Below are 65965 nucleotides of genomic sequence, written 5' to 3'. Positions count from 1 at the left end.
TTCTGTGCAGGGCTTATAATACTACTACACAAGTATTTGCTTTCCAATATATGCATTGGGTCCTTGTATGGCTCGCTTCCTACAGTGTAACCTTCGTAGTGCACCCACCATGGCTGCCTCATCTGGTGCACTTGTGGATGGGATGAAAAATACATGGACCTGGGTATACATTGAAATCACCCATTTTGGGTAATTTCTTTTAGGGGTAATCTATTCCACCCAGGGTAATCCTACGCAGAGCGCCTAAAAGGGCTGCCGCACCTGGTACCTTGTCAACGTGGAGTACACAACCCATAAAAGTTATTATCCAAAATGGTGCACCAACCCTGCATTATGCTTACTGTGTGCTCACGGGTATTTTATGTCTGTGACTTGTCTGTTACTGTACCACCAACATCCTCGGTATTGTGTGCATTGTTTTTTAATGTCTGTAAAGTGCCTTGAGTCCTGTTGGAGAAAGTGCGCTATATAAATTAAACGTACTCACTTACTAAACATGCTATCGGAGGACAGGCCCTTGACGGAATTTATAATTCATATGTATGAGTGACTAAATGTAGTATGAATTAAAGTTATACTGGACTGGTATGTCTGCCTTTTCTTTAACTATTTGTCATGTTGTGCAACGACAAGTACCAGTGTTCACTTTAGTGCACTGCATGCTGGGACTTGTGGTTCTCCAATTACCTGCAAGCGGTGCAGGCTTAGCTAAAAAGTGTAATTTCACAACATTACACAGTAGTTTTATGCTTTTATAAACCAATTCACCATCAGAATGATTGGAAAAGTCGGATGAGAAGACACAAGCGCACTAGCTGCCCAATGGGACCACCTTAAGTGATGTGTATCACCAAAACACACAAATGAATACTATACTGCACATGAGAACACCAATGCGGTCCCCGGCACTGATACTATTCCTTTTCTCTTAGAGATGTTATACCCAAAACAGAAGAGAATAAAATACAATAGGGCAAGGGTTCCCAAACTTTTTTGAATCACGTTGCCCTAGAGCATCAAAATATTTTCAAGGCACCCCTGGGCCAAATGCTTCTTATCGAGAAATTCAGAAAAAAATATTAAATGAAGTGCATTGTGTTTATATGTCACAGTTATCTGGTGAGGGACAGGATTTGCTTCTGTTTGTCCACATATATTATGATTGGCAGATACAAGCACTGGTTTTGCCTGTTACATTGACCATAAATAATATGAATTGATCCTGGTCAATCAACCCAAGGCAAGTGTCCTGAGGCACCCCAGGGTGCCTAGGCACACAGTTTGGGAACCACTGCAATAGGGTAATATTGTTTTAAAAACAATTCAGTTAAATGCTTTTGAGAGGTTCTGTTGGTCCCGTACCGTAAGATTATGTCTACTGTATGGGTGTAAGATGGAGCGGTTACGTCACCATTTAGACTTCAAAAGCATTCTTTCTGATTGAAGATGACTCAAACCAAAAAAACAAAAAAATTCCACCCTGGTGCAATACTGTTAAGTCTTTTAACACAAAGAAATGTATTGTAATATTTGGTAATCACAAGATCTGTACCGTTCAATTTTGTCTCCCATGCAGGTACACTAATAAGCACGAGTCAGGATGATTACGTCACCATATACAGTACTTTCAACTATCCTCAATTCCAAGACATGCAGAGTTCATGAAAGTAGCTAAATCAGAATATGGTGCAATATAATAATAAACACAATAAGAACAATAAAAACAATGTAGCCAAAGCTGACTCTCACCCTTTGTTTTTGGTCCACAAAAATTTGCAGACTAAACAAGCATGATGTAAATAAAAGTCCTCAGGCGCCTCCGGAAACTTTGCCTGGTGAAAGGGCAGCTTGGCGGGACTCTTCTCTCCATTTCACCATCAGCGATGAGATCCCTGGACTTCAGCCCAGGAAGGGTTAACTATGGAGGGAGGACCCCTTTATTGGGGGGTCCCCATTTCCCCAGGGTCCCTGCCCGGCCTGACCTGCCAAAAGGATTAATGCTTTGGCAGGCGGAACATGCATAAGAAGTTTCCGCCGCAGAATTTCCAGGCTGACTGGTTGGGCTCAATGCTGGTTGCCAAAATACGGGGGACCCCTACTCATTGTGTCCCCCATAAAAAATTGCATTCTATTACATTTGAGACTTTTAAACATGTGATTTCGGAACCTTACTAAAAATCTCATCCTGTTACATATCGCCCTATGGATCTGAAAAATATAGGTAATCATATGTTCTGCTGGATGTGTCTCTAAATAAGAGGCTGCAAAGAGATATACATTTCCCTCAGCCAGTTATGGTACTAATTGTGGTTGTGCTGACCCTGACCGACTCTTGGCTTGAGTAGTCATGGGAAGCACATTCATGCATTTTCCCTTCCTAATATGCACTTTTATACCACTTTTACACCAGAATGTCGGGTAGGACCCGGGAAATTGAACACAGGAAATTGGCAGGGCATCTACCAGGTGACACAGGCCTTTGTGGATACCCTGTACCAGCGGTTCATCTGTTTGCCGGAAGGACAGCGCCTTGATGACACCATCCAAGGCTTCCTGAGGCATGGTTTCCCACAGTATGCTGGTGCTATGGGACCCATATTCCCCATCATTGTTCCCCGTGATAACCTAGCATACTATTATAACAGGAAGAGGTGGCATTCTATTATACTTCAGGCTGTTGTGGACCACCAATACTGGTAAGTACATATTTACTGTTTTCTTATTATGAACCTTTGTAAATGTATTTTTTTAGATATAACAATTAAAAAAAAGTCCCTGATGTCTACATACTTTGTACTGTTCTGTATACCCTGTACTGTTCTAATGTCTATATGTACGGCACTGCGTACCACTTGTGGCACCTTATAAATAAAAATATATGGTACTTGTTTCGTTTCACGGCGGCAGCGCGTGCCACTCTGTGTTTGAATCTTGGCAGCATGCCAAACTGCCTTACTTCTCTAAGCTACGTTATCAGCGTAGCGCCTGTTTGAATCCTGGCAGCTTGTCAGCTGCCTTACTTCTGTAATCTACGTTATCAGTGTTCTACGCTGACTCCGCAGCAGCCCAGCACTGAAAGGTCATTGTGGCACTTGTAGTTCCACAGAGAAATAGACAGCCCAGCACACCGCTAACAAAGGGGGCGTCTAAAGTAGACACCCTGGCACACCGGGCTGCCTTTTAGCATAGCACCGACAGCAGCGCTACGCTGACTCCGTGGTAGCCCATTGCTGACAGATCATTGTGGCACTTGTAGTTCCACAGAGAAATAGACAGCCTTGCACACCGCTAACAAAGGGGGCGTCTAAAGTAGACACCCCTGCAAACCGCGCTAACAAAGGGGTCTTTAAAATTTAGACGCTAAATTAGATGTTGCAGCATCTAAATTTAGTTGGGTATAGGGGTACATTGGGGTGCAGTGTGCAAAACACTATCAAACCTGTTAACAATGACACTTGTCGACGTAACAGCTGTCGACATTGTTTATTCCACTATCCACACCAGCCCGAAGTGTGGCGAGCGCAGCGAGCCCCAAGAGGGGACACAGTAGGCGTCCTACCGACCTTTTCATACCCCCCACTTTCCACGTCGGCATGGAGTTGATCTTATATAGTGTGGTGAGTGCAGCGAGCCACCGAGCCCAGAGCGTAGCGAGCGCAGTGAGCCCCGCAAGGGTACGCGGAATACATGTGAAGTTATCCGCATCCCCTCATGGGGCTCGCTATGCTCGTCATGCTTCAGACTCGGTGGCTCGCTGCGCTTGCCACACTGTATAAAAAAAACTCCACGTGGATAGTGGGGGTATGAAAAGATCGGTAGGAAGCATACCGCGTCTTCTCGCGGGGCTCGCTGCGCTCGCAACGCTTCGAGTCTGGCGTGGATAGTGGGGTTGTTTCAGAAACACATTCATACCTGCCATATCATACACCTGAGACAGTAATGACACCATGTGTTAACCGGTAACTGGTTTCTGACAGGGACGCTAATGCCCCTTTCAGACCGCACTTTAAAAACGGTATATTGCCGTTTTTTTACCGTTTTAAAACGGTAATGTGTGCGGTCTGAAAGGTGCAGGACCTCTTAACCGGTTAGAAAAAAACGTTTTTTCTAACCGGTTAAAATGCAGGGTCCTACCCGTTTCAGAACCGGTATTTTAGGCTCAAAATTGGTTCTGAAACGGTATTTAGGACCCAGCCAATGAGCTGGGTCCTAAATTCAGCACAGTGAATACTTAATGAGCGCTCATTAAGTATTCACAGCACTGGAGCCCCCCCCCCGCCCGTGTCGACACCCCCCGCTCGTGTCGACGCCCCCCGCGCGTGTCGACGCCCCCCCGCGTGTCGGCGCCCCCCGTGTCGACTTACCCCGTGCCGGTATCTCCGTTGTGGTTCCCGGCACTGCAGCTCAGTATGCTCGGAAAGCACTTATGAAAAAAGTGTCTTTCAGAAAATGGCTGCCCCCATACGAAAGACAGTTTTTTTAAACTGGGTTTCCTATGGGGCAGCCATTTTCTGGAAGACACTTTTTTCATAAGTGCTTTCCGAGCATACTGAGCTGCAGTGCACAACGGAGGTACCGGCACGGGGTAAGTCGACACGGGGGGGGGGGGCGCCGACACGCGGGGGGGTGGGGTTGGGGCGTCGACACGCGCGGGGGGCGTCGACATGCGCGGGGGGCGTCGACATGCTCTCGGTCGACACGCGCGAGGGGGGGGGGGAGCTGCACGGAGGGGAGGGCTGAAGGCTGCACTGGCTTTGACCCTGTATTTGGAAAGTTTCCAAAAACGGGTCTGCCAGTGTCAAAAAATCAGCACTTAAACGGTAATATACCGTTTAAGTGCTGCGGTGTGAAAGGGGTTTTATCTGGCAGACCCGTTTTTGGAAACGTTTCCAAATACAGGGTCAAAGCCAGTTATGCGGTCTGAAAGCAGCATAATTCTGACTACGATGACTACGCTAGAACTAGACGCTAGACGCTTTTAGAACTAGACGCTAGATGCTTTTCAGTAAATATGATGACTACGCTAGTCGCGAGAACAGTACTGCCTACGCTGACTACACTACGCTACTTATGAATGACTACGCTGTATTTGTTTATGGACACTGAAAACGTAGATTACAGAAGTTAGGCAACTGGCGAGATGCAAGGATTCAAACAGGTGCTATGCTGATAACGTAGCTTAGAGAAGTAAGTCAGTTTGGCAAGCTGCAAAGATTCAAACACAGAGTGGCGCACGCTGCGCCGTGAAACTAAACAAGTACCAAATATAATAATAATAATAATAATAATAATAATAATAATTGGTTGGCCTGGGCGTGCACATGATGCTAGAGTGTTTGCTAACTTTCAGATTGCTGAGGACAAACATGCGGGATGGCTGTTCCCTCGACGGGTAAAAAATATATTGTAAACATTAATTTCCTCTGATGGACCATACTTGCCTACCTGACCATCTCCATGTATGATTGCCATCACCTGTGGTAAAACACCTTTTTTATCATTTAACTAGCTCACGGTGGTGGCAATCATACATGGAGAGGGTCAGGTAGGCTGATGGACCCATGTATTTTTGGCTAACACAAATATTCTGCTGTACTTTTGACGTAAAATATTGCTTATTCTATAACTATACAGGGGTGGGGTCCTGGGGTGCACACCAATTGAGAGGTGCGACCATGCGGAGACCTTTCAGTAGAACTGCATACAAAGTCAAAGTTGCCGGTGCACAAATCAAATTTAATTTAATGAATATTGCAATAAAATTTAGCATTTTTAGCGAGGTTCTTTGCTTATTTATGGCCATAAGTAATGGCTTGCCCACCGCGTCCAGGTGACCTCATTAGTCGGGCAAGTCCCTAACATTTTGGGGGATACAAATCTAGGGCACAGGGCACCCCAAAACGATGCAACCGAGTGACCCCAGGGCAACACAAGACTGAAAGAAATATATAGTGAAACAAAGTGAGGATAGGTTAGTGAGAGGCTGCTAAAAATAGCAGGGGTAAGTAAGTGAGAGGTAACAAAAGGAGAGATAAAGTAGTGAGAGGTGAAGTAGTGAGGTAAAGGTGAGAAATGAATTACATTGAAATAAAACACACAATAGGGATGAAAGTGAATATGGAAATAAGAGTTAATTTGCTAAATTTTATTGCAATATTTATTAAATTGGGAGTTTGATTTGTGCACCGGCAACTTTGACATTGTATGCAGTTCTACTGAAAGGTCTCCGCATGGTCTCACCTCTCAATTGGTGTGCACCCCAGGACCCCACCCCTGTATATTTAATGCCGTGTATTTAGAGACCCCTTCTGCGCCTGGTGGTAGCACCCACGCCCACCTTTCCTATATATTGGTTTTAATTAGGTTCCTGACATTTCTTAGACTGCATGCAGAGCAAGGTGAGACCTGCACAAATGTATAAATGGATTATCAGATGGGGGTGCATTTCTGGGTTGTGGGCCCCCCTGGACTGATGTGGCTGTTTGGCCTCAGGAGCAACACAAATTAACACTTTTTTTCATATTCACTTTCATCCCTATTGTGCGTTTTATTTCAATGTCATTCATTTCTCACCTTTACCTCACTACTTCACCTCTCACTATTTTATCTCTCATTTGTTACCTCTCACTTACTTACCCCTGCTATTTTTAGCAGCCTCTCACTAACCTATCCTCACTTTGGGCCTTATTCTGGTTGATGCGTACATTTCCGAATACTTTCGGATGGCGTTTTTTAGCCATCTGTGCATGCGTGGGGAACGCTATGCGCATGTGCCCTGCATGGTCTCCGTACTTGTTCTCAATAATCCCGTACAGAAATGTGCACCGCAATCACTCAGGAAATATGGGCGTATTATGGGCGTCATTCGGAATGACACAGGGGCGTACTTTCAAAGTGGGCTACACTGGGCGGAAACATGGGCGGACACGGGGGAGTGCACTTATTTTGGTGGGCGTGCATTCGGACAGCACACCGAATGCACGCGAACAAAAAGGGAAGAAATATGCGGTGTCCATAAGCAAGTATTGCTTTGCGGACACCACTCGGTCATGCGCTAGGCAATCGGAACGCCTAATCAGGACGGCCGCACCTCAACCAATGTCAGCTGAACACAATACAATCACCTCCTTTACTCATTACTTGTTAATTACACGCTTGTCACTGCTTCAATTGGAACCATTGCAGCTTAAATGGAACATTACTAAACACACACACATATATGCTGCACTTTTCACACACTTTTACACTGCAAATAATGAACACAACTTCATATTAATAATACAAATACACATGTCACTTCTACATGTATCAATTAAACCACACATTTGGGGGAAACAAAAAAACATTTATTAAAGGAACTTATAAAATACATTAGAAATCGCAACAAAATAAAAGGTAGCATAGCAGGAAGACAATTAAATAATATATCATAAATCCATGTCTTCTAGACATACATAGCCACAGCAGAATCATTAGGAACACATCAGGTGGCTTCACACCAAAAGTATAGCACCAACACTTCAAGTACAGCACACAGTAATGCTAGCCGCAACAGGGGAACCAAACATGACATTCGAAGCAAGGGCAAATGTGGGTACCCTCGGCACAGAATTGGACACAGGAAGCTGACACACACAGCTCACTGAAAGATTTGGGAAGACATAACGGTGGAGATTAATGCGGACACAAGTTCATTTGCGGGCACGTTTGCCCCTGGCAGGCTCCTTGCCACGTGCAGCAGCTCTCCGGCCACGGCCACGGTCAGATGGTGGGCCAGGTGGAGCAGATGCTGGGGAGGGGGTGGCTCGTCTTCCCCCTCTGGCAGCAGGGAGTGCTGATGGTGGTAATGCACCAGAAACGGATGACATTAGGACCCTATTGCTGGCAACTAGCTCCACCATAAGATCATTATGGCGGAGGAGGAGGTCATTTTGCCGCAGGGCTTGATCAGCTAGCACCTGCAGGCTAGCAGCAATTGATTGCTGGGTGGCAGTCATAGCCTGCAGGCTCTCAGCGATAGTCTGCTGGCTGCTGATCAAACCCTGCAACACCTCCTCGGTCCTACGCACCCACTCTGATGCCGACTCTCCCTGCTGCTGAATATTGCCAAGCACATGCCCCCACGTGGCCAATTCAGCCGCGGTCAGTGGCTGCTGCTGCTGCACGGGCCTGCTACTGGTGCCAGGTGGCACAGACTCCTCAACCTCCTCAAGAGATTTTTGACCAAGCGGTGGGGATGCTGGTGAAAGAGAACATTACAATTACAACACATTCCATGCAAAATTAGAACCAGCTACTTATGCCATGGCAAATAATTACCTTCAAGCAAAGAAGCCATGACTTCCGCTGGGGACTCGCTGTCCATGGTGCTCACCCCCCGGACCTCCTCGACTGCAATGCAGCACTCGGCCATCTCTTCCAGGGGGGTGAGCTTCAGCTTTCCAGGCATGGGGCCAGCCCCAGAGGTGTGGCTGTGTTCCCACCGCTGGGTCAATTTCTTCTTGAGGTTCGTTTTGAAGTCGTGCCACCTGCAATCAAAGTGTACATATTAATACATGTCACTCCTCATGTTTGCTGTAGCACCCATTGCAATCTGCAACATAATACAACATGTGCCTCATGACACCAAACTTAGAATATATAAAATTTGAAAACCAAGCCTTAGAAGATAAACTCACCCTACAATAACTATCAATTAAATGACATGGCAAAACATGTCTGTGCCTCCAAGCAACGTGACCGCCCATTGACCAACTCCATCTAATATCTAATGTAAACATTACTGGTCTTGTACTGTCAAAATGTAACACACATGAACTTGCCTCTTCTTAACGTGCTCCGTCTCACGAACTTGTGGAGCCACCGCATTAATCTCCGCCGTTATGTCCTCCCAGATCTTCCATCTCCTTGTGTGTGTCAACCGGTCCTGTGGACACTCGATCCAATCCCGTGCCCGGGGCACCAGGATGGCAAGCTCCTGCGCTTCGAATGCCATGTTTCTGGTGGGTGGTTCCTCTGTTGCCCTATTTCGGCCACGACCACTGGCACCGCCACTGCCACGGCCATGGCCACCTGTCGCTGTACTTGAAGTGCTGGCCAGGCTACTCTGTTGGGAAGCCACCTGCTGTGTTCCCAATGATTCTGCTGAGGCTGAAGATGGGCCAGCTGCCGATTGGCCTGATGTCGATGGCCCATCTGGCTGGTCTGGGTTGATGGGCACATAGGTGGTGCGGGAGTCCATGCGTGCAAATAGGTCCTGCCACTCCTGCTCTTCCTCAGATAGAGATGCAAACATGTGTGCAACAACATTGCATTTGTCAAACACACCTTTATATACTATTTCTGTAATTGGCGTACATCAGCGACACCCTGCGTTCCGTACGGCCGCGTTCCGTATGGCAGCGTCAACCGTGCGGCGCATAGGCCACGCCCCTAGCTGCGGAAAATTATTTGAAAAAAACCTGGGAAACTTAGTAAGTCTGATTTAGTAGGTAAATGCAGATTTGTACACCAATGACCAAATAAAACTGAGGTCAGACATGAAATGTATATGTGAATGTACATCTGTACTGAGCACTTATTTGGTATGTAGTACAAATGACAATACCCATTCCATATGTAAATCCACTCCACCACTTAGGCACAAGTAATCAGTGCTAGCATCCAAATCACATGCGTAAGCTCTCCAAATTCAGCCTTGATGCTAGCTACTTTTCATTCCACCTCTCTAGTATGGCCCAGTAGAAGGTAAGTGTACACATGGCAGCATGGCCTAATTTTGGGAAAAGGTCTGGCACTATTTGCTATGTTTCAGCTGCATAACTTTCACTATAAAAAAGCTGTTTAGTACCTTGTTGAGTTAGGTGTAAGTGGCTAGTGATGCAGACTATTTCACCTGTTGCTTATACCCATGTTTGGTGAATGTCATAGATTATATATAATGGGTTCCCATCTTAGTTTACACTGTCTGTTTAGGAGATAGTAAGTAATGGCATGGTCTGCTAAACTATGCAAAGGTACAGCAAGTGTGGGTTTGCGATGCAATGGGTTAGCCGTCTGTTCTGGCGCATACACGCTGTTACTGTAAAAATGAACAATAAAGTTAATACCAAATATCACTCTGATCAACCAATGACAGGACATGATCGCTTGATTTGTGCCATTGCTAAGATGGCGGCCTATGGCAGAGCAGCCCCTTTTTCCCCTGCAGAGCTAAGGACACTGGTCGCCGTTATGGAGACAAGGCTGGGCCGTGCAGGGCCCTTCATAACGAATCGCCAGAAGCGGAATGCCTATGCGGTGGCCCGCCGGCGCATATACGCCCGCACGCAGGTGCGGCGGACCATCGCACAGCTGGAGCGGCGGTGGTCAGACTTGAGACGTCGCCAGCCAGATTTGCTCCAGCAAATCAGGGCCAGCATTGCGAGATGTGAGTGTTTATACATTAAATGGCCATTTGTACATGATTGCTTAAATGACATTATTTAAGCCAATAAGGTAACCAGCCTGATCATGAGTTAAACATGGCATACACTATATGTGTGCTACTTCCTGTTTGACACCCTGTAATGGTCATAAAATATGTTATTGGTGAGGATTAATGCTTGTGATGCTTACAATGGCCCAAATGTCACAGCATACCTGCCATGTTACAGGCTGTGTTTTGTAAAGGGCACTAAGGAGCTGTTTGCCTGTCCAATTATCTGTACTTATAACCTTTGCATTTATAGCTTGATAAGGCTTAATACAAATGACCCCTAATTGGCACTTTTTTGTTTTTTCACAAACACAGCACGGGATCGAGCAAGACAGGCCCGGGAGGAGGCAGAGGTGGGCCAGGAGGAGCTTGCCGAACCAAGGGCCGAGGAGGTGCTTCCTGAGGAAGGGATGGCGGAGGAGGTGGCAGAGGAAGTGGAGGAGGAGGGGTGGGCTGTGGAGGCGCTGCCAACAGAGGAGGAGGTGCCACCAGAGGAGGCCCCTGAGGAAGAGGAGGAGGTGGAGGCCTGTGAGGTCGTCCAGGCGGCCGAAATTGGTATGTATACATAAGGATTACTTTTTCCTTTTGTCATCTACTATTTGCTATGTAGCACTGGTGATTCAATTGTGTTTTTCAATACTATAAAGTGATAAAACAAACTGGGTAGCAACAGACACACTTAGGGGTTAGACGGGTGGGCAAACCATCCCTTTCATCCAGGACACATATTAATGACACAGGTTGTGGGGATGGCTTTCAGGTCGATTTTAAGTGCCACTGAACCTGTGTAGTTAATCTGTATCCTGGAAGAAAGGGATGACGTGCTCATGTAAGGGTTACATGTCCCTGCTTCAAGCGTACAATCTGTAGCCTCATATAGGTGAGTAGAGTTTACAGGTGAATAATTTGACCAAACTAGATTCAGTATGGCATAAATGGGGTATGGACAGGGGTGCCTTAGACTGGAGTAACAAGTGGTCAGTGCCCCTGGGCCCTCCTCTAGCTAACCACCACCTGCGGTCTGCATGTATGTTTGGCACCATAATTGTGTGTTGATTTGGTCTTAGTAATGATTTTGTGCATGGGAGTGGGTTAGTGCTGCAGCTTCACCTAACTGGCATTATGACAATGATTTATGGAGCAGACCATCAGCAGGCAAGCCATGCTTGATTGCACAAATGTACTGAGCATTCCTGAGAGTTGACTAACTCCCCTGCCACGCTCCATCATATAACAGACACTGAACTTTGTTTGCAGAATTGGGATTGGTGCAGCGCGTGACATGCTTCTCAGAGCTTAGTCATGGGTGGGTTTGTATTTAGAAGGAGCACTATGACTGTGAGGTGTTCTACAGAGTAAAGGGTAGAGGGGAAAAAGCAGGCTTTCCAGGTAGTATGTATGCATGTATGTATATATGTATGTGTCATATATATAGTTATATATGTGTCTTTATACATATATATATATATATATATATATATATATACACACACACACACCTGTCACGGTGCATGTTTAAAATTAAGGTATGACTATGTTAAATGTATGCATGAATATCATTATTAATTTTACCATTTTTATTTTGTCCACAGATGAGCCAGCCCAAGCACAAGAGGGTCTCCGTGGGGCCCTCTTGCGTATAAGAGGCCAATTGCGCCAGGTCCTGGCGGAATTAGACCAGCTCGTGGATGGGGAGATGTAATTTATATTTTTGTGTTGCTTTAAAATCATTTTTGTATAAAAAATAAATTGTTTATTACAGTTCGAAGTTGTATGTGTGATTTTTTTAAATTTAAAAGTATATTTGTAACCTGTTTATATTCTTTTAAATAAGCAAAATTTAAATACTGTATATAGATGTATGTTAGGATCACATGCTGTAAGGGTTAATGTGTGTAATGAATGTAGTAGTTATGTGGTTCAGTATATATTAGGATTTAATTAAATTCAAATAGATAACTATCCCTTTTTAATGAGGTTGCCTAATTGCCTAAGTGGGTCATGTGGTCGCTGTGTGTGGTCAGAAAAATAGTGTTGGATTTAGCGAAAATACTCCGCATCGGTGCGTACGGCCAGCTTCCCGTCCGTTCTAACGCGGTAAGACCGTGCTTACGCTGTAAGACCGTGCAGAATCTGTGCGTGTCCACCGCACACGCAAGGTTTGTATGTCGTCCATACACACGCCCTGTTCTTAAAGAGTGAGTCCGTCCGAATGCGGAGGACCGGTGGGCGTTTCTACGGACGATGTCCGCATGCCACCGCACAGCGTGGCGTGCGGACCGCTCCGTAGGAAATCGGGAAAGTTCGCATCGATCAGAATAATGCCCCTTGTTTCACTATATATTTCTTTCAGTCTTGTGTTGCCCTGGGGTCACTCGGCTGCATCGTTTTTGGGTGCCCTGTGCCCTAGATTTGTACCCCCCAAAATGTTAGGGACTTGCCCGACTAAAGAGGTCACCTGGACGCAGTGGGCAAACCATTACTTATGGCCATAAATACGCGAAGAACCTCGCTAAAAATGCAAAATTTTATTGCAATATTCATTAAATTGGGAGTTTGATTTGTACACCGGCAACTTTGACTTTGTATGCAGTTATTCTATAACTATACACTTATGGCTCCTCTGTTTAAAAAGTGACATTTTTTTTTTATAGAAATCATTTTTCATAGATGAGGTAGAGATTCTGGTCCACATCATCGGGGATGCTGCATACCCTTACTACATTGGCTCATGAAGGTTACACACAACATGTTGAGTTGTCCACGGAAAAGGTCCCCTACACCCACACCCTAAGTTCTGCTCGGATGGCAGTGGAAAAGGCCTTTGGACATTTAAATGGACGTTGGCGCTGCCTGATGAAGAGAAATTATGTGGACCTACACCTAATGCCCCATGTTGTAGCAACCTGCTGTATTCTCCATAACATTTGCAAAATACGAAAGGACCACTTTCTTCCAGAGTAGAATGTGCAGGACACTGAGTTGGGGGGAAATCCTAATGCTGCAGATTATGATGTGGACCATGACTACAATGCAGAAAAAGTCAGGTCCACCATTGCAGCAACCTTCCCTCAATGATTTAAAATAAAAAGCCGTTATTAATCTTCCAGTTTTTTTGCTTTATTATGCTGAAAATATGCATAAAACTTTCCATATATTTGTAATCTTTATATATAGATGTTATTCATAGTCATAAAGAAAAACAAAGATGTGTAGAAGAGTCTAAAACTGGGAAAATAGACCAATTGTAAAATTTTGTGCCAAAAAAGTTTAACATCCTAGGACACTTTATAAAATGGTGTTTTGTAACACAATACATAAAAACATTACCTATATTGCACAGGTTATGAAAGTTGGCCCACAGGATCCCACACAGTGCATGTTTTGACCTGGAAAACATGAACTGTGTGTGGTCCTGAGCACTGACTTTAATAACCACTGGTATAATAAAACTCCCTGTAAAAAACAGAACCACATGACTGCTCCTATAGGGAATCACACAAATATAAAGAAATAAAGTGCAACATTTTTAAAGATATTAAAAAGAAGAAAAGTGTAACCTTTTTGAACAATATTTTAGAATAAGAAACCTTAGGTCATACAGTATTCCGGTAAACGGAAAATTCTGGTAACTCTAGGATTTGCGGGTTGCTCACTGTAGTGCTAGGAGCACTAGTGCCTTAGTTAAAATGGGGCCCTCTGTACTCTGGATTGTAGTTGACCCCTCTAGTGTAATGGTCATATGGGTTTGGTGGGTAGTTAGGGGACTGTTGGGGAAGTGGCGCTGGCTGCATGAAAACATGGGAAAATGTGCGTTCTAAAAAGGACATTTGTCTCTCTTGCATAGCCATCAATTGAGATGATTCTGCCTCTCAGCTTCCAAATATTTGTCCATGCGAGCATCCTCCTTTACTTGGACATAAGAATCCAATTGAGGTAGATGTTCCACTATCACCGATGTCATCGATTTAGCCGCTTGTTCAGATCGATTAACCTCTTTCTTTTTGGCAGGAATGCTGTACACTGCAATTGAAAAAAAAAAAGATACTTAGACACTTCCATGACAAGTGCTATATAAAAATAGCAGTATTGTTTGCCTAAATGTGCTAGTGGCCTTCTCCCACCTGCATGCTATCAACAGTCTGCAACAGATTCTCGGCAGCATCCCACCCCCAGTTTGTATTTCAGTGATTTTACTATGTGAAATTGGTGTAAATAAAGAATGTCTACTTACAATTAGAGCGTAATGTGATTGGGGAACGCCGTTTGACTGTTTGCTTCCACAACATCATCTATTGCTGCTTGGACGTTGTCAGAATGCATAGAAGAATTCATCACATTATTCTCTGCTGCACCATCATCACCAAACAGCAGCGGTGATGCCGGGCTCATGTGTGCTGACATCTGAGTGCCTTCAGAAGCCGGTGAGAATGGTGGTGACAGCTGGGTGGCCTGTGTAGTCGGTACGTCATGGCTATCCTGGCTATTGTCCATCTGGCTGCAATGGAGGAGGACAGGGCTACTGGGTTGCAGAGTGCCGTGTTCCCAGATGCACTGTAGCATAGGTCATAGTGCGCCAAATTGGGCATAGCAGCACTGGGCTGCATTTTTGCTGAACTGCTTCCATAGAGATTTCAATTTAATCACAACCTATTGTTAAGTTCGATGGATTCCTCTCTTTTGCTCCAACCAGCCAGATCGGACAATAAATCTATAGATGTATGGCCAGCTTTACTGTCAGATCAGACGAAAACAGCCCGGATTTCCAACTGTAGGGACTTTCTGACAGTTGGAATCCCGAATTGAACCCCCCCCTTCCTTATATGTGCATATGCATTATACATTTCTCTGTGAGATAATATAATTATAAAGCTGCATAGACTCTTAAAGATGTGTCCAATATTTCTGGTTGGAATAAAAATCTGGTAATATCTGGGAGCAAATGACAATTGACTGATAATCTTCAGCATAAGATTATCTGACAGATAATTGGACATTTACATTAACATGTGTTTAGCTTGAATCGCCTTGTATTTTAGCTCCTGTGACTGTATTATCTGATCTGCTGTATTCTGCCTGCTGGTTCCTCACACAGCTTTGGGCTACATACAACACAAACATCAAACAGACAAGTCCAGAGGTGGGATACAACCAACCCAGCACGATTTTACCTGCAGTTACTGAGAAGTCTCTCCAATTACCCTCACACAAGAGGGAAGAACCTGTCTTACTAGGGAGCGTTCTTTTTTTCCAGCAGTTTTTGAAATGACTTTTATTAGCTCTTATTTCAGATATCTACTGACATTTTTATTGCTCTACCTAAAGTTTTTATGACCTCCTTCAAAACATATTTATTGCAGTGAGGGATTCTTTCTTATAGCTTCTGTGATGACAGACGTGGCACCAAGGACGAGTTTACATCTCACGAATGAAGAAGTACAGTAAATGTCAGGGCTGGAAAATGTCATTGATGAGGGTCCCATGATGAGGATACTGCACCCAAGCTTACTTAAACGGACCATACTGACTTGTAGACTGAAACCATCGATTACTGCAGTTCCAGAATTGCAGCTTGATTAGATATTTCTCACACTATTTTTTTTTTTACTTTTACTTAAAAACCTCAAACCCCCGTTACTTAAAAAATCGCAAGTGATTTCTGGCTTTTGTAGAAGAATCGCACCCTAGTACATGTGTGATTTTCAGCTAAAAATTGCACACGTAATATGTGTGATAGGGTGCCATTTTATAGCTGTTTAAAAAATCACACCCTATTACATCTCATAGTCCGTGTTCAGAAATGATATATATCAAGCAAATGATGGTCCCCGCCTAATATTTCTTATTCTAAAGTCCTGTCGAGTGCCGCCTACCCCTTCTACAAATATCTACAGCAACACCCATGCTAAGGATGGCATCAAGGCAGCTTCAAGAAATCTGAGGGACAGAGTACCGGTACTTCCTCTTCTATATATATATATATATATATATAATCTAAGAAAACAAACAGGAGTGCTCTGATCTCATGTGAGGTATAAAATCACGTACCAAGTCTGGTGGTTAGCACAACCGCAGCGATAACAGCATAAAATAGAGAACTGCACACTGCAGCTCAGCCACGCCCCTACGCATTTCGTCACCAAGACTTCTTCAGGGGGCTCTGTTTGCCAACCCGCTTTGCTTTGTCAAACAGCATCAACATCAAGGAGACTTCCAAAAGCAAGGAGGGAAGGGACAGTCCGCCATGCACATGACCATGGTAAGTATGCATTATGGAAATGTCAACCAATACCATGTCTGCCATATGCATGAAAAAGTCCAACAATTTATATTTTGCTATCATAGACTCATACACTAGTCAATGACATGCGCAAGGGGGTGGCCTGGCAGGATTACTGATGGACATGGTACAGGTGGGGCATGGGCCAGTTTAATGACATATGTCTTGTGTGTACATGTTTGCAAGAGGTAGCACCTAAATCATAATTTTCAAAATGGACGTCTTTAACAATATACCAGGGATGTGTGTGATCGTTATTGTATAAGGAATCCCTGGCAACTTGCTGAGGCAGATTTTCATAAATGTTAAGATTGCAGGGGGATATATGCCTATTATATACAGGGGCAGCAGTATAGATGGAGCAGCTCTCACTGGAGCTGCTCCTGGCGATTGAATCGCCAACTGCCTCTGTGCGCCATCTTTTGTCCATTAGAGAGTGAATTTGCCTTTGCGAGTGGACCAGAAGAAACCCCACTCTATGTAAGTCCTGAATACTGTAAGTCCTGAATATGTTGTTGCATTACATTTTTAAATAAACCCTTCTAATATAATCCTCTGACCAGCATACGGCTTAACCAGCCTAGCGAATTCACTAAATCATTTTTCCAATGTACTGTCTTTATACAATGTACAGTATATTGGGGTTTATTCTAGTTCATTCTTTCTGACAAAATCCTTCTTAAATGGACAAAACCATGTGCACTGCAGGGGGGCAGATGTAACATGTGCAGATAGAATTAGATTTGGGTGAGTTATTTTGTTTCTGTGCAGGGAAAATACTGACTGCTTTATTTTACACTGCAATATAGATCTCACTTTGAAGAAAACCCCCACCCAAATCTAATTCTCTCTGCACAAGTTACATCTGCCCCGCCCGCAGTGCACATGGTTTTGTCCATCTAATGCTGTGTACACACGGTGCAATATGATTGCTAGCGATATATTGCTAGCAATATATTGCCAGCAATCATATTGCTCAGTGTCTCCTTTTCATCAGTGATGAAAAGGAGACACTGCTACGGGACGGAGGGGGAGTGCAGCAGCAGCAGACGCTGCTGCTGTCACTCTGAAGGGAGGAGGGAGGGAGCAGCGGCACTGGGCTGCGCTGATCTCCCGGCACAGTGATTGCCGGGGAAAGCCGCTGGTCACAGGAGCATGCTCCAGCGACCAGCGACCAGCAGGGAGTGCACACGGGAGAGTGCAGCTGGCGATTTATCGCCAGTTGCGCTCCAAATCACTGGCAATATGGTCGCTCAGCGACCATATTCCCAGCGATTTTACCTAATATTGCTCCCGTGTGTACACACCATAAGAAGGATTTTGTCAGAAAGAATGAACTAGAATAACCCCCATTGTTACGATTGTTATATGTATAAGATATATTGTACATTATTGTGCAGCTCTTTAATAAAATATTATTAAAAAAGTATTTACTGACTTTTATAATGGTTTGGCCTAGTGCATGTGCAGTTGTTCGAAAATCTATCACCTTGAGAATTTGAACAGGTCTGAATAACCCCTAATCTGCCTTCTGGTACAGCTAAATATTTAACATTTTGACTCATCAGTCCAGAGCACTCCTGTCATTTTTCAGCACCCCAGTTCCTGTGGCATAGGTAATAGGGTCTGCATTTGCTTGAGGTGTAGTCAGGGTTGGACTGGGCCATAGGCGAATCTAGGGGGTGGTCCGGGGGTGCACAGGACCACCCATTATCCCATTTTGTAGCTGAGGGATGGGGCTTTCCAACGAGCCCAGCCCTGTGTCTCTAGCCCCCTTGGAACCAGAGATACGACCAGGCAAACCTGGAACGTTTTCCCTATAGGATAACATGGGACCCCCTAATTCCAACCCCCACCCAGTTCAACGGCTGCCAGTTCCCCCTTCGGCATCACTGAAGCTCGAGGTTGATCTCAGTCGAACCCAAATCGCTGGTCCTTCAATCTGATACCAGGCTGGATCCATATGGGTTAATTGGTTCCAGGGATATTGAGGTTAAACCGTTTGTTTTTTTCATTTCTTAAATGTAATTTCATGACTGTTTATGTTCTTTGAGGGCAGATTTCTCTGGAACCAAACAGCCCAGTTTCACGGGACCAAAATCATTCGACGCCAACTCAAAAGTTCTTCAATATGATACTGGTCTCATGTAAATGGGTCAGTTGGTTCCGAAGATATAGTTGGTTGGTTAAAGGGGGGTAGGGAGAGGGGAGTGGTTGTCTCTCCCACTAACACCAGAAAATGCAGGGACTAGGCTGGTGTATAAGGGGTCAGCATGGGAATGTCCCTGCATGATCCTATGACCATATTCCTGGGTAAATCCCTGCATTTTCTGTTGTGAAAGGGGTATTATTTCAAACATCCGTGACCTGCAGTGCTCTGAATACAGCCGGGGAGCCCCCTGCTCTCTGCCCAGCTGTCAATAACTGTCACCCCTGCAGCTTCCGCTCCAATTCTTCTCCCTGTTTTCACCTCAGCCCCCTCCCCCCTTTAATCACGTGGTGCCGGCGCCCGGCGTGCTCCCCCGACGTCACGCACAACAACAGCGCGCACAATATTTCAAATGTCCACTCGGCTAGAGGGGACACCAGGAGGGGAGTGGGAGCGTGCTCTGCGCTGCGCTCTGCTCCTCTCCTCTCCCCATAGAAGCAGCTGCACCCCTCTCCATCTCTCCCTGCAGCAGCAGCAGCGAAGGCTTATATAAAAATTTGCAGTAAGTGGCACTTTTGGGGGCATTGCTTAAGGGATGCTACAAGTGGCGGTATGTGGGGGCATTACGCATAATGTGTGGCTTAATGTGTAAGGGGCATTACGGTGTGCAGCATCATGTGTAAGCAGCATTATGTGTGCAGCATCATGTGTAAGGGGCATTATGTGTGCAGCATCATGTGTAATGGGTACTATGGTGCGCGGCATCATGTGTAATGGGTACTAAGGTGTGCGGCATCATGTGTAATGGGTACTAAGGTGTGCGGCATCATGTGTAATGGGTACTATGGTGTGCGGCATCATGTGTAATGGGTACTATGGTGCCATCAAGCAAGAACCCCCTAGCAATGAGCACGTAGGTAAGCAGCACTTACGTGGCAAATATGTAATGGGCATTCTGGTTTGTTATATAGTATGTAATGGGCATCATGATGTGTGGCACAATGTGTAATGGGCATCATGATGTGTGGCACAATGTGTAATTGGCATTACGGCGTGTGGCTTTATGTGTAATGGGTATTAGGGAGTTTGCTAAAATGTGTAATGGGCATTACTGTGTATGGTCTAAAGTGTAATACCACACCCCTTTTTGTGATGCCACGCCTCCTTCACATGAGGCCACGCCCCCTTTTTGCTGCGCGGCTACGCCGCGCAAAGGTCCCCCTGCTGTTATGTCTGTGTCTAGGACCACCCATTACCATAATTCTAGATTCGCCTATGGACTGGGCCACAGGGGAAACTCCCAATGGGCTCCACTGCCTGGGCCCCCACCTCCTCCTCTAAGGATCACGTCCAAGACTGCAATTGAATTAAACATTATGCATTTTTCCTTATATTGCACAGAACTATGGTGTTTTCTCTACAGTGCATTGCTATTATTAAACTGGTACCAGGGGCGTAACTAGTACTTTGTGGGCCCCATAGCAATTTTGAAAGCTATAACCCCCAACATTGTCACTACAATGGGAATCTATCTAGTAAAAACTAGATATTAAATATATATGATCTTTAATCTTAACAATAAAATGATATAGAAAAGTACTGGTTGGATAAAAAATACACAATTGTCACAATGCTTATTCATAGCTCTCTCGTTTGACCAAATGATTGAAGAAACGACACACACAGCCTATCCCCTGCAAGTCCGCCCTGCCTTTTGAGCAAGTGCGAGAGCACTGCACAGCCTACTAACCTTCCGGTGACCGCATCTATCCACTTTGGAGATCTCTGCATATCTCTGCTGCCGCCAGGCTGGCGGCAAAAAGGCTGACTGATACTACTAGAGCCACTTCTAATCAATTGCCAGTTGTAGATGCGGAGACTAAAGAACAGCATCTCAGCCATAAATACATACCCCTGATTTACAATATCCTAGCACCTCAGTTGAGGGGATCAGTAGCATAGCACACTTTCCAAAAAACAAAACATTTAGAAGCCTTAAGGTCCATACACACTGGGCGACTATGCCCTGCGTGTATGGACAGCGATGATGACAATCACCGCTGCAGGGAAAGCCGCTCAGTGCATACACACTGAGCGGCTTTTCACCTGTCCGGCGCCAACGGAGGGGAGAGGATGGCTTTGCATAGCGCAGAGCTATGCAAAGCCGTCCTCAAAGCCGCTCGTCTGCTGGTATTACCAGCAGATGAGGGGCTTTCCCGGCGATGTTGCGGGAGAGCGCAGCAGCGTTCACCATTTATCGCTGGGGCATACACACTGGGCGGCTTTGAGCTGAAAGCCGCTCAAACAGGTCCATCAATGGCATAAAACTATTTGACCCTCACCTATCGATGCCCAAAACATCAAGCATTATGTTCCAACCATCGATGTTTTGGGACCATCGATAGTTGATGGCCATCCCTAGTGAGGAGAGAGTTGGGGAAGAGGACCAGGAGGAAACGGTGAGGCTATCCACAAACTAACAGCTGCCTGCACGCAGTGTACCCCAGCTGGACAAGCTCCACAAGGCTGGGATCCTCAGGCTGCTGCAGGCCACTGTGGGTTATATGGGGGCAGGGGCAGCGTCATCACTATGGGGATGCAACCCGCACCCGGGTGTCACTCTTCAGTGCCACTACACCTGCCGACAGCGTCCATACCCACTGGCAGCATCTGCTCACCTCCACTGGATGCATGCACACAACCCTGTCAGCAGCGTTCACACACTTCCCCACCGCCGCCGTTGTGCGCAGCACCTGTCAGGAATTATGCATTCGGCTCTCCTACCTTCTGAAACTGCTAGCTGAAGCAGAGACGACTAAAGCGGTGAGTCCTACTGGGGACATTATGGGAAAGTCTCTATGCAGAGGCCGACCTACTGTATCATTGGTGCTGCAGCTGCAGCCTCCGAGGCCACTAAGGATTAAGGGGCCCACTGCTGCCCCTGTCACCCTCTTCCTATCACAGTTTTTTTCTGTCCCCCTCTGCCTCTTCCACTGCTATGTTGCATATTGTGGACTTGGGTTGGGATTGAGGAGGGGGACCCATATCATATTTTGCACCTGGGCCCACCACTCTTCTGTCTCTATGAACAACTTTTCATTCATTTTTACGAACATGACAGTGTCTTTTGCCAATCATTGGCAGCAACTGTCAGAAGGAATGTTTAAAATCACAATATAATTAATACTTCTTGAGGTCCTTCTATCTCTAAATTAAACTAAATTAAATAGAGGAAAAGTTTACCCCCATTGCCCACAAGTGGTCTTTTTTACGTGCTCTTATTCTATCAATGTAGGGGTCAAGTTGAATGTATATGGGGTGGACAAAACCCTCTGTAGCAAAAGGCTTTATATTGCTTTCAATTTTTTTTTAGGTAAAATGTTATAATTTCACATATTTGTTCAATTGTGTATTTATAGATATGGTATGGCATTATGATGTTTTATTGAGCTATATTAAAATATATAAATTATAAAGCGCTGCGGAATATGTGTGCACTATAATATGTGTGCGCTAAATAAGAAACTGTAAATACATATATAAGTAAAATAAATACTACAATATACTGTATACTGATAGCATTCTAAATAAAGGCCACAAGGTGGCACTGTGACAACACAAATCAGCTAAGATTGAAATAGCTGCATTTTGCCATCATCTCTCTTCACTGATAAAATCTCTGAAAAACTGAAGACAAAGTATAAAAAAGCTGCATCCATCTGCCAGTGGCCAAACAAATCCTCATATATACCTCATCTTACAGAATGGCACTTTATTATATGTCTGTTAATTTTCATAAATATTTTATTATAAGCTAGAAGAGTTTATTGTAATCAGTCACGATTTATATGCTCACAAATCATGGATGTAGGAATGCAAAATGTTAACCATTAATGGTTTTTAAAACAAGACTAAAAATAAGTATATTTAGTTATATGCCCAATAAAGGCATTACAGACCTTACTCAGGGTTTCAGTTGAATGATACTTGCAGCTTTTCCCCCCTGCAACTTGATCGCTGGCATCTCAGGTGCATTTTTCAATTATATGTCTCAGCACAATGGGACCGTGATGGGGATAGGAGGGGGCATATAGACATGGCTGACATACGGTAAGGGTGTGTCAATGCAAAAAGCATCCAAGATGGCCACTTAAAAGGCTTTACTGTCATTTACTGGTATACTGTATGAATGGTGTACTGTGTTTTTCAGCATCTCTTGTATTCACAGTGAAGTGACAGCTACTGTCCTACTCCTATCGCATCTTCTACTGTTATTTGCAGGGGGAGGCTCATTTACTAAATATGGAGAGTAGGTCCCAGCTCATGTTTGGGGCAATCTCTGCTTCATCCAAGATGGCCACCTTAAAATGCTTTGCACAGCATTAATGGGTACCCAAACTCTGGTGCAAGCTGCCAACCAGGGGTTAAAGTGAGGGTAAACAGGGTGGAACTTAGTTCCACCACCTCTAATGGTAGGGGGAACTGAGTTCCACCTCTACCTCTGCTCTGAACAGAAATTCCAACAGAAAAGCCTGTCCCAGGGGCTTCTTCTTCTGGCATGGCGTATGTAATGTCATGCCATCACCGCTGCTGAAGTGGAGAAGGGCCAGTAAGAGGAGCAGGCTCTGTGCATGCTGAAGACAGCGTTAAAGGGGGCTGGTGGGACTCAGAGGTGGGGAAGCTGCTGGAGGGACACAGGGCATGGAGCTGCTGAGAGACACATGGCATGGAGCTGCTGAGAGACACATGGCATGGAGCTGCTGAGGGACATGGACAGTGAGCTGCTGGAGGGACACAGGGCATGGAGCTGCTGAGGGACATGGACAGTGAGCTGGCGGGGGGACACATGGCATGGAGCTGCTGAGGGACATGGAGATTAGGAGGAGCTGCTGGAGGGACACAGGGCATGGAGCTGCTGAGGGACATGAACAGTGAGCTGATGGAGTGACAGAGACAGATGTGTATAAGCAGCACAACTGTGGACATTATGGGGGAAATTTACTAAGATGTGTATTCTACTTCACATGTGATGTTGCTATGGGCAACCAATCAGAATCTACTTCTTATTTGTTTAGCACCCTCTAGAAGATAGTAGACAGGCTCCGGTTGGTTGCCCATAGCAACAGCACATGTGAAGTAGAATACACATCTTAGTAAATTTCCCCCTATGTGTATAAGGGGAACTACTGTGTGATTTAATATAAATCAAGGGCACTACATGCGGTGTAATGTGTATATAATTGTGCTACTGTGTGTTATAATTTTAATTGGCATTACTATTGTGTAACCACACACCTTCCTTATGGGACCATTATCCGATGTTAGGGGAAAGGAGTTCCACCATCTCTCCAGGACCACTTTAAGCCCTGCTGCTAACTAATGATGATGGCAGCTGCAAATGCATCTGTTCAGCATTACAAGACACACAGATATATGCAAAGGTAGTATGACTGCTGTGCCCCCCCCCCCACACACACAAAAGAGATCAAATATACAGAAAAAAAGTGCAATACATTCTACACTACACATTAATTGACACTACACTTACACTACATCCACCTACAAGTACACATTACTCAGTGGCGTAGCTTTGTTTGGGGCGCCCCCCCGCCGTTAATGGGGGGGCGCCCCCCCTCTCTCCCCACCCCTCTCTCCCCCCCTGGCTGCCCGTGCCCCCTCCCCCCATTGCCGCATGCTTACCTGTCCGCGCGTCCCGGCTCCCCTCCTGGCTTCAATTAATTCTATGCAGACGGACCACGATAAAATGCCCGCCCCCATACCGCAGACAGTTTCAGAGAACATTCTGCTTTATGGGGCGGCCATTTTATTGTGGTCCGTCTCCATAGCATTGATTGAAGCCAGGAGGGGAGCCGGGACGCGCGGACAGGTAAGCCTGCGGGGGATGGGGGGCAGGGGGAATACTATAGCACCGCAGCCCCCCCGGCGCCTCCATATGCACGGCGCCCCCCCGCGACCGCGGGGGCTGCGGTGCTATAGCTACGCCACTGACATTACTGCTACACTGTAATACATTACCCAGTGGCGTAACAAAAACATCTGCGCCCCCCGCACCTGGACAATTTCGGCATGCCCTCCCCCAGTTAAAACCCCGTCGGGAAGTTGACAGGGGGGTCCGTGCGGCGCAGGGGTACCTGCGTTCAGGGAGAGGTCCCTGCGACGTTGCCGGGGTCCCTGCAGTGACCTGGAAACTGCGCTATTCGTCGCCCGGCGGTGCGGGTAGCGCTACCGTTCTGACTTTGAAAACACTGGCCGCATGCTGATTGTCTGAGATTCAGCCAATCAGCGTGCGCGCAGTGTTTTCAAAGTCATGGTTTTCATGGTCTAATTCTGTTACATGCCCATTGCTTTTGGCTGTGGGCACTCTCACCAGATTGTGGCTACACAGACCAATGTTGGACCTTTCTGAAACATGGCTTGGTTCAGTGTTATGAAGATTATCATACATTCCAGTTCTGTTAAAGGCTTATGTGCATATAGTACAGTGACGTGCGGTGAGGTTAGTGTCAGGTGAGGCAGCCTCTTTTGGTGACAGTGGGGATAGTGACAGGAGGGGTGGGAAGGGACAGTGACAGCGGAGGGACGCGGGTACAGTGAAAGCGGGGGGACATGGGGACAATGACAGCAGGGGGGGGGGCGCGAGGACAGTGACAGCAGGGGGACGTGGGGGGGACATGACAATGAAAGTTTTTGTCTGCCATATGATATCAAGTACAACCCCCCCCCCCCCCCAGGCGCTCACCTGGTTCCTGAAGGGTGGAAAACACCTTTTGATTTTTGAGAGATGGAAGCTGCAAAAAGGAACAGCTCTTTTGTGGCTGGCTCCATACTGTGCAGCTGTTTAGACCAGGGGATCAGAGCAGCAGGGAGGAACGTACTTGCGATGCCTCCCGACCGCAAGATACACAGCAAACCTATGGACCCAATTGGCAGCATTTTAACAGCCCCTAACATGCCCCCCCTCACTGCCCCGCTGCAGAGGATGAACAAGAGCCGGAAAGACTCCACACTAATCCCCGCTGGCCTCCTACGCGCTGCCACATCCCACAGCACGGCACAAGGTGAGCAAATCCCCCTTGGTCTGCTCTGTGCTGCCGGACAGCCTCCACACTGGTCCCCGCTGGTCTCCATGCTTCCACGTCCCGACATGTAGCAGCGGCAGCACTGTTGTCTATCCCCTGGCTCCTGTAGCTCACGCTAACATTCTCTCTGCCCCTGCTCCTGGAGCTCTCGCTAAACTGGAACCGCCCTCCCTATGCCCCTGGTCCTATCACATCTGCCTCAGTGATGTGGACTGATATCCCTGTCACTGAGGCAGATGTGCAGGTGCCGCTTCGCCATTATTTTTCAATGGGCTTTTCAGCCTATTTTCATGCCTGCAATTAGCCCCGCCCCAACTGCTGACAGTTTTCCATTGTCAGCAGGAGGCACAGCTCCCGCTGCCTCCCAACCTCCCACACAGGTTACCCCATTCACTGTAAAAAAAAATACCAATAAGATATTTATAACACAGTATACTGTATGTGTTATAAATATCTTCTTTGTATTTTTATTTTATTTTATGAACGACAGGGGAGGCACTGCCTCCCCTGCCTCCCCTGACTGCACGTCCCTGATATAGTATAAGACCTTGGTGCTATTTGTGCTTGTACAGTGCCTTTCTGTATCCTGGTGCCTTTTTTACAGTCTTTGCGGTGGATTTGGTCACCAGATATAAAATCAGACAAGGATTTTCTTTTTCTATCATATCACAGATTTTGTTTCACCTGTTGTTGTTCCTTAGTCAGTCTAACTACCATGCTAGGCGACAGGGGGTTAGGAGTGTCAAAGGGAACAGCTGTGATAGGCCCCGCCAATCTGAGGGGCCCCAGAGCATGGCTGCTCAGCTGTCTGCTCTATGCCCTCGGCCGCCTGCTCTCTACAAACTGCCCACTGAGCCATCTGCTCTGCCACAATGGCCTCACTACCAGGGTCATACCCGTGAATGCCCCTGACAACTGCCCTAGCTTCACTGCTCCCACTGATGCTGACTGCCCCCTTGGCATTTCTATGTGGATCAGGTTTCTCCTAACCCTCTGGTGCCTGGCAGCCATTTCAAATGCAGTGCTAGTGCCAGCCAATCATAGCTTATGTACCGGCAGCCGTGGCCGGCGCCATATCTGAAACAGACACTCTCACAGTGCCCAGCAGCAGCGGCGGTGGAGCCTGCCTACGTCAGTGCGGTGAGTGAGCACCAAAGGGGGCATTATATGTGAGCAGGGGGAGGGGTAGGTGTCCCCAAGATTTCTGCTGTAGTGGTGCACTTTGGCAAATTAGGAGACGGTACTTATGTATTATCTGGGCTCCCATGTTAAATGCACCCCATTTTTTCATACCCCTACTATCCTATTGATTTTATATAGTGTGGCGAGCGCAGCGAGCCACCGTGCCCGAAGCATGGCGAGCGGACGCGGTCTCATAAGAAAAATGGGAGCCCAGATATTACATAAGTACCTAAGAGACTTTGTGGAAATTTTCTTTACCATCATTAGCTTCTTCATTATGCTTCTTACACAGTTTTTACTGAACTTTGAACCAATCCATTTCATGCTGGGTAGTTAGGACTTCATGTTGTGTAAACAAATTCCCGATCATCAGTAAATTGTCTTAAATTCAGAGCTGGAAATCTGAGGACTGCTGTCAGTGAACACTTGCATTGGAACATGAAGGGTGAGATTTAATAGGAGGAGAGATTCAGAAAGTGAGAGATTTGGTAAGAAATCTCCAGTTTTTTTAAAGCGGAAATCATTTACACTGCAAAATCAAACTGGTTTTGCAGTGTAAATGATTGCCGCTTTAAAAAAAAACCTGGAGATTTCTTACCAAATCTCTCACTTTCTGAATCTCTCATCCTATTAAATCTCACCCCATGTCTTAGTAATACAGATTTCATGCAAATAATAACAGCTCTACTTGTAGTCATATGAAGTGTATTGACCTCAGGGTGTATAGTAATAATCAGTCAAGACAATGGGCTTCATTTCGAGCTGGATGCAGTGCATGCAGCAGCTACATCTTTGGATGCAGCTACTGTACAAAAATATGCTTCTCTGTAAATAGACACCTCCTGTTTGCTTCTATGATCCACAGCTGTGTCCTGAAGATGCAGAATCAGATTATCTGTATGGCCATCTGAGTTACCCTCAGGTTACTCAGAACGGCCTTTGTTTTCCAGCTTCCAGAACCAGTGAAGCTGTATCCAAAAATGTAGCTACTAGCTTCAGCATGTCCCCCCTTCCCTGCCCCCAAATGGCTGCAGCATGACAACCGTGCTGCTGTTTAGGGGCTCTACAACCGTTGTTGTAGACACAGATATGCATGTGAGCAGTTTTGAGCCTGTGCATGTGCAGATCTATAACCACCAGAGATGTGCACACTATTCAAAATGTGTGTACAGGCTTATGAGTGTAGAAAAGTTTCTGTATATGCTAGAGATGAGCAGGTTCGGATCCTAGAGATCCGAATCCCCACGAACTTACCTGATCCGAGGAGTTTTCCGGTTCCCGCCATCTTTCCGAGTCCAAATCGAGGCTAAAACGTCATCATCCCGCGTCGGATTCTCGCGAGACCTGGGGATATATATATATATAGCTCCATTTTCAAACAGGCTGGTGATTTCAGACAGCACGGATGTGTTCTTATAAGAAAAGTGACTTTCGGAAAATGGCTGCCCCCATACGAAAGACATTTTTTTTGAATGGGGTTTCCTATGGGGCAGCCATTTTCAGAAAGTTCCTTATTTTTTTCATACGCGAAGCCAGCCGTGGTACAGTACTGCGGCTGCCGATCAACTGCAATGTGAGGAGGTACTGACTTCATGGGGGGGGGGGGGGGTGGTGTGTTCTTAAACACAATGCGGGGAGGGGTTAACGGGGTTGGGGGTGCGGAGGGCTTAACGGGATTGTATGTGTTAACCGCGCGCGCGGGGGGGAAGGGGGGGCGGTCGCTGAAGACTGGCTTTGACCCTGTATTTGGAAGGTTTCCAAAAACGGGTCTGCCAGTGCAAAAAAAACCGCACTTAAACGGTAATATACCATTTAAGAGATGCGGTGTGAAAGGGGTTTTACCTGGCAGACCCGTTTTTGGAAACGTTTCCAAATACAGGGTCAAAGCCAGTTTTGCGGTCTGAAAGCAGCATTAGTGTGCCGTATCAGTCTAGTGTCTGTGCTGCCCACTTCTGTTGCTTATCATAGTTATCCAACTACTTCCGTGCAACCTTTTGGCCTAAAAACAATATTGTGAGGTGTGAGATGTTCAGAATAGACTGAAAATGAGTGGAGATGAATGCTATTGAGGTTAATAATAGCGTAGGAGCAAAAAAAAAACAAAAAAAAATTCTGTGATTTTAGCAGTTTTTATGCTTTTTTAAAACAGAACCCAAAACCCAAAAAATCCAAACATAAAACGTTTAGGGGGTGTTTTGGCAAAACCCATTAGAACCCAAAACCTTAAGGTGATCAGAACCCAAAACCTAAAACCCAAAACACGAAAAGTGGCTGGTGCACATCCCTAGTATATACCAGCAGATGCCTTACAACTACAAAAAGCCCAGTTACTTAACCAGTGGAGTGCTTTTATTGAAGATGAGACAGGTATGTATAGCTTTACTCATTGTTATACACACTGGTAGACGGAGCAGAGGTTGAGCTGAGTGGGGTTTCATACAACTGAACAGCTGGAGAATGTATGTACTGCAGATATCAGATAGTGGCGCAATCTCCGGTCTCACTGTAGCTAACTCGAAGGCTGTTTTCATATGTTATACTCACACAGCTCCAAGATGGATCTGCACATGCTAAGTAGTAGCCTTGGTACTGCATGAGGACTCAGAGGCACAATTTATTGCTTTGGGCTACACATAAGACATAATGCACCTTTGGCTTTCATCTGTGCTATCTTTTGGGTCATTCTGGGCCAATGCTTCTTGTGTCCTCCACTTACAGTATATTTTTATTTTCCTAAAGAGGCCTTTATGTGTTTCACATCATAGTTTTTCTTGCAGTTATGACAAATGTATTGCCTTTGTAAATTATCATTAACTATGGTAAGGCCACTTGGTAAATCCTATAATTATGACTAGACAGCAAACAAGCATCGTTTTCTACTGCCCATCCTTTCAGATGATTTATTTTAACACTTTCATTTTGTCATCTTTCTCTGTTTATTTTCTGATATGTTTCTGTCTTGTCTCAGAACTAGGAGATGCGACTGTACAGTCCTGTCAATATTTGCCTTTATCTCTTTGTCCTTCAGACTTCCACTTTTGTCCACAGCATGGACTGCGTGACAGCAATATACATGTATTTACCAGTACAGTACAGGAATTGTACATCATATTTCTGTAGTCTGATAAGCATTCATTGAAATCTCATGGGACAGTCATGTGCCGATTTACTCATGACAGCTTCCAATTGCTTGTAGTCAGTTTCTGCTGTAAACGGGTGACTATACACAAATTGACATGCATAAGTGAATGCAGTGAGGTATTTTTCTATCTCAGCATACCTTGTTTCAGCACTTGTCAGTGCTCTTGATGCATAGATTACAGGTTTCCTTGTATTCTTTCCAAAATACAGAGACTGTACAGTCCATTTTGTGGCACATCTTCTAAAATATTTATTCTTTATGCAGGATACAAAAATCTTAGTACAGATTACTCTGTAATAGTCTGTTTGAATTCCTGACAACTTCTTCTTGTATTATGGGACCACATCCACTCATTGGCCCTTATTCAGATCTTATTGCAGTACAAATTTGTTTTCAAAATGGGCAAAACCATGTGCACTGCAGGTGGGGCAGATGTAATGTGCAGAGAGAGTTAATCTCTGCACATTTTACATTTGCCCCCCTGCAGTGCACATGGTTTTGTCCATCTAAGAAGGATTTTGTCAGAAAGAGTGAACCAAAATAACCCCCTAAATGAGGCTACACCAACACTGATATTGGCAACGGCGGGGACCCGGCTGTGTGCCAGCATCGGCAAGTGCATACACACTTGCTGATTCTGGTGGGGAAGGGAGCGATGGCAGAGGGAGCAACATCATTAACGAGTACTCCCTCATCTGTACATGTTCAGACTAAGGGAGGGGTCATTAACGATGTGCGGGAGTGTGCACCGTTAATGATATTGAGTGTACTCACTAAATGATATTGTGAACAATATCGCTCAGAAGCCCCATTCTAAACAATATTTTTCACAATATCGTCTTGTGTGTATGGGGCTTTAGAAATCTTTCCCAGGGATATTCTGAGATCATTTTTGTTGTTTGGATGTTCCAATTTCACTATGGCTGATATTTTCCTTGAGTTAGACTTCATATCTTGATCTGATACCACATTGCTCATAAAGGTAAATGTTTTCATGCTAAATTCACATTTGTCCTTATTTAGCTTTTGAACTACATTTAATAATGTCATAATTCATTTCAACACCTGGAATATGTTTGGAAATGTGGTTTTCTTTTGTGGTATACTTCTGGAGTTTACAATATCCCATAAGTTAGTTAAGGACTTTGCTTCAACCTTCTGGATGTGTCCAAATTACTAAACCATTTTGCTCCCATAAAATGCAACATCATTTCATATTTGGTTGGTACAGTAGTTTGAAATATTCCCTTTTCAATGGCTTTATTTAACTCTTTTGAATCTAGAAATTTTCTGTGACTTTAATTTATCTTCTTTCACTAATGAACTCAACTGTTCACTAGGCACAACAGCTTTCTTAATTACACCCAGTGGCATCAATAATGGAGTGTGAACGGCATCCTGATGTCACCTGTTGAGGGGTGACACCACAGTGCTGACTCCTGCTCAGTAAAACAATACAAGTGATCCACTGTAACTTTAAGTGCAGAACCCAGCTCCTATCCATTTGTAGGAGCCAGCATGGCAGCCATGGCATTCCCTGGTGCCAACTCCTCCTCAGAAATGAAAATGGGGGTTTGGACATAGAGGCTACACCCCAACCTATGTGGCCATGCCAATAAAAAAGCCAAAATCACCTACAACATTGTTGCTGAATGAACTATTTTTGGATTCGAGTCTATGGCTGTTTCCAGCACTTATAAGAGTTACATTGTACTCTAGAGCAGGCATGTCCAACCTTGGCCCTCCAGCTGTTGGGAAACTACAAGTCCCATCATACCTTGCCACAGTTTTGCTATTAGGGAATGCTAAAACTATTGCAAGGCATACTGGGATGTGTAGTTTCACAACAGCTGGAGGGCCAAGGTTAGACATGCCTGCTCTAGAGAATCAGCAATCAGGGAAGGAAGAGAAGCACACCCTGGTACCACACCTGCTTCATAGACCTTTTTTGTGGCTGTTTAAACTTAAATGAACTGTTTCATTTGTAGCCTGTGTTTTTAATTCCTAATCTTTGTGTCTTATAGTGTGTCTTATTCAATTTGCCTACAAAATTACCAATTTAGCAAACTCTTTGAAGACTGTAATAAAAAAAATTATCTTGGTTTAATCAGTTTTGATAAAAATATTTACATTGTATAAGGTGAATGCCAAAATAAATTGCTTGTAAAAAACATTTTGCTAGGTAAAAACAGTATGTTGAAAAAATACAACAAATCAGGCATTAAAATTAATCAACTTGAAATAAACACCCACCAAGGTAAATAATACTGACTATACACCTCCATACTGTTTCAACAATTTTAGTCAATTAAGTTTAAACAGATGAATATGTTGATACATCTAAAGAGCAGCTCCCAAGTAGTTTACTGGGACACTAGCATAGAACACATATATAAAGATTCAGAGAGTGCTCAAATTAAAAAACATATATTTAAATGTATTCATAAAATAAATGTAACATATTCATGCTGTAAATATGTTAAGAAATGTAATTATAAAAGTATAAGCAGTTTCCACCTCAGGATTGATGTTGTGTGATGAACTTTTCCACAGATATGGTAACGCTGACTGAGCAACCAAAATGTATATTTTGCTCAGAAACTGTTTAAAACCGGGTGGTATAGACTCATACATGTTAGATAACTATGGCCAGTGACAGGCTCTGCCAAAACTGTGTTTTAGTGTTAAGTTATTGGACAAAAGGCATTGGTGGCAGTGGAATGTATTAATGACTCATGGACATTGGTAATGCAGCGTTTACACATATGCTGCTGCCCCCTAAGTGAACCCACAGCCAGCTGCCAATCAAACAGGTATAGTAAGTGTCCCCGAGGACACTAAAAGTGCGGGAAGTCAGCTGTCTCGTGCACTGAGCGGGAGAACAGCTGTTCTCGTGCCGCACAGCTGACCTCCCAGCACAGTATATAAAGGAACTGTCAGAGCTCATAGGGAGAAGCTGATCGCTCCCTTCTAGAACCCTCCAACGGAGTCAGTCAGCGCCGCTGTAGACATTGAGCTGTAATTAGCGCGGGCTGAGCTCCTTGGAGAGGAGTCGGGGAAGGGACCCCAGGCAGGCTCTGCAAAACTTCTATGTGTGCCGGCATTCTTATGTTATGAGAAGGACAACGCCGGAGAGACAAGCTTCCGCTGCACACTGGGAGCTGCCTCCCTTCAGCCCACCGCAAGTGACACAAGAGCCTCACGCTGTCTGGGGAAGCGCTGACAGCGCGCCACCCACAAGAGCCTCCAACCCGGGAAGACGCTGACAAGCGCAACTCACCTGCACCGGAGACGCCGCTGACGGGTGAGCCTCGCGCTGTCTGGAGAGGCGCTGGCGGCGCGTCATCCACAAGAGCCGCCCAGCCGGGAGAAGACGCCGCCTGTCAAGCCGCCTGCCGGTTGCCGCCCACAGATCCACCTACACGCCGGGAGGAAGAGACCAGCCCCGCTCACGCCCCTCTACACCCAGGTGCAGCCTGCTTGTCTGGCAGCGCTGCCCTGCGGGAGACGGGAGGAGGCGTGGACGGCAGAAGGAAGAAGCTGCACAAGCACCGCAGACGAAGAAGAGGAGTCACCGCCCAGCACAAACAGTAAGCCGCCGCTGTCACACCCCTCTACACCCTGGGGCCGCCCTCACCATTGACGGCCACCAGCGGGAGACGGGAGGAGGTGTGAACAGCGAGGGAGGGAGCCGCCCATCATCACCAGCCCAGCCGAAAGCCGCCGCCCAGCCCTGCCGAAAGCCGCCGCCCAGCCCTGCCGAAAGCCGCCGCCCAGCCCAGCTGATAGCCACCATCCAGTTCGGGAGAGAGCCACCCCTGTCGCACCCCTCTACACCCTGGTGCCGTTCATATCACTGACGGCCACCAGCGGGAGACGGGAGGAGGTGCTGACAGAAGAAAGGGGGAGGGCCCCCGCTGTCACCCACATTGGACAGTTGCCAACAATTACCATGCCAGAGGTAGCGCTCCTGACTCACTTATAGGAGCACTCTAATATTCCCCTCCGCACCAAGGGTCTGCCTGTTTTAACAGCAGTGCCCTGCGGGAGATGGGAGGTGGGGGGACAAAGTGACAGGTGTACACACTAGGCTGGGTGCAGGAAGAATAAAGGCAGGCAGATCAAAGACATTAAAGCAGGAAGAGAAGGAAGAAGATAGGAAAAAAGACAGTTGCCCAGATAGATGATCAGAGCTGCAAGAAGGGTGAGCTAACCTTCATTATGCACTATCACACGCAGGAACCCCAGACATTGATGTTAGCTCCACTTAATACAGCAGCCGCATAGAAGTAGCCTAAGCTTCCTACTTCACAGAATAGGAGACTTTGTAACAATTGCCCCTGGGCTGGCAGTCAAACAACTTTAGAGGAGCATAGAAAGTTTCAATCTACACCAAGGGAAGTCAGACTATTGTATCTAAACTCAATTACACAGATACTTGGTGCGAGTAATATCACACATTACAGGGACAGAGACATAGACTTCTACAGTGCTAGGAACACCTAGTGAAGACCAGCGGACAAATTCATATTTAAACAGGTTGCTTATTAGCCTATTCACACCTTCAGCAAGGGCCCCAACGCGCGCCAACAAATATATCTATATGCAGTGTTTTTTATGCTGGCCAGCGCACAGTAACTTTTTGTGTAAATGCATGCATTACTATGTGTATAGGAAAGATAGAAAGTATAGTAGTTTATTGAGTTTATACATGTCATGCAAAGTTATTTATTGAACCGTCATACTGTGTAAAGTTATGCTCTGCTTGTTCTACTGTTAAAGTCAATTATTGAAGCCGTAAGTTATGAAAAAAGTTGTTTATTGAATTCAAATGTTTGTATTGTAATGTTATATTCTTCACATTTTGAAAAGTAAACTTACCCTTTTATATAAACGCGCTGTACCTCTATTCCTTTGAGAGCCCTAAAAGGAAACAAGCACAAAATCAGTATAGTACATGTGGTAGCCACATACCTGAAATTAAAAGGTGGTTACATTTGGAGGCACTGGAGCTGAGATTTGATAGGATTTCCTGTTTACCTAACACGTATAAAATGGAGGCTTTAACAGGTATGGATATACACGAGTGGTGTATACAAAAAGATAGGGACCCTAGGAAATGCCTAGGAATAGCAGGAAACTTTTCGGAGTTCTCAGATGAAGAGGTACTAGAACAAGCAGACAAACTGTATGGTATACTTAAACCAAAAATAGTGGACAAATGGAAGGGAGCCTTGGGGAAGGTAACAGCATTTCTCATAGAGAATCTGAGAGAATTAGACCCCAGCTTACTCCCGGCAATGGTTTTAGCTAACGAAGAAACAGGGAGGAAATGGCATATAATAGGGCCAGTAAAACCAGAAGGGCCTGCCAGTAAAAAAAAACCCACCACTAATGCAAATGCCAAAGGGAAGGAGGAAAGGGATGTAGAGGATAATGATACCCAAAGCCAAACCACCAGTGTAAGTGGCGGACAATTTGAGGTTATAGTAGACAGGGTGGTAACACAACTTGAAAGGTGGCACTATGAGGGAAGTTACCGTAGGCTGCGTATATTTTCTGGGATTATCCCAATACCCACGGGAGAAGAAGCCTATGAGGCATGGAAGGAGGCAGCCATACAGCAAGCTGAAGAATGGCAGTGCCCTGATAAAATTAAAAGGCAAAGGGTGGTAGAAAGTTTGAGGGGCCCCGCCATGGGAATTATCCAGGCAGCCAGGCGCAGTAGCCCCAATGCCACCCTGGAAACGTACTTTGAGGCCCTGGATTATGCTTTTGGGACCCTGGAAGATGTAGGGGACCTTACGTCCCGACTATACCATACATTCCAAGACCCTGGGGAGAAGCTAAGCACCTTTCTGATCCGCTTCGACAAGTTATTGTATAAAATAGTGGATAAGGGAGGAATAGAGAAAACGGAGGTAGACAAACACAGGATGAAGCAGCTTCTCAGAGGAGCATTAACCAGTGACCCTGTTGCACAGAAGTTAAGATGCTCAGGGATACGAGAGCCTCCCCCTACCTTTAATGACTTACTTAAGGAGGTGAAGCAGGACGAAGTCCTAATAGAAATGAGGGAAAAAACTGTGAAAAAAGTAAAGGTAGTGCAATCCGCCACTGAAAGTAGCGAGTTTGAGGCCAAAATCCTTAAAATGTTGGAAGAACAAAATAAAAAGTTAGAGGATTTTATTGTAAAGCAGAATGCAAAGGCCCCCACTCCAAACATCAACACCCCGATAAGAGGGTTAGGAAGGGGAAGTGGCAGGGGGTGTTTCAACTGTGGAAGGTTTGGGCATAGAGCTTTCGAATGTAACCGGGGCACATACAGAAACCCTGGCAGGAGAACAGACAGTACCAACCTGAACCAAGAGAGTCAAGAGCAGGGAAACGGGAGAGGGAGGTCTGTGAACCCCGCATAGGCCCCCTAGAGATAACTTGCTGCGCCATGGGAAACTCCTGGTGGAATGGGGAATTACCTGAGGGATTAGTAGGGCCCACTTGCCACATGGACGCGTCCATCAACAACAAGCCGTGTAGAATCTTAGTGGATAGCGGATCCCAGGTGTCCATAATATTTGAGGAGTGGTATGAGAAGAACTTGTCAGAAGTACCTATTCAGCCACTCAGCGGACTTGTAATATGGGGCCTTAGTGCTGAAAAGTACCCCTATCTGGGCTATGTACAAGTGAACCTCAGTTTGCACAAGACGTCATCACAAGAGACTGACACTCTAGAAACACCTTTAATCGCTTTAGTGTGTCCAGACCTGTCGAAAAAAAGGGGAGAGACACCTGTCATAATAGGGACCAACACCCACATATACCAGGTGTTACAGAAGTGGCAAGAGGGAGAAGAAGAGCAGGCGAATGCAAGTTCTTTCTATGTGGGGACAAGGGAAGATAAGTTTCAGGACTGTTTTGAGGGGAGCGACATTACACCAAATGATAGAGCTATGTTAATTGAAGAACTTGAAAAGCATAAGCAAGCCTTCTCTGAAGGAGAGTGGGATCTCGGCATGGCTAAGGGAGTGGAACACCATATAAGGCTCACAGATGAGACCCCTTTCCGGGAGCGTTCAAGAAGAATTGCGCCAGCTGACTTCGAAGATGTGAGGCAGCATTTAAAAGGACTATTAGAAAACCAAGTCATCATAGAGTCCCGGAGCCCTTATGCCTCCCCTATTGTGGTAGCTCGCAAGAAAAGCGGGAAGATCAGGATGTGCGTTGATTACCGCACTTTAAATCAGAGGACAGTAACTGACCAATATACAGTGCCAAAAATAGATGAAGCCTTGGACTGCTTACAAGGGAGCGCTTGGTTCTCAGTGCTCGACCTAAGAAACGGCTTCTATCAAATTCCTATGAGACCCGAAGATAGAGAAAAGACAGCCTTTATCTGCCCATTGGGGTTCTTCGAGTTTCTGAACATGCCCCAAGGAGTCAAGGGAGCCCCAGCCACCTTCCAACGGACGATGGAAAGGATCGTGGGTGATATGGTGTACCGAGAAGTCATTGTGTACCTGGACGATATCATCGTATTCGGGTCAACCCTTCAGGAGCATAACCAACGCCTGCTGAAAGTGCTGGAGAGGTTGATCGAAGGAGGGCTGAAACTATCGCTTGACAAGTGCCGGTTGTGCCAATCACGAGTGAAGTACTTGGGGCATATTGTCAGCAGAGATGGTGTGGCGACCGATCCAGAAAAGGTAGAGGCAGTGAAGAAGTGGCCCCGTCCGAACAAGCTTAAGGAGCTGCGATCATTCCTGGGTTTCTGCGGGTACTACCGCAGGTTTGTCCCGAACTATTCCAGTATTGCAAAGCCTTTGACCGATCTGACCAAGGGATACCCATCGACTAACAAGAGGGTGAAGTCAAAGAAAGACTGTTATAAGACAAGTGAACCCTTTGGAGATCGGTGGACGGATGCATGTGAGGCTGCTTTCAACTCCCTGAAACAATGCTTAACAGAGGCACCTGTCCTCAGCTATGTGGACCCAGAATTGACTTACGTCCTACATATTGATGCATCGCTGGATGGACTGGGAGGAGTGTTGTACCAAGAGCACGGGAAGGAGCTAAAGCCGGTGTCATTCGCCAGCCGTGGATTGAGCGAAAGCGAGAAAAAATACCCGACGCACAAATTGGAATTCCTAGCCCTGAAATGGTGTATTGTGGATAAATTCCATGACTACCTGTATGGAGCATCATTTACCGTCCACACTGACAACAACCCGCTCACTTATGTGCAAAGCACAGCCAAGCTTGATGCTACTGGACACAGATGGCTAGCTGCATTAGCTCTCTACAACTTCTCGCTGAAATACCGCCCAGGTGTCAACAACACCGATGCTGACTCTCTTTCCCGCATGCCGGGCCAACCTGAAGAAAAAGGGGAAGAAGAGTGGATCGAGGTACCCGCAAGTAACATCAAGGGGATGTGCCACAGCATCGGAGTGAACCAACCACCCGAAAAGAGATATGCAGATTGCTTGGGGCTGCCACCGCAAGTCTTACCGCTATCCTACTGTTGGATTAGCCAAGTTGAAATGGAAGGGCTAACGAAGGTGAGGCAGAGTCAACTAAGGCAAGACCAGCAAGCTGATCCAGGCATGAGGTGCGCTTTCTCTCACAAGCACAGCCCCAGCACTCCCCCAGAGGTCAGGAAAGAAGCTGAACTGTTGAAAAGACAGAGAAAGAACCTGGTTACCAAGAAAGGGGTGATGTACCGAAAGCATGAAGCTGGGAGAAACCAATGGCAGATTGTGCTGCCAAGGAAGCACCGTGTTACAGTAATGAGAGCTCTTCATGACAAACATGGCCACATCGGGATAGAGAAGACTCTGAAATTAATAACTGATCGGTTCTACTGGCCAGACATGAGGAGAGATGTGGAGGCCTATTGCAAGAACTGTGGTAACTGTGTCGCCAGGAAAACTCTCCCGGGAAGAACAGCCCCACTGGTAAACATAAAAAGCCAAGGGCCCATGGACCTAGTCTGCATTGACTTTTTAACCCTGGAAGTGGAGTCGGGAAACAAATGCAACATTCTAGTAATTACCGACCACTTTACCAGATACGCCCAGGCATATGTCACTCCAAACCAAAAGGCTGTTACAGTTGCTAATGTGCTGTGGGAGAAATTCTTCATCCACTATGGACTTCCTAACAGACTGCACTCAGATCAGGGGCGTGACTTTGAAAGTAGACTTATCAAAGAACTGTGTCAAAGTTGCGGAATTAAAAAGTCACAAACCACCCCATACCATCCACAGGGTGACCCCCAGCCTGAAAGATTCAACAGAACCCTGTTAGATATGTTGGGGACCCTGAATCCATTGGACAAGCGCAGATGGAAGCAACATGTATCCAGGCTGGTGCATGCATATAACTGCACACGTTGTGATGCCACTGGGTATTCGCCATACTACCTAATGTTCGGACGTGAAGCAAAGCTCCCAATCGACATCAGCTTCGGAACTTTGAACTCTGATCCGTCAAATACCATGCTGTAAATATGTTAAGAAATGTAATTATAAAAGTATAAGCAGTTTCCACCTCAGGATTGATGTTGTGTGATGAACTTTTCCACAGATATGGTAACGCTGACTGAGCAACCAAAATGTATATTTTGCTCAGAAACTGTTTAAAACCGGGTGGTATAGACTCATACATGTTAGATAACTATGGCCAGTGACAGGCTCTGCCAAAACTGTGTTTTAGTGTTAAGTTATTGGACAAAAGGCATTGGTGGCAGTGGAATGTATTAATGACTCATGGACATTGGTAATGCAGCGTTTACACATATGCTGCTGCCCCCTAAGTGAACCCACAGCCAGCTGCCAATCAAACAGGTATAGTAAGTGTCCCCGAGGACACTAAAAGTGCGGGAAGTCAGCTGTCTCGTGCACTGAGCGGGAGAACAGCTGTTCTCGTGCCGCACAGCTGACCTCCCAGCACAGTATATAAAGGAACTGTCAGAGCTCATAGGGAGAAGCTGATCGCTCCCTTCTAGAACCCTCCAACGGAGTCAGTCAGCGCCGCTGTAGACATTGAGCTGTAATTAGCGCGGGCTGAGCTCCTTGGAGAGGAGTCGGGGAAGGGACCCCAGGCAGGCTCTGCAAAACTTCTATGTGTGCCGGCATTCTTATGTTATGAGAAGGACAACGCCGGAGAGACAAGCTTCCGCTGCACACTGGGAGCTGCCTCCCTTCAGCCCACCGCAAGTGACACAAGAGCCTCACGCTGTCTGGGGAAGCGCTGACAGCGCGCCACCCACAAGAGCCTCCAACCCGGGAAGACGCTGACAAGCGCAACTCACCTGCACCGGAGACGCCGCTGACGGGTGAGCCTCGCGCTGTCTGGAGAGGCGCTGGCGGCGCGTCATCCACAAGAGCCGCCCAGCCGGGAGAAGACGCCGCCTGTCAAGCCGCCTGCCGGTTGCCGCCCACAGATCCACCTACACGCCGGGAGGAAGAGACCAGCCCCGCTCACGCCCCTCTACACCCAGGTGCAGCCTGCTTGTCTGGCAGCGCTGCCCTGCGGGAGACGGGAGGAGGCGTGGACGGCAGAAGGAAGAAGCTGCACAAGCACCGCAGACGAAGAAGAGGAGTCACCGCCCAGCACAAACAGTAAGCCACCGCTGTCACACCCCTCTACACCCTGGGGCCGCCCTCACCATTGACGGCCACCAGCGGGAGACGGGAGGAGGTGTGAACAGCGAGGGAGGGAGCCGCCCATCATCACCAGCCCAGCCGAAAGCCGCCGCCCAGCCCTGCCGAAAGCCGCCGCCCAGCCCTGCCGAAAGCCGCCGCCCAGCCCAGCTGATAGCCACCATCCAGTTCGGGAGAGAGCCACCCCTGTCGCACCCCGCTACACCCTGGTGCCGTTCATATCACTGACGGCCACCAGCGGGAGACGGGAGGAGGTGCTGACAGAAGAAAGGGGGAGGGCCCCCGCTGTCACCCACATTGGACAGTTGCCAACAATTACCATGCCAGAGGTAGCGCTCCTGACTCACTTATAGGAGCACTCTAATATTCCCCTCCGCACCCAGGGTCTGCCTGTTTTAACAGCAGTGCCCTGCGGGAGATGGGAGGTGGGGGGACAAAGTGACAGGTGTACACACTAGGCTGGGTGCAGGAAGAATAAAGGCAGGCAGATCAAAGACATTAAAGCAGGAAGAGAAGGAAGAAGATAGGAAAAAAGACAGTTGCCCAGATAGATGATCAGAGCTGCAAGAAGGGTGAGCTAACCTTCATTATGCACTATCACACGCAGGAACCCCAGACATTGATGTTAGCTCCACTTAATACAGCAGCCGCATAGAAGTAGCCTAAGCTTCCTACTTCACAGAATAGGAGACTTTGTAACAATTGCCCCTGGGCTGGCAGTCAAACAACTTTAGAGGAGCATAGAAAGTTTCAATCTACACCAAGGGAAGTCAGACTATTGTATCTAAACTCAATTACACAGATACTTGGTGCGAGTAATATCACACATTACAGGGACAGAGACATAGACTTCTACAGTGCTAGGAACACCTAGTGAAGACCAGCGGACAAATTCATATTTAAACAGGTTGCTTATTAGCCTATTCACACCTTCAGCAAGGGCCTCAACGCGCGCCAACAAATATATCTATATGCAGTGTTTTTTATGCTGGCCAGCGCACAGTAACTTTTTGTGTAAATGCATGCATTACTATGTGTATAGGAAAGATAGAAAGTATAGTAGTTTATTGAGTTTATACATGTCATGCAAAGTTATTTATTGAACCGTCATACTGTGTAAAGTTATGCTCTGCTTGTTCTACTGTTAAAGTCAATTATTGAAGCCGTAAGTTATGAAAAAAGTTGTTTATTGAATTCAAATGTTTGTATTGTAATGTTATATTCTTCACATTTTGAAAAGTAAACTTACCCTTTTATATAAACGCGCTGTACCTCTATTCCTTTGAGAGCCCTAAAAGGAAACAAGCACAAAATCAGTATAGTACATGTGGTAGCCACATACCTGAAATTAAAAGGTGGTTACATAAAGATAATAAAAAATATATAAAACATAGTTGTATCAAACAGCCACTTTCACAATCTGCCGCTAGTTGTCTCAGCGGTGTGCGGCTGGATCACTCTGTCTGGATGATGCGGTGTGGAGGGAGGGCACCGGGCGAACATTCAGGTTAGAAGCGTCAGCTTTGGAGGCCAACTTAATGGGGTATGGAAGGGGGGGTGCATTGCCGGGGGTGTCCTCTCTGGTGGGGCTGCTCTGACACCTGTCACCAGGGAGAGGAGAAGGGAAACAATTCATCCTCCTTTCAAATACCGTAATGGTCCAGACCACACTAGGAGGTTGTATTTGCTTCCCAAGCCTACATTGCAAGCAGGAAGCGATTGTACAATCTACAGTGTCTAGTTAGGCAGTTAATATGTCGACACCAAAAGACCAACATACAATAGGTCGACACAGACAAAAGGTCAATATGCACCAGGTCGACATTGACATACGGTCGACATGCAATAGGTTCGATATTGACAAAATGTCAACACGATAAAAAGGGCAAAATGACAATGATCAACACATGAAAAGGTTTTCTTTGCCCTTCAGTATCTTAACCTCAATAAACCTAATTTTCATTAATGTTAAAAAAAAATTGACCATCTCACAGCTCATATCCAATTTAGGCTAAAAGATTTCAACGAGCAACTAAGCGACAGCAGGGGGTGGCACGAATATATGGCAGTTCAACTTCAAACATGGTACATCTAGGAAACAGGGTGACACTGCAGTGGCAGAAAACTGATTCCCCCCCATGCCAGCGATTTTCATAGGGGGGGATGACTTTCTATAGCAGAGAGCTATGGAAAACTGTCCACCCTGTCATCTACTGGTAATACCAGCAGATAAGCTGTGGCAGATGATGCGGGGAAGTCCACATCAGCACTCACCACTCATCGCTGGCCCATACACACTGGGCAGCTTTTGAGCTAAAAGCAGTTCAAATGGTAAAACTGAGCTGCTTTCAGCTCAAAATCGCCCAGTGTGTATGGGCCTTTACTCAGAGACCAAAGGGCAGTACAGGGAAATGAAGGTGATGTATATAGTGGAAGGAAGGTAAAAGAATGAAAGATTATTATAAAAACTAAATATTTTTGAGACGTGGGCTATATCAACCTTCTATATTGCAGGAAATCAGGAGTGGAAAGGCCATAAATGAATGATCATAAACAATGATGGATTAATTAAAATGAATATGTATGAGGCTGGTCTAGAGGGGAACAAAAACCCCAAAATACAAGAATGTTTGATTGATTATTTAATTAGCTAAAGTAGTAATGTGATAGAGACACCGAATGCTGTATAAGCAATGAGGCTGACATAAACCACGTAGGGTTCCAGCAGGCTGCACTTGCTAGATGTCACATGTTATGTTGATGAGGATGGGCACAAGGCCTATCAGAGCCAGGGGGAGGGATTAGCAGGCTTAGAACTGATCATGAGTTAGTGTGATCCTCCTCTGTCTCAGGAAGCCCCGCCCACCCGTCCCTATTTTCTCTTCTTCGGCGGCGGTAAAGAACGGTCATCTCTAATAGATCTGTGTGTATGTAGATAGTGGGGTGCGCTCTCCCTTGACAACGATTGTCATGGGCCATGCTTCTGCATGGGGGATGGCCATTTACCATCTGCCTCGATGGTTGTGTAGGGAGAGTAATCCCAGCGATGGTATGCATGAACATCTTTAAACCCCACTTTCCTATAATGACCGTTCTTTGGTACCGCCACCATTTTATAGTTATACCTAGTTGCTTGTCAAAATACATTTTGACAGTCTGTTTGAAACACCAGCACTTGTGTCTGTGTTTTTATTTTAGATAAGTTTATAGATAAGTTAAGCTAAGTTATGGTTTTATGTGATGGTCTTGGGGTGTGGCCTGTGGTGATACCCGCTAGTGAGTTTAGGAGAAATAACCAATAAAAATGTTTGTCTTAATAGTCCATAACTACAAGAAGCTCAGGAGGAAACATAAAATCATACAAATACAAGAATATTTGATTGATTTAATATCTAAATGAATAATGTGTTGGAGCAATAACCATATAAAATGTCTATGCAAAAAAGACCACCCTAGTGCCCACCAGCAATACTGCTAATGAAAAGCAAAGTAGTTTAAAGGGGTGTACACACGCTTCGATTTTGCCAGGTTTTCAATTCAATATTGCTTATAGAAGCAAAATCAAATCAAAATCGAATGGTTTTTAAGATGCTTTCAATCTGTATTCGATTCGATGCGCGCTCCCGTTTTTCTTTATATCGAGAAGAAAAATAGACTGTGCAGGCAAGGAAATATTGAATTCGATCCAGTAAATTGAATGTGTACACTGTACCTTGCATGTAACTTGAATTTGAAATCGATATTGAATGCAAAAGTGCAGATCAAATGTGAAAGCAAAGGCCAAATCCAAAGGAGGTGGAATAGGGGAAATCGAAAGCAAAATCAAATCGAAAGTAAATCGATACATGTGTACACACCTTGTGCTATCCCCAGGGCCGCCGAGAGGCAGGGGGGCGGGTACATTTTACCTGGGCCCGGGCCTGCCAGGGGGGCCCGGGTCCCGACACACACACACAAAAAAAACCACGGGTTTTTTTAAAAAGGGGGCGTGGCCACGGGGGTCCGCGATTAGGCCACGCCCCCGATTTTGCCTAAGCCCGGTCAGCGATGGCTGTCCTGCTCCTGCTCCAAGTTCCTGGTTCAAAAGGTAATGCAGCCCGCAATGCATGGCTATGGACAGGGGGAAAAGACAAAAAGCATGTGTGTGTGTGTGTAACAGGCTGTGTATGTATGGATATATGTGTGTGTAACAGGCTATGTGTGTGTGTGTGTGTGTAACAGGCTGTGTGTGTAACAGGCTTTGTATATATGTATGTATATATGTGTGTGTGTGTGTAACAGGTTATGTGTGTGTGTGTAACAGGCTTTGTATATGTGTGTGTAACAGGCTTTGTATATGTGTGTGTGTGTTTGTGTAACAGGCTGTGTATGTATGTATATATGTGTGTGTGACAGGCTATGTGTGTGTGTGTGACAGGCTATGTATGTATGTATGTCTATATGTGTGTGTGTGTAACAGGCTATGTATGTGTGTGTGTAACAGGCTTTGTATGTGTCACAATATGTAGTATTCAGTGTTACCTGCGTGCAAAATCCTGCTGGCTCTGTCTATTGCTGCTGACAGCTCTGTGTGGTTAAAGTCTGCATGCTGATTTCAGCTTCTGATCCACTCCATGCTGCAGGAAAGTCTGTGTGATCTGAGCTCTGCTGATTAGTTGCAACACCTGGTAACTCTCTCCTGCAGGAGAGTTCAGTGTGAACTGACCATGCTCAGCCTTCATTGATTAGGGCACCTGTGAGTAATTAGCTCCCTGTGCTTCCTATAAAAAGGCAGTCTCTGGCAGACAGAAGCTGCCAAAGTATAGGCTCACATCCTGCTCCAGCGTCCCTTGTACTTCACTGTATTCCTGATCACCAGATACTGACTTCGGCTTGCTTCCTGACTATCCTTCGGCTTAATCCCTGTGTACCGTGAATCGTGGGTTACCTGTGTATGACCTCGGCCTGCCTCCTGACCACTCTCCTGCCTGATCCTCGTGTACCGTACCCAGTGATTACCAGTGGATGACCAGCCTTCTGACTATTCTCCTGTCTGACCCTTGTGTACTGTGCTCCGTGACATACCAGTGTACGACCCGGCTAAGATGACTACGCATAATCCTGAATCCACGCTACCTGTTTCCAAGGGGTTACCAGTGTCACATGGGGAACCTGCTCAGGGGACCGCGACCGGCATGTCCATAGCAGCAAAGCCCAAATCCCAACTGGAGGGGTCACTGGTGAACACCTATGGCGTGGTAAGACTCCGCACCCCTGTGTCAGGTCTAGCCCATCCCCGGCCTGGTGACCAGCGTGATGTACCTGAGACCGTGACAGAATACTCTGGCCCAAAAAAGGAGCTATGGGAGCAACTGTCTGCTAGGGTCTGTAAGCAAGAGCAGAACCAAGCTCTGATCTTACAAAGCATACAGACTCTGTTACAGCGGATGGACTTCGCTTCATCTCCTCCAATATCCGTGGAACCAGTGTCAGAGGCATTGAAGATTCTTCACCTTTTAATGCAGCAGTTGCAGGAGCTACTGACTAAGGTGTTTTCAGTGATTACCGTCTTACTAGGCAGTCCTTCTAGTGGCACGGTACCTTCCACTCTAGGTTCAGTGCCTGGGAAACCCTCTGATGACATTCCGGGCACTCCAGTGGCATCTACATATGTGCCCTGCAAGGACAGGTACCTGAGTCATCCTCGTCCCCAGTTGTCTGATGAGGAGCGCCAGCGGCGTAGATCCCTCAGCCTATGCTTTTATTGTGGAGCCCAGGATCATTTCATCGGGGATTGTTCCCTACGTGGGACCCGAAATAGAGCAGTAGATTCTGTTCTAACCCAGAGGGAATCCTATGGTTACAACTGGGGTCCTAGGACCAAAATTTCTTTGAAGAATTGTATAGCCCAGGTCCAGCCTCGGGAAGGTGTTCATGGTTACAAGCCCCAGGAGGGGAGTATCAAACCCAAAGATGGGGTCCTGGCAGTCCAGCCCAAGAAGGGGCTTCCGAGTAATGTGCTCCAGGAGGAGCTTCCTAGTGTTAAGTCCCAGGAAGGGCATCAAAGTGCTGTACTCCAAAAGGAATTCCCCAGTGTTGAGTTCCGAGAGGGGTCTCAGAGTGTCGTGCACCAGGAGGGGTCTCAGACTGGCAGGCTCCAAGCAGGGTCTCAGAGTACCACACCCCAAACAGGGTCTCTGAGCATTGCGCCCCAGGTGGGTTTCCTGAGCACTGCACCCCAAGAGGTGTCTCTGAAGGTGGTACCCCGAAAAGGGCGTCTGAATGCATTACCCAAAGAGGAGTCTCTGAGTGTGGCTTCCCAAGTAGGGCCACCGAGCACTTTGCCTCAAGAAGGGGCTCTGTATGTCACCCCAAGTAGGGGTTCCGAGTTTATCACCCCAAGTGGGGGTTCCGAGTCTATCACCCCAAGTGGGGGTTCCGAGTTTATCACCCCAAGTGGGGGTTCCGAGTTTATCACCCCAAGTGGGGGTTCCGAGTCCGTCACCCCAGGTGGGGGTTTCGAGTCCGTCACTCCAGGAGGGGGTTCCGAGTTAAGCACCCAAGAAGGGTGTCCCCAGTTAATCACCCCAGATGGGGATTCCGAGTTAATCACCCCAGATGGGGGTTCCGAGTTAATCACCCCAGATGGGGGTTCCGAGTCCTCCACTCCAGACGGAAGTTCCGAGTCCTCCACTCCAGACGGGAGTTCCGAGTGTGTCACTCCCAGTAGAGATCCATCTGCCCTTGCCTTCGGGCATGAGGACCCATCTGCCCTTGCCTTCGGGCATGAGGACCCATCTGCCCTTGCCTTCGGGCATGAGGACCCATCTGCCCTTGCCTTCGGGCATGAGGACCCATCTGCCCTTGCCTCCGGGCATGAGGACCTATGTGCCACGGCCTCCGGGCCTGTCTCCGTGGCCTCCGGGCCTGTCTCCGCGGCCTCCGGGCCTGTCTCCGCGGCCTCCGGGCCAGTCTCCGCTGCCTCCGGGCCAGTCTCCTCAGCCTCCGGGCCAATCTCCACGGCCTCCGGGCCAGTCTCCATGGCCTACGGGCCTGCCTCCAAAGTCTCCGGGTCTTCCTCCGCAGCCTCCGGACCTGTCTCCAGTACCCTCATGGTCTCTAAGGTTCCAATGCCTGCCATTCAAGAAGATTTGCCTGTGTTGCTGGGAGTCCCGGCTCTACCCAAACTGTCCTCCAAGTCCATTTTCCAAGAGGATCCAGTTCAATTGGATTCATTTAAAGAGCCTCAGTTTGTCCAATTTGATGGAGATCTCACCCATTTCCAAGCCCTAGCAGACTATTATTTAGATGCTATGAACTCTGATCCATTCTCCGGGGTTAATTTGGCAAACATTGTCAAATACTTAGTGTTGTCATTCAGGGGAGAAGCCATGGAGTGGGTTAGTACACTCATTGAGACTCATGACCCCCGACTAAAAGACCTAATTTCTTTTTCCAAGGCTGTGGTTGAAAGATTTGGACCCAAGACTCCTGGTGAGAGGTCTATCCTTGCCGCACCTGAGGTCAGTCAGAGTGGTGAGTCAGCTGGACTACATTCTAAAATTCCCAGAGCATCTCCAAAAAAATTTTTGAGACCCAATTCCTTGAATTTAAGAGGTGGAGTTATATGTGTAGGTTCTTCCAGGTTGATGGTGGATCCTCATGAACTCCCTACACGGACCATGGACCAGGATTCAAGTTCAGAGTGCGGCTCGGATCATGATGTCACTCCTTTTCTGGGACGTCCAATATTATCTACTGCCCGTTTTGTAGAGCCAAAGGTCACACATCAGTCAACAAAATCCAAACAGTCTTCCAAAAAGAAGAAGCACCGCAGACGACCATGAAAATTTCCTTGTGGGGTGTTCGGAGCCCACCCCTAGAGGGGGGGGTAATGTCACAATATGTAGTATTCAGTGTTACCTGCGTGCAAAATCCTGCTGGCTCTGTCTATTGCTGCTGACAGCTCTGTGTGGTTAAAGTCTGCATGCTGATTTCAGCTTCTGATCCACTCCATGCTGCAGGAAAGTCTGTGTGATCTGAGCTCTGCTGATTAGTTGCAACACCTGGTAACTCTCTCCTGCAGGAGAGTTCAGTGTGAACTGACCATGCTCAGCCTTCATTGATTAGGGCACCTGTGAGTAATTAGCTCCCTGTGCTTCCTATAAAAAGGCAGTCTCTGGCAGACAGAAGCTGCCAGAGTATAGGCTCACATCCTGCTCCAGCGTCCCTTGTACTTCACTGTATTCCTGATCACCAGATACTGACTTCGGCTTGCTTCCTGACTATCCTTCGGCTTAATCCCTGTGTACCGTGAATCGTGGGTTACCTGTGTATGACCTCGGCCTGCCTCCTGACCACTCTCCTGCCTGATCCTCGTGTACCGTACCCAGTGATTACCAGTGGATGACCAGCCTTCTGACTATTCTCCTGTCTGACCCTTGTGTACTGTGCTCCGTGACATACCAGTGTACGACCCGGCTAAGATGACTACGCATAATCCTGAATCCACGCTACCTGTTTCCAAGGGGTTACCAGTGTCACATGGGGAACCTGCTCAGGGGACCGCGACCGGCATGTCCATAGCAGCAAAGCCCAAATCCCAACTGGAGGGGTCACTGGTGAACACCTATGGCGTGGTAAGACTCCGCACCCCTGTGTCAGGTCTAGCCAATCCCCGGCCTGGTGACCAGCGTGATGTACCTGAGACCGTGACAGTATGTATGTATATATGTGTGTGTGTGTGTGTGTGTGTGTAAAAGGCTGTGTGTGTGTAACAGGCTGTGTATGTATATATGTGTGTGTGTAACAGGCTATGTGTGTGCGTGTGTGTGTGTAACAGGCTATGAATGTATGTATGTATGTATGTCTATATGTGTGTGTGTGTGTGTGTGTGTGTGTGTAACAGGCTATGTGTGTGTGTGTGTAACAGGCTTTGTATATGTGTGTGTGTGTGTAACAGGCTATGTGTGTGTTTGTGTGTGTTACAGGCTATGTTCTGTATGTGTGAAGGAACAGGCTGTGTATGTATATATGTGTGTGTGTGTGTGTGTGTAACAGGCTATGTGTGTGTGTGTGTGTGTGTAACAGGCTATGTATGTATATGTGTTTGTGTAACAGGCTATGTATGTATATGTGTGTGTGTAACTGGCTTTGTATGTGTGTGTGTGTGTGTGTGTATAACAGGCTGTGTGTGTGTGTGTGTGTGTGTAACAGGCTATGTATGTATATGTGTTTGTGTAACAGGCTATGTATGTATATGTGTGTGTGTGTGTAACAGGCTTTGTATATATATGTGTGTGTGTAACAGGCTATGTATGTATGTATGTATGTATGTATGTGTGTGTGTGTGTAACAGGCTATGTATGTATGTATGTATGTATGTATGTGTGTGTGTGTGTGTATGTATGTGTGTAACAGGCTATGTATGTATATGTGTGTGTGTGTGTGTGTGTGTGTAACAGGCTATGTATGTATATGTGTGTGTGTGTGTGTGTGACAGGCTATGTACTGTATGTGTGAAGGAACAGGTTATGTGTGTGTGTTACAGGCTATGGCCCTCATTCAGGTTGGTTCGCTCCCCCGCACGTTCACACAGGGGAGCGATGTTGTGCATGTGCAGCCACTTTGTGTGAGCGGGTGCGGCAAACCGATTATTTGCCGCCCCGATCGCATGCAGCAGTGTGGACGGAAGCGTAGGGTGGTGGATATGGGTTGTGCCCATGGGAACTCCCATGACGTGGGTGCCGGGGGAGGGCAGCTGATGTCACCGGATGTCAGCTGCCCACCCTCTTCTCGTACAGGAGCGCCACAGATCTAAGACAGCAGAGACTGACTTAGATCTGCGAGCGCTTGAGAAATCATTTGATGGTCGGCGACCGCACTGCCCTGCACACAAGCTGCAAATCGATGATTATGTAAAACATCCGTTCGCATGCGTGAAATCTGAGGTATTTAGATGACCCGCAAAGCTGCAAATTTTGCAGCTTTGTGGTCAATCAGAATGACTTCCAATGTGTGTGAAGGGAACAGGCTACATGGGGCCCATTTATGACGGATCATATATGGAATGCGATCTGGGTGGGACCATACTGCCCAGGATCACATGAGATTAAAGAGGTTTAATGGACACAATCCCCCCTCTCCCTCCAGGTGCACATACCGCTGGCCATCACAATGCATCTGCTCTTGGCGCCGGATCTGTAGCTTTGGGGGACACAGCAGGTACCGGCAGCTCAGCTCGGCGATACTGCAAGTAGTGGCATCTGCTGCTTCTTGCCAGCAGGTTGAAAGAACTGTTGCCGCTTTCCCTGCTGTGTGTGTGAGCTTGGGATCCTTCTACTCCAGAGGCGGCGCTTCAAATGGGGATGATCGTGCCAGCCACAGATCTTGGAGAGAGGAGCCATAATCGATTTGAATTTTGTGTAGCATAATGTGTAAGGGGCAAGTATAAGGGGTCTACTATTGTGTTGCATAAAGGGTATATGGTGTGGTACACACCCCTATATCCTTTAATGGCCACACCTCTTTTCTGTTGCTCGCCACTCCAGGGGGGCCCCGTGATGCTGTTGTACCGGGGCCCATGATTTCTCTTGGCAGCCCTGGCTATCCCACCCACTTTTATGTTGGATATTGTTAAGGAAATGCATAGTTTAACAAACTGAGCACCTCAGCAACAGGGACTGCCACTGCTGTGCCTGAAGATTCTTGGTTTGTTTGGGCCCCCACAAACCAATTTTTTGAAGGCACGACCTCTGATCACTAATTTGGAGTTTGATGATGAGGATATTATTTTTTAAAATAAATGCCATGAACTCGCCTCAAATGACATAATACGGAGGAGGTGCCTAGATTGTCCATACCCTCCACTAACTTTGGCCTAACACATTTGGAGCAGATGCCTTTACAAAATGGTATCGGCAGGCATCACAGTAGCTTTATTTTTATCACAGTCAAGACCTGCTGCCTCTGTTGGCTGACTTACACAAACAACACCATCCACATCCTCATCCTCCTCATTAGAGTGATATAGTAAGTAGTAGAGAAATAACCCCCTCACCCTGTTCCACTTCCAAATTAGCATCCTTGATTTCTATTATTATTACATGTGTAGATGCTGCAGAAATGGTCGAAGGAGGTAAAAGAGATTTCTCTTTGAGGACACTGTGAGAAATGTCAGACTCACACATAGCTGTCATGGAAACCCCTAAACTCTCCTGAGGAATTTGAAAACACATAGTTTGAGTTGTGTGGATTTGGCACAGACCATCAGATCACACACCTCTCCAGCAGCTCTGTGTGAACTGGTGATTGAATCACTACTGCAGAGACGTATCCCGTTCCTGGGATGATGACATTTTACCTCATTTTAGAATCCAAAAACAGAGGAGTGATCTGACCCCCACCCTAATCATGGCTCGGTTCCACTCACATTGAGCAAGTTATACACACACATAATGTACATTAAGGGGGAGATTCAATCGCCGTCGAGCATCTCCCGTGGGGGAGATGCTCGACGGGCCCTATTCAATGCTGTCTTCCCCGACAGCATTGAGCAGGGTTTCCTGTCAGAACGAGCCCGACATCTCTAGCTGTCGGGCTCGTTCTGCCGAGAACAGCCGGGAAGTGACGAGCTGCCGGCTGCAGCTCGTCACTTCCCGGCCGCAACTCGCGGCCACGCCCCCTTCTCGCCCCGCTGCAGGCGGGACATTGAATCCCGCCTGCATGTTCTCGGTCGAGCTGACCGAGAACGGGACTGGGTCACGGCAGGCGAGCAAGCTCGTCTGCCGTGACCCGAACATTGAATACCCCCCTAAATGTTGCAGGTGACAACTGTAAGTGTCCCTCCGTCCCCAGAACCTCGTAGTGACGCCGCTGGATCTGCAGGTGGCACTGTACTAATTATCCCTGAAGATGCCTTATAAATATGCATTGTTAGGGTTCCATAGGAATTGTTTATTAGAAACACTGAAACTAGGGGAATCTAGAGGTAAAGAATACTTGAAATATAGAAATATGGGCGCTATGAGGGTGTGGGGAAATGAACAAAGATTGATACTTCCCCTATTCACATTCGTCTGGGGTCTTCTCTCCTTATTCTTTGTCCCGTTTTGGAATATGGAAAGACAAGAAAAAGAGGGACAAATACCCTCGTGTAATCCTGTTTGGACTGGTATATTAATGACAGAGATCTTCTATATCTTATCAAGGTAGATATATAACGATAGAGTATGGGGGTTTTTTATCGCCCCCTTCCAAATACACTCACACAATGGTGATAATACGACAGCTTCTAATGTTAACTTTTACGTATAGACCAAAGATATATGGGGGTTCTTATCTCCCCCTTCCAAATGCACTCACACAGTGGTAAAATATCAAGAAACTTGTAACAAAATTCTTGTGTTAAAACCGGAACTTTATCCAAAAATAATGTGTTGGGGGTAGATCCCCCTCCCAGTTTACTCACTCAGAGCTGGAGTTCAGATCGCATGTAGTCTAAATCTTTCTCCCGATGTCCAACGTCCTTGATTAAAATGTGAATGAATTTGTTATTTCCAATGAATGACACTGAGTGGATACTGTATATGAATCATATCAGAATATCAGGATTACACGAGGGTATTTGTCCCTCTTTTTCTTGTCTTTCCATATTCCAAAACAGGACAAAGAATAAGGAGAGAAGACCCCAGACGAATGTGAATAGGGGAAGTATCAATCTTTGTTCATTTCCCCACACCCTCATAGCGCCCATATTTCTATATTTCAAGTATTCTTTACCCCTACAAATTGCATAAAAAGTCCAGGTGGGCTTTTTTCACTTGAATAAGAAATACAGGCAGCTCTGCGCAGATTGGTTTAGATCCCATCATCCCCTTTGTTCTAGGGGAATCTAGAGCCCACTTATGAGCTGGGAAGCTAGTGGTACTGTTAGTGTTCCACACATCCCTTGTGGTCCATTGCGGATCTCTTGATGCCGATGATGCTATACAGTTTTTTATACACAATCTTTTGTCAGTTTAGTACATCCACTTATTTAATGTAATATTGTATTGGCTGCTATTATGCAGTCCATATATTACAGTGTAGTATAAGGCAGACATCATATGCATATACAGTACCATAAACATTCTATCCAGAGACTATTCTATGTCATAGACAGGAATTAACTTATATCTCAGCTGTAATTTTTCATGAAACTGTGTGACAGCAGGAGCTATAACGTAGTCCATTGATTAATTTGAGGCCAGCAGTATGGTTAAATCAGACTGACCGAGTTACTAATTAAGTCACCTGTTTCCAAGCATGGATATACTTAATACCTGGACCGTTGGGATGCCTTGAGGACTGCGTTTGGAAACCTCTGATTTAGCGTGACATTTAATGGCATGAGATATCCCGACTTTTGCGTTTCTTAGTAAAAAAATGGCTAAAGGTGCACGTTTTTTTTCAAAATCACCAACTTAATAGGATGTGAATTGCAGTAAAAATCACACATTTTGCCGCGAAAATCGCACATTCTGACCTGTCCATTTTTCAACACACTTTAATTTGCATCCAGATGTTTTCCCATTAAAAAGTATAGAACTCGCAAATTTAATAGGATGCGATGTTTGGAAAACATTACCAAAAATCACAACACAAACAAGCCAGGTTTTGACAGATGATTTTTGACAGAACCATGAACAGACCAGTGCGATCTGTGCATGGTTTTGTCCCCAAAAATTTGTAAAAGTACATTTAAAAAAAAAAAAAACACCGCGTGGGGTTCCCCCTCCTAAGCATAACCAGCCATGGGCTCAAAGAGCCGGTCCCAGTTTAAAAAAATCACGTGGCAGAGCAAATAGGGTTCCCCTTGAATTTTTTAAAGCCAGCACCAGGCTCAAAGGCCGGACCTGGTTACCAAAATACGGTGAACAAAACGAGTAGGGGTCCCCCCGTATTTCAAGGACCAGCACCGGGCCCAACCAGCCAGCAAGGTAATGCCACAGCTGGGGGGAGGCCTTTTTATATAAGCCCCCCCCCCCCCCCCCCCCCGGCCAAAGCCATTCACCACCTGATCGGTCAGCCTGGGCAGGGAATCTGGGGAAATGCGGACCCCCCCAATGAAAGGGTCCCCCCTACAGAATTTACCTGTCCAGGCTGAAGCCTGGGGCTGTCCCCGATGTCCATGTGCAGTGGGCACTGGGCTGATGTATGTGTAAAAAATAGAACAAACCATTGTGTATTGTTGTGGAAGTCCCAGAAAGCCTGCACCACATGCAGGGACTTGGAGAACCACAAGTCCCAGCATATGGGGCATTAAATGGCCTGCTAGGACTTGTAATTCCACAACCGACAAATAGTGGGGAAAAACACAGACACGTACGACTAGTAAAACTTTATTACATACTACAGCCATCCACTCATACATTACCTATGGGTCCACCGATGGCCTGTCCTCTTCTCCATATAGAATTCATTGGGTTCCTGTGGAAAGAAATCATACTCAAGCGCTGTCTTCTGTGCTTCTCCAGCTCCACAGGAACACTGTACATACACTGCAATCTTCTGTTTACATCTGCGGCTGTGCACACAGAGCGAAAGTTAGGCCCGCCCACCAGCCAATCGTGATCTGAGAAATTCCAATGGGTGATCAAAAATAACAAAAATAACTAAGCACAAAAGAAACAATGTTAAATTAAAATGGGAAATTAATAAGCATCTAACAGTACATGTTATATAGAATATTTCCAGTATAGAGGTAAATCAGCATTCCAACAAAGGAAAAACATTATCATGTATACTACTTCCAGCTTAAATTCTAACTATACTTTATGCATTATACATTGTTCCCCTTAAATGCAAGAACCATTAGATTTCAAGATTTATTCTTTATACGTTGAAATAGAATTTTCAGATTGTAAATGCATAAAGGGTGTTAAAACCCATATTTATCAAAAAAAGATTGTTTTGCTGATGAGTTAAAAGACCATCTGATGGTGGATGTCAACTCCCATCAGGAAACGCGTCAGTGGGAGGAAGTACGAGGTCTTCAAGGTTCCAATAAGGAATGGTTATCTCAGAATAAGGATGTGAAGCAGAATATATTCTCAGTGATGTTACTGAGTTCCTAACATTTATGGTGTATATATTTAAATGAGAAGAGAGCATTACGGAAACAGCAAGAAATGGAAATCAGCAGCCCATCAAATAGTTTAGAAATGCACCTATTTGGGCATCTAATGCATTTATTGCTTTCTACTCTTATTTTACCTTTGGGAACTATTTCAATTCTGAAACTGAATGGTGAATATGTGTATAACTATCAGATCACACTCATTAGCTTCATTAAAGCGTAAACCTTTTCTTATAAACCACTTTATAGTTATTTATTTGAGTCATTAGACTGTGGGGACAAATTGAGACCACCTGGACCTCAATTGGGAATCCCCTTATGGTGACACTGTAGTGAAAATCCCATCAATTGAGGACCCCCTGTAGGTGTACCAAACACCAATTATGCCCACAATATCCATACCCCCCACCTATAGATTTGTTTCGTAACCCGACCCCATCCAAACAATTATCAGTATGAATCAGAACTTATTTTTTACTCTTACTTTCATTTTTTGATTGTACTTCTATGTACAATTATATTTATTTTCACGATTTATTGAGTAAATTGTACACTTTAACATGGCAAATCTTTATCTCAGTGTTATTCTTCAACTTCTTACACTCCAAACCTTATCAATACACCCATTGATAATTGCGATGGCTGGATCTGTGGATTGGCCTGGCGGCTGTAGGGAAGAATTTGGCCCATTGCACCCGTTCCCAGTGGTGTCATGATGTCATGTGGCCAGGCCCGTGGACCTGCTCCCACACTCAGGGGCTGCCCCACTGTTTGGTAGAGACAGCCGGTGCATGTGCTTTACAGATCTCCAGACCTCAGAGACGTACTGCAGGCAGGATTGGTGAGGGGAGCGGCAGTGGCAGCGAGTGGTGAATTTTTAATTAATTATGGCAGGTAAGTAACTCCCACCCCGGTCTCCACGCACTCAGCGCCTGTAATTACACACCCTAGAAACTGTACCATTGAAAGTATAGAAATGGAGGTGTGGTCATGCCCCCTTTCACGTGGCCATGGCCTTTTTTTGATTTTGTACCGATTTCTGACCCTCAGATGCTAAATCTCAGGAGTATATGTGGAATTCATCAACACATACAAGTTATCAACTCAGGAGCATTGTGTTTTAAACAGCAACACCACACCTGATTTGATTGCCATCATTGAGTATCAATGCAAACACATTCTAACATTATGGTGGAATCTTTAACAAATTACAATCTTAGGTCTTTGGCACAGCATACTGTAAGATGACATTTTTCAGCAATTTTGGAAATAAAAAAACCCCAAGGTTTTCCCGGGCAATGCCGGGCGGGTCAGCTAGTGTACAAATATATCAAGGGCCAATATAAGGAACTGTCAAGCACCCTTTTTACTGCAAGAAAGGAATCAAGGACACAGGGGCATGAGTTTAGATTAGAAGAAAGAAGATTTTTTTCCCTTAGAAGGAAAAATTTCTTTACGGTCAGGGCAGTCAAACTGTGAAACTCTCTTCCTGGAGAAGTGGTGTCGGCAGACACAATAAATACGTTTAAACAAGGGACTCAAATAGACATTCGCAAGCTTGCTTCGTCCCTGTGCTCCAGGCATGGAGGCTCACTCCCCTCCGCTTTGCTCGCCACCTGGTTACTAAAGGCAACCAGTGGTCCCTTGTTCTGACCTTGCTCCTCCTCTCCCCACCTCCTCTCCCAAGGTCCTTACTGCAAAGGGGAAGTAGTCACAACCCACAAGGAACTGTGTGATTGAACTGGAGACAGTGCACTGCTTTCCCCTTCCTGGAGGAGGGAGGGTGCCGGGGCTGCAGGAAGCAGAGAGCATGCTTGCATCTCAAGAATCGGGGAGGGAAGGTGGAGTGTTCAGCTCCTGTGACCAATGGGGGCACTTCTTGAAATGCCTGGAAGTGCTGGCAATGGTACCTTATCATGCCCCTTTTCACCTCCTTCCCACCTTGGATGTTGTACATTTTTCTATATACAGTAGCACTATCTCTTCTCACTGCATGAGATCTTGTTTTGCACAATATGAGGCACTTACTGTATGGGTGCCTAGTCTGTATTCAGTATGTAGTGACATGTCAACACCAGGCTGAACAAATTAACAGGATTACATGCTCATTGCCATAGGGGATTTAAAACTCATTGCCAAAGGGAGTTAAATTCTTTCATAGTGGCACTGTAACAACACTGCATATATCCTCTCTCCACTTTTCTTCATATCTTTTGCCTGCGGCCCCTTTCACATGCTTCGGCTCCTGCCAGGCGGTGAAACCCTGCACGGACAAAAGCCGTGCGGTGCTCAATAGTTAATAATGGACACGATTGTGTCCATTCACATGGGATGGCCATGGCCTTGCCGCCCGGTTGCAGCCGGATGTCACCACTGGAAGGGATGGCTGCCGGGCTGTGGCCATCCCCACCATTCTAAACTTCTGTGTGCAGCACGGCTTCTTGGCTGTGCAGGGTTTTGCCGCCCGGCAGGAGCCAGAGCATGTGAAAGGGGCCTAAGTGTCAAAGTCACTGTAGCATGAAGCCAACTCTTTATACCTTATTGCTTGTTACAGTCACTATTTCTCCATCAAGTAATCTTAGTCAGGGAAAATTACTTCTTCTCTCCTTCTGATGAGGAACCAAATAAATGTCTGCCTGTTGTACAGTTATCATCTGAGGTAAACACAGTCTCTATGTTAACCCTGCATTAGCATCTTTTAACCTTCCTGGGATAGAGTATCTTTCAATATATACATTTGCGTGAGAGAAGAGCATATTACAGCCTTTCTGATGTAAAATATCTCTTTTCTGTCTGCAGCTGTATATACCCATAGCTTACTGCAGCCTTTTTGAGGTAAAATGTCTCTTTTCTGTCTGTGACTGTGCATAAATATAACTGACTTTAGCTCACTCAGGTAAAATGTCTTGTTTCTGAGATAAAGGGATTTTTGTAAGAACTTACCGTTCGAATCCCTTTCTCTGATATGGTCCTGGTGACACAGCTCAACACTGGGATGTAGGAGGGTCCGAAGGAGCCAGGCACCTATCCTAAAGCTTTTAGAGGGTAGGATCCTCCCCTACTGCATCCCGGACTCTTCAGTTCAATCTTTCAAAGCCACTGGAATACATTAACTCAGTACAAACGCCTGCACATATTATATGCACATTTTTCAACAATAACTTTTAACCAAATAACATGAACATCATGAACCTGGCATACTTACTGAGCATAAGGGAGGGATCGCTGTGTCACCAGGACCATATCAGAGAAAGGGATTCGAACGGTAAGTTCTTACAAAAATCCCTTTTTCTCTTTCAATGGTCCTGGTGACACAGCTCAACACTGGGACGTTCCAGAGCCGGTCCTTTGGGTGGGTACGCTCATGTCTGCAGCTCTCATCACTGCTCGCCCGAATGATGCGTCCTCCGACGCGAACTCATGGAACCTATAGAATTTGGCAAAGGTATGAACAGATGACCAAGTGGCAGCCCTGCAAACCTGCTCAGCTGTTGCCCCATGTCGAACCGCCAAAGAGGTGGCAACCGACCTGGTGGTATGCGCATTAATCCTGGCCGGTACAGGCCTACCAACTTTAATATATGCAAAAGCAATAACAGCAACCACCTAGCAATGGTCTGCTTAGAAGCAGGCCAACCAATTTTGTGTATGTCATACAAAACAAGTAAAGTATCAGTCTTTCTGACACTCTTAACTCTGTCCACATAAACGCGCAAGGCGCGCACAACATCCAAATTCCTCAATTTGTCCCTTTTCCTTGAACCCTCTGGGGGTTGAAACACAGGCAGAACTATCTCCTGATTTAGATGAAAAGCAGAGACTACTTTTGGCAAAAATTGGGGTACTGTCCGAAGGACAGCCCTATCATCATGAAATATAAGGAAGGGAGACTTGCAGGACAATGCTCCCAACTCCGATACTCTTTTTGCAGGTGCCACTGCCAACAAAAATACCAATTTCCATGTAAGGAACTTAAGGTCAGCCGACCTTAATGGTTCAAAAGGTGCCTTCTGAAGGCATTCCAAAACCAGCGATAAGTCCCAAGGTGCTACTGGTTGTTTGTAGGGAGGTTTCAACCGAGACACTCCCTGTAGGAAGGTATGTACTTCCGGCAATAATGCAATCCTTTTCTGGAAGTAAATGGACAAGGCCGAGATCTGCACTTTTAGAGATTGAAGGCTTAACCCAGAGGAAAAACCATCCTGTAAAAATTCCATCATTTTTGTCAATTTAAAACGTGATGTATGTGACTTCCGTCGCTCACACCATTGAATATATGTCTTCCAGACCCTATAATAATTTGCCGAAGACACTGACTTTCTGGCTTTTATCATGGTGTTAACCACTGCCTCTGAGAATCCTTTATTCCTTAGAATGGCGGTCTCAACAGCCAGGCCGTCAAAATTAATCGAGCTGAATCCAGATGATTGAACGGTCCTTGTCTTAGAAGGTCTGACCTCAGAGGTAGACGCCACGAGTCCACAGACAATCTCTGAAGCCTCGAGTACCAGGACCTCCTTGGCCAATCTGGGGCCACTAAGATCACTGGGATTGCCTGGGCCTGTATCCTTTTCAGCACTCTCGCCAGCATTGGAACTGGCGGAAAAACATAAAGGAGATTCCCCTCCCAGGGGATAGTCATGGCATCCACTGCTTCTGCCAGTGGATCCCTTGTTCTGGCATAAAACCTGGGCACCTGATGGTTGAACCTGGATGCCATCAGGTCCACATCTGGAGTTCCCCACTTCAAGGTAATCTGATGAAATATTTGAGGATTTAGGCTCCATTCCCCTTCCTTCAGCTCCTCCCTGCTCAGGAAGTCGGCCTCTATATTCTCCACTCCTGGTATGAATATAGCTGATACTGCTGGAACATTCTGTTCCGCCCACAGGAGGATTCTGGACACCTCCCACATGGCCAGCTTGCTGCGTGTGCCTCCCTGGTGATTCAGATACGCCACAGCTGTGGCGTTGTCGGTCTGAATCCTTAAAGGGAGTCTCTGCAACCTGTCTCCCTCCAGAGAAATCACCTTCCAGACGGCTCTCAGTTCCAAGATGTTGATCGGTTGAGCAGACTCCTCTGGAGTCCACAAGCCCTGCAGACGCAGGTCCAAGACTACTGCCCCCCAGCCCCTGAGACTGGCGTCGGTAGTGACTACCAGCCAGCTCCAGGACTGCAGTGACCGACCCCACTGAAGGGAGTCCACGTCTGTCCACCATTTCAGGGAGGCTCGAGTTTCCGAAGACAGCACTATCTGTTCTGACTTCATGGTCTGTGTGTTTCCTGACCAAGCCGTCAAAATGTTCCACTGGAACACCCGAGAGTGGAACTTGGCAAACTGCAGCGTCTCGAAAGACGCCACCATCTTCCCCAGCAGCTTGAGGTACCTCCACACTGATGTGTGGAGATCTGAGAATCTCCTGGACTAAAGCAACCAGATCCCTGGCCTTTGCCTCTGGTAAAAATACCCGGTGTAGATGGGTATCCAGAATGACTCCCAAGAATTGGAGTCTCTGCGACGGCACCAACTGAGACTTTTGTAAGTTTAAAAGCCAGCCGTGAGCCTGCAAAAAACTGATGGCTTCTGCCAAGTGACTCTGCAACCTGTCTGCTGACTCTGCTTTGAACAGCAGGTTGTCCAAATAAGGTATCACTGTGATTCCCCATTTCCATGGAAGGGTGGCGTCAGGCCCGGAATAATATTAGGTTAGCAACCTCACAAGTGCGCCTGCAGCAAATTCAACTATATATCTTTCATCGTACATATATGACATCAGAGGTATTATGTAGGATTGGTGGTAGAGCCGACTCTAATTGTCCTAAATGCCTGACAAACGTAGGGACATACTGGCATCTAATGTGGTCTTGCCCCAAGGTGACGCCTTTTTGGTGCGCCGTTATTCAAGAACTAGTATATAGAGGTGTTCCTAGAGAGTACTGCATACCATCAACTTGCATATTATCTATATTTAATGCTGTATTAATAGATAAGTTTCTTAAACAATTTATTATCATAGCTTTTTTAGCCGCTAAGGCTTGTATAGCCAGAAAGTGGCTGGCCGGAGAAGGTCCTGAGGTGGAGGCTTGGAGGTCTATGGTAAATGAGATCATGGCGCATGAAAAGTTTGTCTATTTAGCCAGAGGTTCCGAACCTACATTTTATAAGATATGGAAATACTGGAGAGCCTGAATGATTTTAAGGTAGTTATAATTTTAGCTTACAGATGGTGTTGAGCTCTGGTCCCCCTGTTGAAGTCTTGGTTATAAATCAGCCTGCCTGGAACGGATTAGGAGGGGTGGGGGGGTAAATGGGTAGGTGGGAGGATAGGTTGTCTATGTTGGTTTTAAATTATCTGGAAATGGTGGTTAAGGTTTACTTTAAGAGATGGGAAGAATAAGGTTAGCGTATCCTGAAGGGGGTTTACTCCCACTTTGGCATGGGTCTCCAGGATGAATCATGACGAATGGAATATAGAGGGGTTCAACATGGGGACCTATGCTATGAAATTGAATATATGTTTGGAAATGCTATATAAAAATAAAATGTAAATCTTTGGGCGGATCCCCCCCACGCACATATTCTAGGATTGAATGGATATAGCAAAATCAGGTATGTGGGAGCAAGCTATTAATCTGAAATAGACTAAAACATACAGGATACATAACTAAATAGAAATCCATGCAATACGCAGGGAAGTCCATATAAATTATATAAAATAAACCTATACCCAGAAATTAGCATATCCCCTTAGTACGTAAAAGGCTGTGCCTGAAGTGGGTGGGGGGCACTCGCCCAAAGGTAAAAACACGTTGTTATACATAAAAAATAACAAATTCCCATGCGCTAAGATGATATTGTAAACCTTCCATCTTATCAAATGTCTGTCAAGATGTGTGTTGTTCTGTCTTTTTTATATATATAAAATAAAAATAAAGTGGAAATTAAAAAAAAAAAAAAATCACTGTGATTCCCCTCAGCCGGAGCACAGCCGCCATTACAGACATTATTTTGGTGAAAACCCTTGGTGCTGTGGCCAGACCAAAGGGCAACGCCTGGAACTGTAAGTGCAGGTCTCCTATCGCAAACCTCAACAGGGCTTGATGTTCTGGGTGTATAGGGACATGAAGATACGCGTCCTGGACATCCATGGATGCCAAAAATTCTCCCTGGTCCAGGCTTAGCAGCACTGACCGTAGAGACTCCATTTTGAAATGGTCTACCCACAAATGGACATTCAGTGACTTTAAATTCAGTATTGGTCTGAAAGACCCGTCTGGTTTGGGTACCAGAAACAGAGTGGAATAAAAGCCTTTCTTCCACTCTGCCCTGGGAACCGGGATTACCCCCCCCTTCTCTAATAGAGAATGAGCTGCTCTTAAGAGAGCTGTACGGAGGACCTTTGAAGGGAATTCTGTAGCCCTGGGCTATAATGTCTAACACCCAGGAGTCCTGGTCTAGTGATGCCCATGCGTCCCTGAACTGTGATAGACGACCCCCCACCTTTACCACTGCCGGGCAAATCCCCTGACAGTCATGCGGAGGGTTTGTCCTCTCCTTTGGTGATAGGTTGCTTGTGAAAGGAACCAAATTTTGACTTTGGGGCCTTACCCCTGGATGACTGAAACTTTCCCCTAAATGACTGTCCTCGAAAGGACGCACAACCTTTAGGGGAGGGCCGAAAGGACGGCCTAAAAGCAGAAAATCTTGATGTCTGCTTGGCTGTGGGGGCAGGCAGGAAGGTACTCTTGCCACCCGTGGCCTGCTTAATAATTTCTTCTAATTCAGATCCAAATAATAGCTTTCCTTTAAAAGCTTATGTTTCTAAGGCCTTCTTAGACTCATTATCTGCCTCCCAGGCCTTAAGCCAGAGTACTCTCCTGGCATTGATAGACACTGTGGAAACTCTGGTCGCCATTTTGAGAGCTTCCTCTTCCGCTTCCAACACGTACTCTGCGGCTGCCTTAAGCTTCTCTGCCAGCAACAACACACCAGGATCAGCATGTAAAATGGTTCATAAATCATTGGCCCACTCAATCATGGCCTTAGAGACTTAGGCTGAAGCAATAAGGGGACGTAGGGTGAATCCCACCCCTTCAAATATAGCTTTGAGGTTACCCTCCAGCTTTTTGTCCACAGGATCCTTAAAAGTTGCACCCCTTGCACTGGTAATACAGTAGCTTTTGACAGACGCGCCACAGAAGCATCAACTACTGGCACTTTTTCCCAGAGCTCCGCATGAGACTCTGGCATGGGGTACAGACTTAAGAATCTCTTTGGCATCTGAAGCCTTTTATCAGGGGTTTTCCAAGCCCCTTCCAATAATTCTTGTAAACCTTCATCAGCGGGAAATGTAACAGCTTCCTTACGCTGCCGTTTAAATACACCTTTAGCAGGAGTTTTATCCTCCACTGAAAGTTTCAAAGCCTGTTTTACAGCTGTAATCAAATCCTCCACCCCTGCGGCTGAGGAATCTTCAGAATCATCACCCTGCTCCCAGGGAATGTCTGCATATGCTCCCTCCTCTTCATCTACCAATAAAGGCACCGAGTAAGACCTTTTAGGGGTCCCTACAGCATCAACATCAATTTTGTCTAGCAAGTCACTAAACCTGTTGATCCCCTTTGCAGTATCCTGCATCACCTGTATGAAGGCAGGATCTGCCTGGGTAAGAGGCAAGGAGCCAGAGGACTGCTGGGATGATGACATAGGTCTTTGAGATTCTACCAAGGCATCCCCCTGTCTGTCCAGCAATTGCACTAAAGCGTTAACTGACCTGCCCAGGGCACTAGCCCACGCGGGTTCAATCTGCTCTGCCCTCTGGGGTTCACTCCCCATGGGTCTCACAGCAGCGCAAGCAATACACAAACTCCCCTTGGCCATCTGCTCAGGTACAAATTTTTGTGTACACACATTACAAGCGCTCAGTGTATTAAGGGCTCCCTCCCCCAAAACCACAGCTTGTTGCTCAGACATGATCTAATGTAACCACACAGTGCATACAATGTACAACAGCGCCTATACAGAGCCAATGCACTCAGCCTCTTATCTGTCTGTCGGTTTCAGATGCGGGGAAACGATGCCTAGGAAATCCAAACACTCTGTCAGGATCTGTAAGCCAGCTCGGCTGCAAGCGTTCCGAATGGCGCTAAAACAGAGTGTGGGAAGAGACCAAGTCCCTGCTGCTGCGGGGTCCGTGAATTTTGGCGCCAACCACCCCCAGACAGCCGCTCCCTTCGTAGGATCTCCTAGTTCCAGTATCTCCCCCTCGGCTGGGGACCACTTGGAACATGCCTGTAACACACTGCTGTCCTCTCATAACAGGAGCTCAGTGTGTAAGCTCCGCAGAAAATGGCCGCCGCCATCACGGAGCGCCTGTCCCCCATGATCCCCACCTAGCGTGAAGCTGGTTTCAGAGCGCTCCGGAGCCCAGGCAGCTTCTTAAAAGAAGCTGTAAGCGCTGCACAGGGAGGCCAGACAGCGTCTCCCTTGTGCACAGTGAGCTGACAGGACGTGCTTCTGTCAGCTCCTGCTGCGCTAGCAGTGTGAGGATTCACTAATGAGAATCCTCACACTGTGCCTACCTAGCTAGAGTGAAAGTTAATAAAATAATAAAAATACCCTAACTACTCTAATTCTTCGCAGCCCTTTAGAATAGCACCCAATCCAGTGGGCACCTAACACGAACTGAAGAGTCCGGGATGCAGTAGGGGAGGAGCCTACCCTCTAACAGCTTTAGGATAGGTGCCTGGCTCCTTTGGACCCTCCTACATCCCAGTGTTGAGCTGTGTCACCAGGACCATTGAAAGAGAAAACATTTCTTTAAACTGTATACAGCTGTGTAGGTAAATATGAGAACACCTCTTTCCTG

At 46.2% G+C, this 65965-nt stretch overlaps 1 long non-coding RNA gene across 1 annotated transcript; it reads right to left on the bottom strand.

Annotated features, from left to right (window-relative positions):
• Window positions 1–14317: 14317 nt before the first annotated feature.
• Window positions 14318–45728, bottom strand: LOC146019530 (uncharacterized). The gene is made up of 4 exons (XR_014450584.1): window positions 45521–45728; window positions 42249–42290; window positions 35212–35253; window positions 14318–14500 (listed from the first exon to the last, which is right to left on the bottom strand). It is a non-coding gene; the product is annotated as an uncharacterized LOC146019530 (long non-coding RNA).
• Window positions 45729–65965: the final 20237 nt, after the last annotated feature.

This window comes from Crinia signifera, chromosome 7 (assembly GCF_055691185.1).
Source record: "Crinia signifera chromosome 7, ASM5569118v1, whole genome shotgun sequence".
Taxonomy (NCBI): domain Eukaryota; kingdom Metazoa; phylum Chordata; class Amphibia; order Anura; family Myobatrachidae; genus Crinia; species Crinia signifera.
This window is presented reverse-complemented; position numbering and strand designations above follow the sequence as displayed.